Raw genomic sequence first — 61,663 nt, 5'->3', positions numbered from 1 at the left:
TCTCACCCCCACTGAACTGTGACAGCACTTCTACCACTGCTGTACTGCTCAGCTGGGAGCCCTTTATCCTAGCAGAGCTGGGGAAGTCCATGTCATTGTTCACACAGGTTATAGCCAACGTTCCCTCTAAGCTTCCCCATCATCTGCTTTTAGACACCCTTATTGGCCCTGTGCCTCTCTTTCACTTCAGTCTGTGCTCACCGGGAACAGCATCCTCAGGTCCCTGCTCTGGCCTTTTGTGCGTTTGTTGTTGCTGTGATCTCTACCTTCCAGCAGTGGCCAAACAAGGCTTGTACCTTTGCTGGAGACAAGATAGAGCAGTGGTCCCCAACCTTTAGAGGCTCCCGGGCGCCTGGAGGCAGGGCCACTCACGCGCCGGGTGCCCAGGGGTGGGACCACTCATGCGCTGGGTGCCCGGGGGCAGGACCGCGTGTCCTGGGGCATGCCAGGGGCGGGGATGCCCTTGCACCCAGTGCTGGCATGTTCGCCGGGGCCGGGACCGGGGCCGCCCGAGTGCCTTGGGCCCGGGGCCAGCACTGCCGCCCGAGCCGCACGCCTGGGGCCGGCACACCAGGCTGGGGCCGCCTGAGCGCCACACACCAGGCGCCGGTGCGTGTCGCGCGCCTGGGGTCGGCGCCTCCAGTGTGCCGCGCACTGGGGGCGGGGCCGGCCCAGGTTGTCAGCGGGTGCACACAAATGCCCCGGCGGGGGCCATGGTGCCCGCGGGCACCGCGTTGGGGACCACTGAGATAGAGGATCCCCAAAACTAACAGCTTTTCCCATTGACTTTCAAGTGTGCGCTTGTGTTGCCAAAGCCCCCATAAAGCTAGATCAATACATTCATATAGGAAAGCCTAATAATCCAATGCAATTAGACAGTATCTTTGCCTCACTGACGAGGTCACCTATAAAATTCATAATTATAGCATTCTCTGATTAATACATTGTACCTGTCTCCACATCTGCCACTAGTGATTCATTGTATAATCACGTAACCATACGAAATTTTAGTGGCTACACAATTGTTCAATATCCCCCGGGGCGCAGAGCTGGCAGGCAGTGTACTCCTGGCCCCACTCCCAGGGAGCCCCCTGACACTCCATGCTGCTGCCTCAGGCAGCCAGTCCATGAGGGGAGCTGATTTAAAAACTGGCTCCCTGTGCAGACCAGCTCCCACCTGCCGCCCTGCACTGCTGCCTCTGGCACAGCCCGAGCTCCCCACAGTCAGAGGCTGTGCCAGCATCTCATGGAGCAGCCTCTGTCTGCAATGAGCCTGGGCCCGGCGCAGGCAGAGCCTGCTCTGCAGCAGCCTCTTCTGCCTCTGTCCCCCAGCACTGCTGCCTCGCAGCTCTGCAGATCTGGTGCTTGTTGGGAGCTGACTTAAAAGCTGGCTCCCCATGGGCACTGGCTCCTGCCTCCTTCCCCCCCTTACTGCCTCTAATTCAGAAGCAGCAAGGGGTGTGGGGAATGCATGTAGTTGATAAGATTAACCAACAAACCCAGACTCATCTCTTAATCGTGTAGTCAACTACACATTGACATCTCTATCTGCCACATCCTGATTCGCAAGGGTATCACCGAGACGCCTTTATATCCACGGATGTCTGCATCCCCGGTTGTGGATATTTGCAGCTTATTTTTGTGGATACAGATATGGGTACAAATTTTGTATCTAGAACCCCGCAAATTTGCAGATAACTGCTTTATATTCACGGGTATCCACACCTGCAGATGTGGATGTCTGTGGCTCACCTTTTGCAGACACAGATGTGGATGTGGATTCTAATTTTGTATCTAGAACCCTGCAAATGTGTGGATATGCGCTTTATATCCACGGATATCTGCATCTGCGGATGTGGATATTCACGGTTCATTTTTGCAGATACAGATGTGGATGCGGATACAAAAGTTTTGTATCGGCACAGGGCTCTATCCATTTCCACCTGTGCTGAGTGGGTCTCCATTTAACGCTGCCAGATTGGCAAGGTCTGACTCCTACTTTGCAGAGGTGTAAATGACAAGATGCAAGACAGTGGTGAATCCAACTCCCATTGCAGTTGCTGTGCACTGGTGTAAAGCTAGAATAAGTGAAAGCAGGAAGAAGGTAGAGCATTCCTGGAATGTGCTCACTCTCACACTGATTAGCAGCTAGGCTCGCTAGTTTTGTTAGGAACCTGTCACAATTGCCCCAGTATTTTTAACATGGCACTGAGAGCTTGCTCCCTTTTTTATCTTTACAACAGTGAATATCATGTCACTTTCCAGCAGATAATTTAGATTTTTTCACTGCTGATTAATACTTTTGGACTGTGACCTTTTAGTCTGTTTCCTGTTGCAGTTTATCTAGATTTTATTACAAAAAATGCATAGCTAATGGCTGTACTAATCAAGTTAAATCAAGCCATGTTTACCTTGGGTTAGCATTGATGTGGACTAGGGATGTTGAAATGTGTTTAACTGTGTAACCACTGAAAATTCACCGGCTACCCTGTTCCATGTTGGGAGGCCAGATGGCTGCCTGGAGTCAGTGCGTGCTGGGAGCTGGCTTTTCAGCTGCTCCTGCCTGCCCCCCTCCTGCACTGCTGGCTCCCCATGCATACCGGAGGCGTGTAACCATGATGGCTAACCGTTAAGCCCAGGCTCATCGGCTAACCGTGTGCACCAGAGGTCACCAACCAGTCGATCGGGATCAGCTCTGACGGGATCCTGACTGGTTTGGCCAAGAGGCTGTCAAGTGCCAGCACTTCAGCTGCCCTTCCCCTACTGCTGCACATCTCCTGCCCTTTGCCTTGGGGCTCCCTTCCCACCATCCCGGGAAGCCTCCTGCTTGCTTGGCAGGGCAGGGCAGGGAGAGGAGGGGTGCTGATGTCAAGGTGCCTTCCCTCCCTCCCTGTATCCTGTTTCCACAGAGCAGAGAGAGGGCACAGCAGGACTTGGGAGGGAGTTTGCTGGCTGCTTTAGGGAATGGTCCAGTACCAGGGAGGAGCCTGCCTTAGGGCCCATTGCACCACCACCCAGGAGCCACCTGAGGTAAACAGTGCCCAACTGGAGCCCACATCCTGAAACCCTGCCCTGTCATGAACCCCCTCTTGCACCCCAAAGCTCTGCACCAGTCCCGAGCACCCCTGCATGCAAACACCCTCCCAGGGACTGCACCTAGCACCCCCTCCAACACCCCAATTGCCTGCCCCCTGAGCAGCTCAGAGCCCTTCCAACACTCCAGATCCCTTAATCAAGGATCAGAGCTTGCACCTGTCAGCCAACGGTCAGGGCAGTGAGTCCCTTGTGACCGGCTGAAGTTTTTTTAAATTGTGCTTTGTTCTATTACAGCAACTGAAGGAGTCAGGTTAAAGCTTAAACAGTTACTATTTTATTGTTACAGGGTAAACTTAGTTGTTAAATGCTACTGCTGTGTTACAGATAACACAGCCACTACAAAGGACAGGACAGAAATTACACTTTTGGTTCTCTGAGCTCTTATTAAATGCATGCAAAATAGACACCTAGCAGGTATATATTCTCACCCCTGCATTCCAGACTTAGGGTGGCCAGCGTCTTTCTCTCAATCCCTCAGGAAGAAGTAGGGCGAGGTTGGGCGTCCCACAAACCTCGGGAGACAATCAATACCTGCCAGCAGGTATAGATGATTGGAGCTCAAATGGGGTGGGCTACTAAACCCCTCTTTATACCCCTTGGGTCACGTAGGCTTCTTCCTGGTCTCAAGTGGCCAATTAGGAAAAATGGCTTTGAATGCCAAGTTTCCCAGGAAGGGTGCAAAGCATAATTTACACCTGGGAAAATGCAGACAATGGGCACCTCCGGTATGTGATGGGTGAAGATTCCTCTTCTGGGACAGTGCAGGCGTGTCAATTACTGGTACTAGCCATCAGGGCGACGGGAGGCCCTGGGTCGTCGGCTAGCCCATTTACTGTCTGGTTTCTGTTTATGGTAGAGTCAGGGACAGGCAGCACACCTGCGTTCCCAGGGCATCAAAGACTGACTGCCTTTCTCTTGCTCTCTGGCAGGGGGGCGGAAACCAAGATGGGGTTTGTGTCTGGCTACAGCACCCCAACCCGCTGTTCTGCCTGGTGAAAGTGAGGGGGGATGAGTGGGAGAGGGAGGATGGAGTGAGCAGGGTGGGACCTTGGAGAAGGGGCGGGAAGGAGGCAGGTCAAGGGAATTTGGGTTTGAGGTAGATCTTGGATTGCACTTCAATTCAGAAAGTGATCTCATGCTTAAAAAGATTGGGTACATGTTACACGTTCACATCCCTGATGTGGACCAAGTTACAGGGAGGGATTAATTCAAGATTTGACCCGGATGGATCAAATATGCAGCCACCCAGGATGACTTCTTGTGGGGGAGGAAAGGGCGCGACCCGAAAATAATTTCACATGCAAGACGACAGGAAGGTGCTTTCTTAAATCCAGATTGGGAGAGACCACAGGGTGCTTCACCGCATGGCACGTGTACTGGCTAAAGTAAGCACGGCCAGACTGGGTCAGACCAAAGGACCATCTAGCCCAGTGTCCTGTCTGCTGACAGTGGCCAATGCCAGATGACCCGGAGGGAATGAACAAAACAGGTGATCCCGCCCAAGATCAAGTGATCCCTCTTGTCACCCATTCCCAGCTCCTAACAAACAGAGGCTAGAGACACCTCGCTAATAGCCATCAATGGACCTATCCTCCATGAATCTATCTAGCTTTTTTTTGAACCCTGTTAGAGTCCTGGTCTTCACAATATCCTCTGGCATGGAGTTCCACTGGTTGACTGTGCGCTATGTGAAGAAAAACTTTCTTTGGTTTGTTTTAAACCTGCTACCTATTGATTTCATTTGGTTCCCCCTAGTTCTTGTATTATGGGAACCACTGCTCTAATCTGCTACTCCCACATTCTGAAAGACACCTCTCATTCTAAGCAGGGTTGTCATTTTCTGTACTACCAGGGGCAACTTGAACACAGTGTACAGTTCTGAAAGAGAGATGGTGACCTGGTCCTTGTGTGAATATGCACCAGGCTCAGAATGGGCAAGATTTCCCTCACTTGCTTTGTATGCCCTGAGCAGCTGCAAGCCTCCTGATCTGGTATTCTGAGAACCCTGAGCACCCTATGAGGAAACCGTGTCCCCAGGGCTGGGAAGAAACAGGGCTCTCCAAGGAGCAGTTAGTGGCTACACTTCCCAAGAGCCGCTGTTGGCTTATCTCTGGGATCCATAATGCCCAAGTTCAGAGCTGACCTGTGTGTGTGTGTGGGAGGGAGGGGGTGTAAATAGAAATGGCACATCGCGCTCCTGCACAGCAACCCGACATTCCTGAGCACCAAGCCGGCTGGAAGCGTTGGGGGGTTTGCAGCACTCGGGGGAGGCCGTTTGAAGGGCTGGGAGCGGCCGCTGGAAATGCCAGTGAGGCTGCAGGCTGGGAACTGTGCGGCGGATGCCGGGGCCACGCGCCGGAGCCCCGGGCTGCACTAGCCGCGCAGGAGGAGGGACGGTGCCTGCACGGCCGGGCTGCTGCGCGTGCAGCCCGGGGTGAGCCTCGCCCTGCGCCTGCGCGTGGCAGGCGTCTCTCTCTCTCTCTCTCTCTCTCTCCCCCCCCCCCCTCCGCCCGCCCGGCCGCGGTGCATTGTGGGACACAAACAAAGTGCCCGGCCAGGCAGGAGCGCGGAGCTCGAGCGCCTGGGCCCCGCGTGCCCTGCCCCCCCCCGGACAGGCCGCGCGCGCCGCCCCCCCCGCCGCCATGGCCCCGCGCGGGCCCAGATAGGGGCTCGGCCTCCGCGCGGCCCGGGGCCGGGCCCAGCGACTGCAGGTAACAGAGCCGGGCCCCGCCCCCCGAGAGCGCCCCCCCCGCCCTGCGCCCCCCCCCAGAGCGCCCCCCCGAGAACGGCCCCCCCCCGCCCTGCGCCCCCCCCCAGAGCGTCCCCCCGAGAACGGCCCCCCCCGCCCTGCGCCCCCCCGCGAGAGCGCCCCCCCCGCCCTGCGCCCCCCCCGCGAGAGCGCCCCCCCGCGAGAGCGCCCCCCTGAGAGCGACCCCCCGCCCTGCGCCCCCCCCCCGCGAGCGCGCCCCCCCCCCCGCGAGCGACACCCCCCGCGAGAGCGACCCCCCCATAGCCCTGTGCTCCCTAGGGTGCGACCCCCCCCCAGCGTGCGTGCGATCCCCCTGCGATCCTCCCAGGCTGCGCGCACACACCCCGCGAGAGCAGCCCCCCTGTGCCCAGCCCTGGCATCTCCCCCCCCCACAGCTCTGAGGGTGTGACACCCCGCCCCCCCGTGAGTGCAGCCCCCCCGGCACCCTACCCCCAAGAACTCCTCTAATCTCCCAGTTCGGGGCATTAGCCATCCCCAAATAACTTCTGTTCTACTGGCACTCGTCCCCAAGTGCCACTTGCATCACGCCCCTGTATAGCAGCCCCCCAAGTGCCACTCCTCCATGCACCCCTGAGAACACCCCTCCCATGTTCCCCCAGGTACTGGCCACCCAGTGGCTCCTTACTTTCCTAAACACTATCCCTCAGCGTCCCTCCTGGATTCTCCCCTCCCCCCCACGCACCCCAGAGCCCCCTTCTCCCCTGGGATTTTACTCCCACAGTCGACCTGATGCCTCCTATCTCTACTCTAGAGGCTATCCTCTTCTCTCTGTCTCCAGACCTTGCCTCCTTCCCATCCTGCCTGGCATTTATTACCCCCAACACACATGCTCTATAGGTGTTCTCCCCCCATCCTTCCTCTTCAGGACACGCAGCCTACTCCCCTCTCCTGAAGCATAGCACTTCTTCTTCCCCATTCATCCACACACACCCTCCCCCCACATCTACCCTTTTCCACAGTGCTTGAGACCTCCCTATTTCCTCTGTTCCAAACCCTGGTCTGGTCTCTTGTTTTCTTCCCCTTTCCCCAGCCTTCCTGTTCCCATCATCCCTTCACCTGGCATCTACCTATCCCTCTCCTCCCGTTGGTTGGTGGGGATTCGTTTCCACCCTTCCCCAAGGGTGACTGCTACTCCCATCCCAGGAGGTTGCTCCTCACAGCCAATAGGGGTTGGTAGCTGTCTCTGGCAACAGCTTTGCATTATTTGCCTGTTATGTGTCATACACACTTGTGGTGCCTCAAAATGACACATTGAGCTTAGGTGATCCCAGCATGGCAGGATGTGCACACTCACAGGATAGTCTGTTAGAGAGAGGCAGAGAGAGCCCAGCACACAGAGCTGGCCCACAGTTTTTGCACCAGCTTATATGTAGGTGCTTAGAAAGTAATATAGTTTAAAAAGTGATACAATTATATCAGTACAGGTATTTATATTGGTATAACTTGTTCTCTCATTCTGATATAAATACTGTCCATAGGGATATAACTGACCACAGTAAGGGGTTACAGCAATTTAACAATCTTCATTTCTATTCCCATATTTTAGATTGGTGGAAAAACTGCATGTAGGTAATCCCTTACTAGACGGATTTCCACTCCCATGCTGATTCTCCCCAAGTGGGAAATGCACAGAGGATACAATAGAGAGAATTTTTGTTTCTTTGGCATGTTGGTGATTTCCCTAATTTGCTTACTGAACTTGACACAGAAGTTCCGGTTTACAAAGAGAGAGAATGTCCCTTGCATGAGTTTTATAGATGCTCTATGAGAATAATCAGTTAATACTCCTCTATACTCTTGTCACACAAGATGAAAATGAAAGAATTTGTGAAAAGAGCTCCATGCATCGTGTGTTGCCACAAGAGGTTGAATCACATACTGTGGCTCGTTTTGAGGGTAATTTTGTGGCATGTGTAATGTGTGCTAAGATAAAGGTCCGGTCAGATGTTTGTTAGATGGGTCAGAAAATTTTTTGACTCACTTTCTACTATGTAGAGCATTTCACACAGCCAAATCCATTTGTGGGAATCTTGGCAATCTTCTGAATCTTCAGTATTGCCAGGGATAAAATATCTGATCCAGTATGACACATCCTGTGAATATTTTGGTTAAGGAGTTTTTTTTCCCTTTGGTATCTTCTTATGAACAGCCTTTGCTGTATGATGTCCCTATTACACAATTAATAATAGACGTTACTGCTGTGTCTGTTCTGTTAATAGATTGTGTAGTTGGTGAAAAAGAGGGCTTTGGGACTATTTCTCCTCATACTGATATTTTTGACATTGTGCTGTCCAGTAGCATCTTTGCTGTGTGTTCTTAGTAAATCAGATTAATTCTGTAACAATCCATGAGTGTTTCATTATATGCTAATTCAGCTGTTGAGAAGTCCTGGTAGTAAATAAAAAATTAAATCTATTAACCCTTTCAAATGAAAAAATAGAAAATGGGAGCAATTATAGTAAAACAGTGGTATACAAGAATTGTATGTAAACCAAAGAATTCAGTCTCGGGGTGCAAAAAGGAAGCGCTGAGAGAACTTGTATTCTGGGCTATAAAGGAAATGGCATGTTTTTAAAGACTGGTTTTGATGAGAGAACTACAGTACTGGAATCAAAGGGGGATGCTTGCAAGTCTCAGATGAGGAAGAACCAGCCTTTTAAGTAATGGTGATGGATTCAATTAATGAGCCTCAATTATAATCCATGACCTTGAATGACCAAAAATAAGCATTTTGTGAGTGTCTGTGGCTTTTTTACAAATTTTAGACCTTTCCTTTTTTCTTTTAAAGCATTGTAGCTTTTAGATTATCTTTGAAACCCATCAGGTGTGTAGCAAACCTTTTTCTGAAAAATGGCTTAGAGTATTTATTCATCACAATATATTGAGACTTATTTTTGTTAGCTTTCCTGCTATGCTAAATGGTGTATAATGTGTTTGTTAGAAATATTTGTGGTATCCCTCATCCTAGTACCTGGACTTGGAGTAAAGCAAAAAAATGTCCCTGCACAAGTAGCTAATTGCTCTACACATCCTCACACATCACAACTTCAAAAGGTCAGGCATGAAAGAAATTGACAATAGACTGATGGGGTGGTGGGATTCCAAACTAATTGTTATCGAACAGCTGTGATGCTTAATACTTTCTGAACATGACCATGAAGTGACATATTTCTGTCTTGTCCATTGCAAGAAGTTATCCTAAATAATGCAGCCTTTGCAGTCAGCCTGACTTGAAGCATTAAAGTTTTCAGAGTTTTTAAAGCGCATACAGATTTTTAAATGAAATGATGTAGTTGAACTGTGCTTTTACAGTCTACATTACTTTAAATGTTAGTGTAATTTGTATTTTAAAGGGACAGCATCTTAAAAATAACTTATTTCTCTGAATTTTTTTTATCAGTATCATGTAAAATTGGGAGGAAGACAGTGAGGTTGGCTTGCTTTCTAATGTCACTTCAGTTCTGTCAAGCATAAGTAATTCGACAATTATATTTGGAAATAACGAAATGTTTTTTTAAAAACATATACTCTTTTGAATATGAATGGAGTTGAAACCTCTGTGCATCAGAGACTTTTTTAAAGGTATTTAGGCTATGCCAAGTGTAGCCTAAATTCCATCAGTCAGGTTTTGCTAAGTGCCTGAATCACTTCTGAAAAATATTTTGGCTCCTAAATCAGTTATAGATTGTGATGCAGAGCACAGCAGTTCTTAAATACATTTAAAAATCTGGGCTTTGTTCCTGACTCAACTCCATGGGAGTCCACTCTTTAACTTCTTATTCCAAAATAATAGAATGTATGTCTACGTAGCAAGCCTTTATTTTGAAATAGTGGTGAGCTGGAGGATTTCTTTACTCCGACTCATGGTAATCATTTCACAAGGAGTAAGGGTGTTCTTCCTTCAACTTCCTGCTGTGTAGACAGCACCAGAAGCAAATTAAGCTGTTTCAACTTAAGCTACACAATTGCCATAGCTGAAGTTGTGTAGCTTAATTTGACGTTAGCCCTGCTGTGTATGTTCCGTAAAATTGTTACTCATAATGAGCTCATAGAAAACAAATGCTTAGTGCTGCCAGGTCACAAGAGCATAAAAGTGGACCAGTTTTCAGTCGACCACTGAAAAGATGTACATTACATTACAAAAATGTAAATGGCTTTCATACCAGTAGAGAAAACAGCACAAAATAATTCTGAAGGTTTAACAGCATTCCTTCTTCCAGGTAATCAGAACGGAAGAGAGAGCCTCTTAAACTATATTGTGTTTACAGTCAGATTGTTTGTAATGTGTATTAGAAAGAAAAGTCTGCTTGAGCTAAATCGTGAGTTTTATTTAAATTTAAATAAATCAAATTGTGCAGATGAAAAGTTAAAATACCTATTCCATTGTTCACAGAAGACTGTTTCATTCATTTTATTCCAGAGGAATGAATAAAGGCAAGCTCTCTAAAGCACAAACATCTTACTAAATGGATTTTTTTTTCTCTGATAGCGTATCTGTATTGACAGTGTAATTACTGAGTACAATGTCTTGCATGCAGAAGTGCAACTTCCATTCATTTGTATTAAGAGCAGTTTTAGTGGAAAGTTTGTGGATATTGAAGAAGATTTCAGGCTGCTAAACTTGTCTGATGATGGCACTTATGAAGTAGATGGCATATTATCTAGCATATTATATATCTGGATATTATATATAGAAATAGCTTTACAGGAAGACTTCTTAAAATGACTGGGGCTTTTGCCAGGAGCAAGTCTTTTGGGAAACATTCTTGATAGCATTGAAGTAATGTACCTCAGGGGACTAGAGGGCTCAAAGATGGTAATGGGCTCCATACAGGCTTTTTTTTTCCCCTGCTAGGTATCGGGTTTCAGTCCAGCCCATATTAGTAACGGCAGAGAAGTTGTTGATGGTGTATGACTTTTAAGTGTTTATTATATTTACATAGTAACTTATTCTTTATAGCACTTTGCAAAGGTTTAGAAGAAAATCAGGGTCCTTTCAGTGATACAGAATCCAACTTCTAATGTGTAAGTACCGATGTCACAATAAAAGCACACTAATTGGCAAGTTTAGTAGCAATGTCAGAGAAGCCTAGGACTGAATGGCCATGGGGAGACTGACTGTCATCTTATCCATTGAGAGGGTACTTCCAGGCTCAGTCACACAAGGCAGAAGTGTGGCAAACTTGGTGTTGCTTTTTCTTCTACTTTGCCTATGCTGACAAACCAGAGCACTCTTTGCTTTCCAGTGCCAAGGACAGAGTTCCTCCTAGGCATTTTGCTTTGTTCAGGTAACTGGTTCATTAAGTGAAACAAAAAGAAACTCCTACTGAAACAGAACTGTGTTCCAGTCCATGCTGTCTGGTCTGTATATTGAGCAGCTGATTCCTGTTCTCTTGTTTAGGATTTTGCATGTGTGACTTGGCCTCTCTCCTTGAGCCCTAGCACAAATATATTTTGTTTCTTATTACTGCTGATTTCTCTTTAACTTTGGTATTAATATGTCTGTGTGCATTAGTGGGTGAGAAGGATACATTTTAGGGATGTCAACATGTAGTTGACTACGTGATAGACTGATTGGCTTATTGGTTAATCTTGACAGTTAAATGCACTTCCCCCTCCCTTTGCTGCCTCTGTATCAGAGGCAGCAGGTGGGAAGCAGCGGGAGCTAATGCCCAGGAGGAGCTGGGTTTAATCAGGATCCCAACAAGCACTGGATCCACCTGTTTTCCCACTCACATGCCCCCACCTGCATTGTGGCCTCTGATAGAGACAACAGCACGGAGGGTGAGGGAGCAGGCTGGTGCTCATACGAGTGGGAAGCCAGTTTTCTAGCAGGCTCTTTGCATGTTCCACCTTTGCAGACCCTTTGCCCCTTCACCTCCCCCTCCCTTGCTGCATCCTACAGAAGCAGCGAGATGAGGCAGGCAGGAGCCAGTGCTGGGGGAAGCTGGCTTAAAAGCTGGTTTCCCCCCAGCACCAGCTCCATAGTGCTACCTATCCCCGCCTGCACTGCTGCCAATTAGAGGCAGCAGCATGGGGAGGAGCGGAGGGGCTAGGGGAGGCTGCCATGAGGCAGGCTGTGTCCACAGCGGTCCAGGCTCCCCGTGGATGGAGTCTGGTCCGCAGCAGCAGCCACTGTCTGCAGGGGGTCTGAGCTCCATTCTTCTTCAAAGTTCATTTAAAAACCCAATCATGGTAGGTCACACTTTTTCATTCAATATGGTATAACTTTTTCCCAGTAACCTGGTATGGAAGTTACAGAAGGAGAGTTATCAATTGTTATAAAAGAAAATTTGTTTATAAGTGAGCTTTGTATGAAGAAGGTATGTCAAACCAATCCTACCTATCACAATTGTTATTGTATATGTCGTATATCGCTGTAAAATTATGGGATAGATTGTCAGAGTTTTGGGTGACAGGAATGAAGTCAGAGACCGGAATGGGGGAGAATTCCGGTTCTACAGTTCTATAGTTTCAGGATCTTTAAGGAACCCGCTGAAGAAGCGAGGCTCTGTTTTCTTAGAAGTGAAGAAGGAATTGATTTTTCAAAGTGTAACTTCCACCTTTCTCTCATAGAACTTCTATTACCTTGTTTGCAAACCAAGGGGATGTGACTTTTTTTTTTTTTTTTTTTGCAAATAGAGGTTTCAGGTTGGATTGATTTGAATAAGTGAGATTCTACTGAATTTGGTAGTTGCATATGATTTGTTTAAGTGGGACAGAACTTTTGTTCTATAAGTAGACATCTTTTAAAATTTAAACATATGCAAGCATTCGCAAGGTTTTTTTTTTTTTAATTTCTCCTCTGAGCTTAAATACTAGTGTTTGTATAAATCGTTGTGAGCAGTACTATAATTGTCTGTTGGCATGTAAATAAGCACATTAAGCCTCCCACTTTGCTTCAGTTTTCCTTTACACAAATAACTTTTTAAATTGGGGTAGAGTTTACTCAGGTACATTTGAATTTTTATACTAGTTATTCTTGTGGCGCTTCTAAAATTAGCTCTTTGAAAGTTTTTATAGCTTCAGTACGTGGTGACTTCCATGTAATAGGTGCCAGAGGTTAATATCATTACTCACAATGGCTTGTTGTACCATAAGAAGTTCAAGTATTTATTTTGTTATTTTATTTTTTGCTTCATTCTATTTGCAAATTGCTATTGCAGGACTCATTTTTAATACCATCTTCAGGTTTCAGATGGTGCTGTGAACAGTGCATTATTTGCTATAAGAGTGTAGTGGAGATAGGGAGAGTGGGTGGGCACAAAGATCAAACTTTGATCCTAATAACTCTGTTGTAATTGTTTCTGATCATGATCTAGGGATTACTTAGTATTATTTGTGTTCAGATAATTGACAAGCTTATATGAGAGATAAGTTCTACATCTAGAAAAAATTGGGCAGATTTGTTTTACATGCCAGTCTTGTGTAGTGCCCTTCAAAAGCACAATTATCAACTTAATGTGGTCCAGACATAAATGCAAGCTTTTAAATCAAACCCAAGCCCAAAGACGAACTGGCTTCACCGATTCATAAATAACAAAGAGTAAATTGTGTATTATTAGGTGATTATAGTAAATGTTTACATGTTTTTAATGGGTGCGGTCCCTTTAAGTGCTTTGAGACCAAGTGAAACAATTCTGTTTTTAATTCATATTCTGGTAGGTCAGCAACTACACTTTGCATGTTACTGTTTTTGTGCAAGAATTGCAGAGCCATGAAACTTTGCTAGTTATTTGATGGAGAGTCAACTGGTTCCCTCACGTAGCAAATTTTTAAATGCAAGTTGCAGTTTATTTTACCGCAGTTACCAAATTCATTATAAAATAAGACTTTTAATCAGTTACTGTTCAGATACTGTTAGGATCTCAAATTACACTACTTCTTTAAAAATTGCTTAGCTACTGTTCTAAATAGCAAAAGTGAGATTGCTGTCCTTATTAGGGGTATGAATGTCTTACCAGTTGCCTGGTGAAGCTTACCAGTTAAGGTTTACTGGTGGGGACTGGAGCAGCTCCCTGCCTGTTGCGGATGCCCTGGCCTGCTGCAGGCAGGGGTGGAAAAGTCTCTGGCTCTGGTGGTCCTGGATGTCCCGCAGGCAGGGGCTGTTCTGACTGGGCTGGAGGTGGGCGGGCTGTCCTAACCAGACTTGAGTGACCTTTCCTCTCACCCTCCCCTTTAATCAGTTAACCATTTAAACAGTATGTTTAACAAGTTAACCAATGAAATGGGATTTTATATCCCTAGTCCTGATTGAGTTTCCCATTGAGTTTGACAGTGAGCTACAGTTACTTATTGTGGGTCCTAAGAGGGGACGAAAAACCAACTTTGGACTTGCATCCCCATCCACAAGCGCCAGAGGGAAGACAATTGTAGATGAAAGTGTGCTGCTTTCAGCATTATGCCTCTCTTCTTGGTTGCAGCAGTTGTGAGCTGTCAATCTTTCTGATGTAGAGGTGCTGCCTATCACTTTTGACATATGTTAAGTGTTCTTGGGTGTTAAGATCAACATTGCAAGACTGCAGATTGTGTTCAGTTCTGCCTATAAGATAGCCTTTGTTGTTCTGCTGTCAGACATACAGAGTACATGATCACACCATCTCATCTAAATTCTCACTCTAAAAACTTCAATGCCTGGGAAGTTGCAGCACTCAAGCATTTGATGTTTGGAAACAGATTTTGCCAGATTACTATAACTGAAAGATTAAAGGCGAAAACATGTATTCAGTTTGTTTACTCAGATTACACAGCTGTCAAATACATTTCTACTGTTCTCCTGTATATCAAAGTGCATTTTCTTTGGCCTCCTTTACACAAGGAGATACTCTGAAACAACAGAATTTAACACATTTATAAACGTGCTTGATGGTTGTGGTCAGGTATTTGGGGAGGTTAGGAAAACGGGTTAAAACATTTTTAAACAACCTATTTTCCTAGTCTAGATATCGCCTTACTGAAAAAGATTATAACAGTTGTTGATAGTGGGTCAAGTAAATTCCCCATGAAAGAAGTGCTGGGTCATAAGACCGCTTACAGGCCATACCCCAGGACCCATTCTTTATTTTGGCAATACAACTTCTGGAAGGCAACATGTTACATCTAAAGGTTGTTTTTCAAGTAGTGCTTGGTAATATTCTGCATCAGTGGTGGGAAGCCTGCGGGCCATATGCAGCCCATTGGGATTCCGTGTATGGTCTGCAAGATATTTTGTTTACTGTTACTCGCAGAGTTGCCAGATTCTACTGATTTCTGTCCGCATAGGTTTTTCCTGCTGGTATTACTTAAGTGACACTCACATAAAGCAAGGGTATATAACATCCAGTGCATGCCGACTACACACAGCATTGAGTGTAGAAGCCAGGCACTCCCTCTTCATGCATAGTGCTGCTATGGTTCAGTTGTTAACCCCACAAATTTTAGGTACGCAAACATAGTTAGCAAGACTACTATGTCCTAGAACAGTGGTCACCAACCAGCAGATTGGGATCTGCTGGTAGATCTTGGAGCCTCTGGCAGGTGATCCTGACTGGTTTGGCCAAGAGGCTATCAAGTGCAAATACTTGAGCTGCCCCTATCGCTGCACACCTTCTGCTCTATGCCTCGGAGATGCCCCTCACCCGGGGACCCTCCTACTTTCTGGGCAGGGGAGGGAGAAGAGGGGTGCTGATGTCAAGATGCCCCCTCCCACTCTGTATCCTATCTCCATAAAGCACAGAGGGGGTGCGAAACAGGACTTGGGATGGAGTTTGCTGACTGCTTTAGAGAGTGGGCCAGGGCAGGAGTGAGGCTGCATTAGCCCCACTGCATCACCAACCAGGAGCCACCTGAGGTAAGCAGTGCCCAGCTGGAGCCCACATCCTGAACTCCTACCCCACTCATGACCCCCGTCCTGCACATTAAGCCCCGAGCACCCCTGCATCCAAACAGTCCCAGAGGCTGCACCTAGAACACCACCTACATCCCAACTGCCTGTTACAAGTGCAGCTTTGCCCCTCTCACACTACGGATCCCTTAATCCAAGAGCCTGCACCCCAATCCTCTGCCCCAGTCTGGTGAAAGTGAATGAGGATGAGGGAGGGTAGAGCAAGCAGGGGTGGGGCCTCAGAAGGGGCAGGGCAAGGGTGTTTATATTTGAGGTAGATCTTGGACTGCACTTCAATTCAAAAAGCGATCTCGTGCTAAAAAAGGTTGGAGACCACTGTCCTAGAAGACAATCTTGTGGCTCATTGAAATGGAGGCCACTCATGTGTCCCGCTCACTAACCTAGGTTGCTCATTTGTTATTCTACACTCTGAAAATGCTGAGCAGATACTTGTGCCAGAATTTCAAGGAAGTTGTTGGTAGATAAATAAGTGCATGATTTACGAAGATATGAAATCAAAAATATAGGAATTTCATGGTAGATTTTCTTGCATATAATTAGGAGACAGTAGTAGACTGTTAGACTTGATCAAAAAATTGGGGCTTTTGTATATTTGTCAAAAAAGATTAGTGAGAGCAGTTACATTTTATCTAATGAAGGTTTAAACAAAGTATTCAAATTTCCTCTTGGTTCACCAAGGTGTGACAAGTCTACTATTTGTGCCCCAATATTTGAAATGGATTGAGGAAAATGTTGACCCTCTTTTCCACATTCTAAATGTTACACACTACTTAAATGGAAAACATAGAAATTACTGTGATTGGCTCTTATTAATTTGCAAGTGTTACTTTAGTTTTATATTAAACTATATTAACTCACAATTAAAGAAAAAACCTGCAGTATTATGTGTTGGAAATAAGTTTGCAAAGGATATAGAAATCAAAACAGTATTGTGTATCTTGTAAAACAAAGGCAAATGCTGGGTATTCAGTTGTTAGGAAAACATGCATGTCTTACATAAATCAGTAATTTACGACTGGATAATAGTTCCCACAGAATTCACCCATGCTGAAAAATGTGGTAAATAGGGAATTCTGATAGAATTGTATGTACTGCTCAACAGATGTTGCCCAGATGTTTGCATCTTCCAGTCTGGTTCTGCTGGTCAAGCCACATAATAGTATCAGCAAGGTGCAAACTCACCACCACCTGTTGAATCTCCGTGACTGAACTTCAAAGCCTAACATGGATCACTGAAGTGTTATTAGAAATGACCTTGCATAGAAGAGAAATCTGTCTTTAGTTATTTGGAGGAGTGTTGGGAAGGAGAGAGAGGCGTGGGAGTGTTGCTTTATGATTTATAAAGAATTATTTAAAAAAAGAAACAATCTCCCCCCCACCTCCCCCCACAAAAAAAAAACCTCTTAGAATATCAGATGGGTCTTTCAGCAAAATAAGGAAGTTAAAGGCCTAGACTACACTACACTTTACTGTAAACTAACTTCACACCTTAAATGTTGCTCCCACTGAGATAAATCACCCACTACACCAATTTAACTCCACCTCTGCAAGAGGTGTAGAGCTTAGGTCAACATAATTAAGTTGGCAGTGTCAATGTAGACTTTCCTTTGCTTATATCTACTTGTTGCTGCCTTCCAGAAGCTGTTCCACAGTGTCCCCCGCTGACCATTAAATGGGCAGTTGTTCCTGGTGAGGATGTGCACTGCTGACACACAGAACGTTCATTGTATGGACATGCAAATATGATTCATTTACTTACGCTGACTTCAGAGGTTAAGTTAATTTTGATAAGCAAAAGAGCTTTTTTTTCAATAAGCCTCTGAAGGGGTAGATGCATCCAAGTGCCTTTCTCCCAAAATCATTCAGTAGTTCAAATCTGATGTTAACAAATGCCCTCAGCTACAAAGAACAAATAACCCAAAACAGTGTGGCATAGTCCCATTCTCTCTGTGTGTTTCCAGATGAGTTATTTGATAGCAAACTCACTAGCAAATATTTTTGTAAATGTTAGTCTAGAGCTGGGCTACTCAACATGCGGCCCGTTTGTTTGCGGCCCGCTGTGCAGTTTGGGTTTAAGCGCGCCTCAACATGTGGCACGGGGGTGGGATCCTTTGAATATGACCTCCACTGGGAACATGCTTCAACAGCGAGGTGAGGTGAGCATTGAAAGACTCAAGCGGACACGCTGGCTGTGCAACAGGGTGTCCGCATTTCTGGCCCCAAGGGAGGAGGTGCCAGGAGCATCCAGACTGGCAAATGTGTTGACTAATTCTAGTTAAATAGTTATCCGTTTACTTGAGTTTTAAAAGTTCTGTTCTAGATCAGCTCTCAGTTGCTCCAGTTTCACTTTTGTTCTATAATCTCGGAAGACTTCCAACATAAACAGGGACATGGTAATGGGCTTTTTTTTTTCCAGACCTTCGTGATACATCATAAAGAAGCAAAAAAGGACAAATGTAACTATTTTTCTTTTTAAAATAGCATACAGAACTAGGGATGTGATAACATGTAAACATGTACACATTTAACGGATGAGCCTGGGCTCATGGGTTAACCTTTATAGTTACATGCACTCCCACCGCCCCCACTGTGTCTGTATCAGTATCGGCGGCAGCAGCACGAGGCAGGGAAAAGCTGGCTCCCTGTGCGCACCGACTCCCAGGGACCCATCTCCCCCACGCATGTAAGGGCACGTGTACACTGCAGGGCAAAGTTGAATTAAGATACATAACTTTAGCTACATCAATTGCGTAGCTGAAGTCAAAATAGCTTAATTTGGTGTTTGGCACTGTCTACGCAGCAGGAAGTCAAAGGAAGAGTGTTCTTCCTTCAACTTTCCTTACTTATGAAATGAGGGTTACAGGTGTTAGAGTAAGAAGTCCTCCATCTTGAAATTATTTCAAAATAATGGCTTGCTGTGCAGACACGCAATTTATTTTGAAATAACATCAGTTATTCTGAAATAATGCTGCTATGTAGATGTATCCTAAATGTGTAACTGCTGAAATTTTCAGCAGTTAAACATATTTTAACATCCCTATTCTTAACTAGAGTTAACTTGAATGTTAAACTGTATACTGTATATTGTAGGTCATGTATATTGTGTATGATGAAAATAAATAGGCTTATTAATCTGCATGTTTCTCAAATGAGAACAATACTATTCGCATAGTAAGAATGTTAACTTTAATTTTCCAACTAACTGTGTAACCTTAATATTTTAAATAATATGGCTTTTTGCAATTAATTAAACTGTTACTTGGTGCTGATGAGCTAAGATTTGGAGAAAGTTCGAAGTGGATTGGAAGGTTTGGGATAGTTGTGTGTTAGGTGTAATATTTTATTTATCAGTAAATGTTGGGTTTTTAAAAATATGAATGCTTACACATTAGTGCAAAGTAAATACTGTAAAGCTTTTCTTGGGCTAACTGTTATTTCAAAAAACTTGGTTTTAGATGTGTATAAATTAAATTGACTGCAGTGGAAAAAATTTCTTACTGGCTTCTGGAATTTATCAGACTACTTGCAGTTTTGTGGTTTTTCTGAGCACATGGATTCTTTCTTAATTTTGCCAAAATCCTTGCAGTTACATGTGATGTAATATTTACGTTATATCTGTTGTTTGAAAGAGCAAAAAATTGTACTATAGTTTTGAAATGATTGGGACTAAGGATGTAAGCAACTAGTCGACTACCTGATAGGGGTATGAAGGACTAGTCGACTATCCAATAAGCATTTGCTTATTGGATGGTTGACAAGCTTGTCAACTAGTTGCTTTCCCCCTTCCCCCCCCCAGTTCTGAATCAGAAAGAAGCAGAAAAAGGGAGTGGGGGGGGGGGGGGAAAGAAAGGGATACTTCACAGAGCCTGGGACCAGCTGATCCTGGGTTCCATGTGGTGCTTTCACCTTTAAAGTGTAGCGACAGCCCTAGGGCTGTTTCTATACTTGAAAGGTGGAGACACCCTATCAAATAGTCAATGCAAAATGCAATGCAAAAAGTCGATTAGTCAATTACCCGCAATTTAACATCCCTACTATTTGATAAGCAAATGCTTATTCAGAAGTCTAGTAGGAACTCAACTAGTTGTTCCTTCCTCCCCCCACCTTGCTGCCTCTATCAGAGAGAGGCAGCGGGGGGCACTAGCCAGTGCTAGAGGGAGCCGGCTTAAAAGCCAGTTCCCCCAGCACCATCTCCATGGGGGGCAGAGGAAGCAGAGGGCAGTGGGGAAACAGCGTGAGCGGGGATTGAAACAGTCCGGCTCCTGCCAGTCCAACTGCTGCTCTTCTCCCTTTGAAATGTTTCGAAGGAAGAGGCACAGAGGAAAACCTGCGACAGCCACGGGTAGCTCTTGTACATTTCAAAGGGAGAGCAGCAGTGAGAATCCGCTCCAATCCCCAGCTCTTGTACATTTCAAATGGAGAGGCGCAGGAGGATGGCAAGCACCCCCACCTATCGATTAATCAATGGAAATTCCATCAATTGCTCATTAGCTGATTAATTGAAATTTAACATCTCTAATTCGGACTATAGTTTTTCTTATTTTGAAGGCTGAAATTCGTGCTATTAGTACCAGCAAGATTTCTGACGGAGTCTAATGAAAATGAGACAGTTGAACATTTCTGACTCTTCTCCCTTTCATCCTAGGAATTTTTACTTGAGAATAGAGATAACAGCTAGTCTTCATCAGAACAGAGTTTGAACCAAACAGATTTGGCAGCAGTGTTTGGCTGTAATTGCAACCTAGTTTAAAATTGGAGCAATTTAATGAAAGGAGAAGTGACAAAGTTGGCGTACCTAAAATGTGATCTTCCTTGAAACTTGTTTTAGATCTTTCCATAGACTAGAAGCTATAGTTGTATTTAATACCATGTGTTCCCTCTAGTAGTATTCTAGCACAACATGCTTCCAAACACAAATCACTGAAGTGTCCAGTTCACACTTGAAATTGTTCTACACATACTGGAGTTTGTGGTAGGGTTGACTATGACCATGGCCATTCATGTCTGCTCTATTGTGCAACTGTCCATGTGGATGGAGACTGATTTTGTGTTACAACTTACAAGTCAGATTATTCTTCCTTAGGCCCTTTGCACTGCAGGAGTGACCTCTTTGGCCAAGTAGCTAACTTTCATTGTTCAGGGGTCCATGAGGCGAGAAACTAGCTACTTGTTTAAATCTCCTTGACTAGTCACATACATTCCCGTTGTAGACTGATTCCACAGCAACAAACTTCTTTTGGCAACTCATCAGCAAACTGCTTCATGCTTCATCTGTAAATTAGTTACCTACCTACTGTAAAACTATAATACTTGGCATCTAGCGACCCGCAATGCTTCGAGCATGTCAGTTATGGGCATTGTAATTATGGCTGTCTTCTGGGCCAAGGCACCAGCAGTGCAGGATTCTTTAAACAGACACCATAAGGCTTACAATGAGATTAAGTCGTCATGCCAAGGTGGAAATTTCCTAAGCTAGAATGAAAGCCATATCAAGGGAATGAAGGTGGCTTACAAGAAGACAAAAAGACCAAAAAAAAAAAAGTAAATCCAGAAGTGCTACCAATGTTTTTTCCATTTTCTCATTAAATGAATTACATTATGCAATTCTGCCTTAGTACAAGGCTGGTAAGTTACTTTTATTTATTATACTCCTTTACTTGGCTTGGGGAGGGGGGACACTCTTGAGGTTTTATGGAGGCAGCCATTATTGGCACATAAAACTCCATTTGGGCACAACATTTTCCATCCATCTCTATGGTCATGGGTTCCATCGCAATTGCAATCTGATCTCTTGGCAGGACTCTGACCACCACCTTCCCACCAACCTCCCTACCTATGGCATCTCTGGTGAGGTTCCTGGGGCACAGTTGCTGAACAACGAAAGAATGCCCTACTGTTGTTTGACTGCCTGTTGCCATGGTACAGACCGCAGGCAAAGTGGTGGATAATCAAGGGGGAAAATGAAAAGCTAACTAAACTATGATAGAGGGTTTTATTGCTTAAAAACAATGGAAAGCCTTTTGCTTTCTTACCCCATTGTATCAAAGGAACAGTGTTCTTTCATCTAGCCATCAATAAAGTATGGGTGCTGGTTGTGACATTCCACTCCTAGGCTGGGAACCCATACTGTAATACAAGCTGATTTCCAGAACACAGGAGTTGCAGGTGGCATTTTTACCCCAGTGTGACATCCCACTTCTACAAATAAGCAAACAAGTACAGATTATTCCACGGATGCATTTGGACATTCCAGAGTAGTGCTTGGACAATGCAAGTTATTTTCAAACTAGAGTTCACACTCAGGTTATCTGATTGGCTTGGATCATGTGCTAAAAGGAAATACAGGCAGTCCCCGGGTTACATGAATCCGACTTACATCAGATCCCTACTTACAAACGGGGTGAGGCAACCCCGCACTAGCTGCTTCCCCCCAGCAGACCAGGGAGACGCGGAGCGGCTTTTCTCAGCAGACACCTCAGCTTGAGAATAAAGGACTGAGGGAAGTGAGGTGTGGGAGAATAAAACTGAGCTCTGGAGAAATGTTTGGCTAGAGTTTCCCCTACAATATGTACCAGTTCCGACTTACATACAAATTCAACTTAAGAACAAACCTACAGTCCCTATCTTGTACGTAACCCGGGGACTGCCTGTATAGCAGTATGAAGTGCACTCAGAGCAGTGAGAATATAGGCTAAATCATGTTAGTAATGCAGATATTACAGACCCTCTACCTTAATCTGTTTATGGACGTAAGCAGTATCCACACTTGTGGTACAATATCAGAAACTTTCCCTTTTTTTGCAATATTCCACATTTTTCTTGAGGCCTACAGGAATGACCTGCTTCTCCTTCAACCCCACTCCTTTTCACAGCTGACGTCACCTTTCCAGGCATCCAGCAGATGTCTTCAAATGCCAAAATGGCACTGTAGTATAGCTTCTTGGCTTTTCTCTTGTTGCCTGGAAAACTTGGGGCCTTTCACATTCAGAAATCTGCAACATATTGTGTGTCAGCCTGAACTGTGAGAAAGTGATCCATATTTGTGATTTTCTGCACGTGTGACATTCTTGGACACCTCTCCTCTTTTAAAAAAGTAGATTTTCATTAAGGATCAAATTCCCATATCTTGATAGCCTTTGAGAAACTTAAAGGGAAGGCTATAGCTTATTGTGTTGGTACCCATGTCTCCTGGAGAAATTCTATACTGCAATGTAAAAGTGGAGATGCGTGTTTCCCTTTCCTGTGCTGAAAGGAATTGGTGGTATGTTGCTGTGGACACTGACAGTAGACTTTTGTCTCTTCCTACAGGCCCTCTTAATGCTGCTCATCCCAGGTTTGAATCAAGAAGACCCATGTCCTTACTGGACATGTTTTTCAGTCGTCATGCCAGGAGAACAATTCAAAGCGTGGCAGGCTGCTTGAATTTCAGAGGTGGTCATACCTCTGCTAGTATACTTCTCAGCTGGCGCTTAGAAAAGGGAGACTTCAGGTTGCCGAAAGAGGATGACAAGCAGTTTGACAACTGAATGTGTTTGTCCTCCATTCACATCTGAAAGGATGGGGAATTCCAGAGACACAAGTTTCAGGGAATTTGAGGTGCTTACAAAGAAACCCTCAAGCCATCCTGCTCTCTCGGCCTCAAGTGCTCTGCTTGCATCCTCTCTCTCACCTCCAGGTAATAATGAACTCCAGAATAGAGGACTGTTGATACTTTAAACAGCTGGAGCAAATCTCAACCATAAGCTGTGCATGCCAGTGCTGAGAAGAGGGAGTGAGAATCAGCACCCTGAAGTGATGTACTCCACTATCTCCAAGGAGTTGCAAAGAAGAGTAGCTCCAGGCTTCCTTGTTGGGAATGTGCATTTAAGGTTCCATAGGAAAACGTGTGTAGCTAATTGAGGTATAAAAAAATTCACATTTGGAAGCTAATGTTAGTCTTACCGCAAGCATTGCTTTCTTGGCAATGCCAGGTGCACTGTGTACTGTCTTTTTTCAGTTTCAGATATAGTCTTTTGTTACATTTTGGCAGCTGGTCTACCTTCTCTACTTCCAATAAAGCTATGTTTAAAGGCATGCATTTGTGTTACTTGCACTTCATATAATCCTGTTTCAAGTAATATTTTCACCACCCAAGGGGACAGCCATAACCTCGCTGCCAGGCCTCAGGATCTTCTTCCCCTCTTCCCTCCCAAATTCCTCATCCAGAGACAGCCTAGGCTTGCACTCTCCTTCCCATTTTCCCCTCACCTAGTTGGGAGGCAGCAAGGCTCTGACTGACAGCCCTGGAGTGGCAGTACAGTGCAGAAGTAAGGGTGGCAATGGTATGCTAAGACAAATGCCACTTTTCACATTGCCTTTCTTCTGTGCTACTGCTGGCATGGCAGAGACTTCACAGTTGGATGCCAGCAGATGCTGTGCTCTGCTCTGCCTTCAAAGCTGTATGGCTGTATATGTGCATCCCTGGGAGGAGGAGAGGGCGTAATGACTACAGATAAAAAGGAGAGCCGGATTAAATAAGTTTGGGAATCACTATTGATCTAATGTAATCATTCTGAGCTTGTGGCTCATACTGCTGCTTGAGTGTTCCCTCCATCTGTGAAGAAACAATGCAGCTACTCGCTGAAGTCATCTGAGACCTCTTCTTACTGGGCATTTCTCACATCAGGTATTTAGCTAGTAATGCTAGACTACCTGCCACCACCTCAACATCTGGCATGTGACTTTGGAAATCCAGGAAAAGGACTTTTGTTTGACAGCTCTCTTCCCCCATGAGAATCCATGCCTGTAAAGAGATGGCCGCTGTGGACGCAGCTTGGAGCTGGGGTCCACCTTTCATTAGCAAGGAAATTACATAATAAGCTTTGTGGCACTGTGGGAATTATGAGAGCCTTTCTCCCCCAAAGGAATCTTATCATTTTCCAGGATAGGTGGTAGGAGCTAAGAAACTGACCCTTCTGTCTGAAGTCTCACATGCAAAACTTTCTTGTAGGCCAGCGTAGTCCTCCATGAGGCACTGCTCGGACGTGTATCTCCAGAAAGCATTGCTGCTAAAGCAGTTAAGTGTACTGCTAGTAAGGCTGCGGGGTATAACAGCAGACCTGTGTGTGTATAGACATGCTGATGTTTTGAATAGAGTCAAACTGACCACTAAGCTTCTTACAATTAAGATCGCAATGGTGTGGACATTGCTTCAGGTAAAGTTTAAAAGGTACCGCTTTGCGAGCTATATAGCGCCTACCCTCCACCCCTAAAACCCTATTTTCTCATTTTTGGTGCTGAACCCTACTGAGTCTTGTAAAGTAATTGCTGTATGGCGTCTCATTATGTAAATCAGCAAGCTGATCAGTATTTTAGACCAATAAATGGTAGTTTATTGCATAAATAAATGTTCAATGTTTTTCACAAAGTAAAAACTCTTAATTAGGGATGTTTAATGTTTAACCAGTTAACTGATTAAAGGAAGGGGCAAGCAGGAGGACTGCTCTAGCCCAGTTGGGGCTCCTGCCTGGCTGGAGCACCCCTGCTTATGGTGCACCCAGCCTGGCCCTGCCAAGAGGCTTCTCTGGCCGGGCTGAAGCATCCTCCATCCACAGCAGGCCCTGCGAGGTTGGAGCTGCTCCAGCCCCCACTGGTTCACTGGAACCGGTAAGCCTGACCTGTTAGGACATGGCCTTGCCAAATGTTTTGTTTATGCTTAATTTCTCCCTTCATAGTGGTGTGACATTCCGTTTTAAATCCAAGTTGTCCTCATAATTTGACTTGGACTTCATAAATTGTTAATGTTCCTCTCAAAACATCTGGTTATTGAACTAGATTAGTGGTGTGACTGGATCTGTAATGTTAGTCAGTGTCTGTGCTGCAGAAGGAGTAATGCTTTTCTTTGTCTGAAATAGTTTGCAATAGGAAGAGTGAAGTTAACAGGAGCAAGACAATGAGGGGGGAAATATGGCTCATATTTGGTAATAGAATGAGTAATGACAAATTCACCAGAAGGCTGTGACGGCCACTATTTAAGTATATTTTAAGTAGAGATGTACAAACCTATTAAAATAGTTAACCTGTTAAATGATTGAAATTGTATTGTTTAACCAGTTAACTGCTCTGGCCCCCCACGGACAGGCTGTCTAACCAGTTATTGGGTAAGCAGGCCAATAAGCCTAGTGCTTACTAGGTAACTGGTTAACCTCTTACATCCCTAATTTTAAGATTGCAAATCTGCAACCTGTTCCACGCAGGCAGCCTCCTGCATCCACTTGTACAAAACAGCTTGCAGATTTGTATGTGTGAGAGAGAGAAAGCAATTGTGTTGGCTAGAACGGAGGAGGCTATTACTCCTGTCAGCCAAACAGATATAATTCTGTCACTGATATTTAAATATGGAAAAGCACCTTATTTATTTATGCATCCAGTCTCTTCTGAACTGCATAAAACACACAACACAGAAGAAAATGGGATCTCAGCTTTAATTGGGAGCTTTGTTCATGTAAGGAGTGTATGCTCATGGCCATAAGTAACAAATAATAGTTTGTTTTCCCTTTAACAATTGAATACTTGATTGAACCTGCCTCAGTAACTAGGTCTCCTCATTTACAAACAAATTCTGTCCTCCTCTGCCATCGCAAAGGATTATGCAAGCAGCAGAAATGGTATGGTTCTCTTGCAATAGATGCAAGCAGAAGAAGCACATGGAGCATCGCTGTGCAAGGACTCTTTGCACGTCTCTATATAGGGGTCACTGGACCATTGTGAATGGAGGTCATTAGGTCTCAAACAGTCAGTAGTGGCTTGCAGATGTGTCTTCTGTAGCTTAGAGGAGAGGATTCTGTTCCTTCCATGCCGCCAGGAAATTGTAAGCCTTTTAAATTGAGCAGGTTAGACACAGCCTTAATTAAAATTGCTGCCTGGCAGCATTTTAACATTGCAGTGTGATCATGGCAGGAGTGCTGGGAGAGAGTTCTCCCAGTGCTCTAGATAACCCACCTCCGAGGTGAGTAGCTAACAGCACTGGGAGCCTGTTTATATTGGCGCTTTACAGTGCTGTAACTTGCTGCACTGGGAGATGGGTTTTCACACTGTTGAGTGAGGTTACAGTGCAGTGCCTTGCCAATGTACATTAAGGTGTTTGGGCTTGAGAAAGCCCTGGCGGGGTTGAGTTAGTTGGGACTGGTCCTGCCTTGGGCAGGGGGCTGGACTTGATGACCTTCTGAGGTCTCTTCCGGTTCTATGATTCTATGATTAGGACCAAAGAAAGGATTTGTCCCTAAAAAAAATTGTTGGAAGTGGTGTTCTGTGTCTACATTGTTTTAGCAATAGATATGTAACAGAAGATGTTACGTCCCTTGTGTTTTCTTTACCTTACATGTAAAATCTGTTGTTGTATATTTGATTTAGTAAACTAGAACTGTACTTTGAGGTTTACAATGCATTTTTGTTTTGGAGGAATTTTCAACAACCTCTCATCCTAGACCAAAATCATTCACTGGAAACAGCTTTAGGCATTCACTGCCTATGCTACCAGCAGCGCGGTTTAGCTATGGTCAAAAGCTGTTCTGTTTGCGCTAGCATGAGTTCTGCCTTCTAAATATTCCTACAATGGGCTCTAAAAAGAACATTCACTGAGAAGTTTGTGGGATTCTCCAGATTTGCATCCCAGCCCAAACCAATGCCAGTCTCTTCAGTTTACAGGACCATTTCACAAAAATCCTAAAGACTCAGAACTGAGCAATAGATTAGTTAAATTTGTATTTTTGTTTTTCTTAAGAGATCATATGTTCTATCTCAGAAGTTGAGAAGTGTCTCTGTTACCAAACTCTGATCAGGGTAATTTCTTTAAGCAAGTAACTGCAGAGCTGATGTTATTGGCCGAGTTCAGATAATTTGGCTTTCACATTTCATTTGCTTTATTACAAAATATGAATGGTTTAGTGCATTCTCATAGAATAAACCTAATATAATCTCTGATAACAATGACAAAAGATAATGTGTTTTTTCTGTCTTTTAGGACACGTGTGACCATTTGCATGGTAAAAGAGCATCAGCAAACGTGAAAAAATGGGCGTAAAAACCTTTACTCATAATTCCCCTGCCCACAGCCAGGAGATGCTTGGGAAGCTTAACATGCTTCGCAATGATGGACATTTCTGCGACATCACCATTCGCGTACAGGACAAAATCTTCCGGGCACACAAGGTGGTCTTGGCAGCCTGCAGCGACTTCTTCCGCTCCAAACTAGTTGGCCAAGCTGAAGATGACAGCAAGAGTGTATTAGACTTGCATCATGTGACAGTGACTGGCTTTATACCCCTTCTGGAGTATGCCTATACAGCCACACTATCTATCAACACAGAAAATATTATTGATGTCTTGGCTGCAGCCAGCTACATGCAAATGTTCAGTGTTGCCAGTACATGCTCAGAATTCATGAAGTCGAGCATTTTATGGAATACGCCCAGCAGCCAACAAGACAAGGTGCTAGATGCAGGACAAGAAAACAGCGCAAACTGCAATTTTACCTCTCGAGATGGCAGCCTTTCACCGGTTTCTTCGGAATGCAGTGTGGTGGAAAGAGCCATTCCTGTTTGTCGAGAGTCCCGAAGAAAGCGAAAAAGCTATATAGTCATGTCTCCTGAAAGTCCACTTAAGTGTAACACACAGACGAACTCCCCCCAAGTGCTTAATCCTTCAGCTTCCTACACAGAGTCCAGAAATCAGCCAGTAGACTCTTCCTTAGCTTTTCCTTGGACTTTTCCTTTTGGAATTGATCGAAGGCTTCAGTCTGAGAAGGTGAAGCAGGTGGAGAATTCTAGGACTTTAGAGTTGCCTGGTCCATCTGAGGCAACCAGAAGAATTACTGATTATGTGACATGTGAGAGCACAAAGGCCAGTTCACCTCTTGTGATTGAAGAAGATGTGCGTGTCAAAGTGGAAAGGTTAAGTGATGAGGAAGTTCATGAAGAAGTATCGCAGCCTGTTAGCGCATCCCAGAGTTCTCTCAGTGATCAGCAGACAGTCCCAGGAAGTGAACAAGTTCAGGAAGATCTCTTGATTAGCCCACAGTCTTCCTCTATAGGTACAGCCACTTCTGTTATTTTATATAGGTATTCATATGTGCACAAGTGATTTTATTTAAGAAAGTCCGCTTGATTTTTTTAATTAGATCACAAAAGATTGGTGAAACTGTGTTTTGTTATTTCTAACTAACGAATTGTTATGCAGTGATTTTAACAGTTTTTATTAATAATTTTTAATTGTGCCAAATGGTTTGACCACTGTACCATTTTGGAAAAACTGGTGCTTGCAGCATTGTAAAGAGAGTTAAAGGTACCTGAGCCAAAATCAAGCCTTTTATTGGTGTAGGTACAATGATAGTACAGTTAACTTCTGATAATCCGGCACCTTTAGGACTCAGGGGGTGCAGGATTATCAGATATGCCGGACTATCGGAAGGGGGGGGCTCTGAGGGGTCAGGGTGGAGTGGGGGGGGGGATGCGCCCCTCGGTGCTGCGGGACCAACCCGGCAGCACCCCAGCTGCTCTGCCCCAGATTTCTCCAAGTCAGCCACTGCTGAAACTGACCAGCGGCTGACTCTGGGAAGTCTGGGGCAGAGCAGCTGGGGTGCTGCTGGGTTGGTCTCGCAGCACCGAGGGGCGGCGCTAAAGGACCAACTCGGCAGCACCCCAGCTGCTCTGTCCCCGGCTTCCCCGAAACTGACCAGCGGCTGACTCAGGGAAGCCGGGGGCAGAGCTGCTCTGCCCCCGGCTTCCCCGATTCAGCTCCTGGTCAGTTTCAGCAGCTGCTGAATCGGGGAAGCCGGGGGCAGAGCAGCTCCAATTGTGTGGCTGCCCGGAGCACTTCTGGGTTCCAGATGGTGCCGGACCATTGAATACCGGACCACTGGAGTTTGAGTGTACAATGTCATGGGATTAGATAGAAGATCCTCTCATGGACTGATAACTGGTTAGAAGATAAGAAACAAAGGGTAGGAATAAATGGTCAGTTTTCAGAATAGAGGGGTAACTACTTGGGTGTCTTGCTGGGGATCTGTACGGGAGTTCTGTATTGGGACCAATCCTATTAAATGTATTCATAAATGGTCTGATGAAAGAGGTAAGCAGTGAGATGGCAAAATTTGCCAATGATACTAAACTGCTCAAGATAGTTAAAAACAAAGCAGACTGTGAAGAGATTCAAAAGGATCTCGTAAAACTAGGTGACTGGGCAACAAAACGGCAGATGAATGTTAATGTTGATGAATGCAAAGTAATGTATATTGGAAAATATCATCCCAACTATACATACAAAATGATGGGAACTAAATTGGGTATTACCACTCAAGAGAGATTGTGGAGTCTTTGTGAATAGCTCGCTGAAAACATCCACTCAATTTGCAGCAGCAGTCAAAAAAGCAAAAAGAATATTATGAAAAGGATAGAGAGTAAAACAGAGAAAATCTTATTGCCTCTATATAAATCCATGATACACCCACATCTTGAGTAGTGCCTGCAGATGAGGTCATCTCATCTCAAAAAAGATACCTTTGGCATTTGAAAAAGTTCAGAAAAGGGTAACAAAAATGATTACGGGGTAGGCTGCAGGGGGGACCAGGAGCCAGCATGTGGCTCAGCTGGGCTGTGGGGGAAGGATTACTGTGGGGGAAGGAGGGCCAGGAAGCCCCATGGAGGGGGGTGAGGCCATTAGCAGAGGGGCCATAGATGACTTCCCCTGGTCTGGCAAAGTCCCTCGTTCAGGACCAGTCAGGTCCCAAGGGTGCTGGACTAGGAAGGTCTAACCTATACTTGCTCCCATAACACAAGAACTAAAGGTCACCAAATTAAGTGAATAGGTAGCAGGTTTAAAGCAAACAAAAGGAAGTATTTCTTCACACAAAACAAGCCAACCTATGGAACTCCTTGCTAGAGGATGTTGTGAAGATCAGATCATTAAAAAGGGTTCAAAATAGAATTAGATATCCTTCATGAATTTCAGTTCATCAGTGGCTGTTAGTCAGAATGGATAGGGATGGTGTCTACAGCCTCTGTTTCTCAAAAGTTGCTCATGTGATTACCTGTTCTTTTCTTTCCCTCTGGTGCACCTGACATTGGCTACTGTTGGAAGACAGGATGCTGGGTTAGATGGACGTTTGGTATGACCCAGTATGGCAGCTGTTTTGTGTTTGTTTTGCCAAATGGTGAGACTAAGATTTTTTTTCCCCAAATGACAACTTGTGGTCATTTTTGGGTTTCTCCAGCTATTATCTATTCATAGCTAATATTTAGAGCAGCGATTCTCAACCAGGGGCATGTGTATTCCTGGGAACAAATAGAAGTCTTCCAGCTGTACATCAACTTATCTAGGTATTTGTGTAGTTTTACAACAGGCTGCATAAAAAGCACTATTGACTTCAGTATGAACTAAAATTTCAGACAGCTGGTCCCCGAGCTACAAACGTCAATTTACAACCATTCGCATTTACGACCAAACCTCCTATTAAGCGGTCATAAAGGTGGTCCCCGAGTTACGAACACAACCCATGCTTACGAACAGCACGATCGCAATGTAACTCAATGGGGTCCGACCTACAAACATTTTGAGTTACAGCCAAGTGTTTGGTCCATAACCCATTCGTAAGTTGGGGACCGGCTGTACAGTCAAAAGAAGAAAGTAAGCAATTTTTTAGTAATAGTGTGCAGTGACACTTGTATTTTTTGTCTTGATTTTGTAAGCAAGTAGTTTAAGTGAAGTGAAACACAAGTGGTACACAAGGTAAATCAGATTCCTGAAAGGGTAGAATAGTCTGGAAAGGTTGGGAAGCAGTGATTTAGAGGACATTACTATAACAATAGAGTCGTCGTCTTAAACCCTTGTACTCCAAGTGGAGCATAGGTCATTTACAAGTCTCCTCCACTTCAGTCTGTCACAAAACTTCTAGCTGACTCCAGGAGTACCCCAGTTGTTGTCCTTCAGTCTCAGTAGATCTTCTCCACATTGTCCGAGATCTTCCTCTTTTGCGTTTTCCTTGCTGGTTCCATGTGAGACCTTGACGGACTATGCTGGATGATGGTTTTCTGAGTGTGTGGCCTAGCCATCCCCACTTTCTTCTCTTGATTTGAACGTCAAGTGGTTCTTGTCCTGCTCTGTTCCAAAGCTCCTCATTTGTGACAGAGTCTTGCCATTTGATGTGAAGGATGTACCTCAGGCATCTGTTTATGAATGTCTGTAGCTTGTGATTTGAAGACTTTTTAGTATGCCAGGTCCCGCATCCATACAGGAGCACACTCTTCACGTTCGTGTTGAAGATTCTCCATTTTGTCTTCACAGATATTATTTATGACCTCCATATGGAGCGAAGAGTCTTGAATGCAGCTGTTGCTTTCCCTATCCTAGCATTGATATCCTTGTCTGTTCCTCCATCTCTGCCCATAATACTCCCCAAGTAGATGAACTGCTCTGCATTTTCCAGATCATTGCCTCCCAGTGTGATGGTGGTGTTGTTGGATTGGTTCATCCTCATTGTCTTGGTCTTCCCCTTGTTAATGCTCAGTCCAGTCACTGAGGCAGTTTTGTCTAGTGTTGCAACCTTTTCTTCCATGCTTTCATGTTGGTGTGAGAGGAGGGTGACATTGTCAGCAAAATCAATGTCCTCTAGTTGTTTGAAAAGTGTCCACTGAATGCCCCGTTGATGGCCATCTGTTGTCCTGCTCATAATCCAATCCACTGTGATCAAGAACAGGAAAAGTAACAATAGGCACCCCGTCGCACTCCTGAGACTATGCTGAAGGATTCTGTCAAGACACCATTGTGAACAACTTGGCATGTTGAGGGTTCGTACGTTGAATGGATCAGGTTAATAATTTTGGATGGGATGCCATGGTGTTGCAGCAGTTTCCACAAAGTATCTCTATCAGCGCATAGAATAGACTCATACAAATGGCCTTTCAGTAAATTTGCAGTTTGCAATATTTCCAGTTTGGTTGCCAGAATTTTGTAAAGATCTGATATTTGCCATTGTATTTACAAAGGCTATTTACAGGCAGTCCCCGACTTACGCGGATCCGACTTACGTCGGATCCGCACTTACGAACGGGGCTTTCTCGCCCCGGAAGTCGGGGCGAGAAAGCCCCGTTCGTAAGCTGCTCTGGTGCCCCTGGTCTGCTGGAGACCGTCTCCAGCAGACCAGGGGCACCGGGCGGGTTCCCGCGCTTCTGAGGCTTTGCCAGAGCAAAGCCTCAGAGGCGCGGGGAACCGCCGCTGCTGCCGCTTCAATCTGGGTGCCTGTGGTCTGCTGGGGACGGTCCCCAGCAGACCACAGGCTCCCGGACTGAAGCCGCAGCCGCGGGGGGGTCCCGCGCCTCTGAGGCTTTGCCAGAGCAAAGCCTCAGAGGCGCGGCACCCCGCTGCCGCTGCGGCTCTGCTCCCCGTGTCCTTGGTCTGCTGGGGGGGGGGAGGGGGTGCAGCTAGTGTGCTCCTCCCTCCCCCCCCAGCAGACCAGGCTTTTGCTTTGGACTCTGGGGCAGAACAGCTGGGGCACTGCCGATTGGTCCTGCAGCGCCCGCTCTGGGCACTACTGGACCAACCCGGCAGCACCCCAGCTGCTCTGCCCCAGGTCCTGATTCAGCCGCTGCTGGTCAGTTTCAGCAGCGGCTGAATCAGGACGCCTGGGGCAGAGCAGATGGGGTGCTGCTGGGTTGGTCCAGTAGCGCCGAGGAGCGGCGCTACTGGAGCAACCCAGCAGCACCCCAGCTGCTCTGCCCCAGGCGTCCCCAAGTCAGCTTCTGCTGAAACTGACCAGCGCTGACTACAGGAAGCCCCAGGCAGAGTTGCTCTGCCCCGGGCTTCCTGGAATCAGCTGCTGATCAGTTTCAGCAGCAGCTGACTTGGGGACGCCTGGGGTTTTTAAGTTGATTCTGTATGTAAGTCAGAACTGGCGGTCAGTTTCAGCAGTGTCTGAATCTGGACGCCAGTTCCGACTTACATACAGATTCAACTTAAGAACAAACCTACAGTCCCTATCTTGTACGTAACCCGGGGACTGCCTGTATTGAAGGATTATTTCAATAAAATCTGGTTTGAGTGCTGATTGGATGACTTCATTCAGCTAATATCATGCCAAATGCTTTTTTTCAAGTAATAGAATGGTAAATATAGCCTTGCACTTAAACTCTACCTCTGAGTGTTGTCTAGTGGATATAAGGAAGTGGTAGCTGATCTCTGTGACCCTTTCAAGAAGAATACCGTACCACTATAATCCTACTATTTCAATTGGACGGTTGCTTTGAAGAAGCAGGAACTTTGTCATATTGTTACATTTTTCAACACTGTATATTGTTGGTTTTGTATGGCTCATATGGTAGCATTCTACTTTGATAACATGTATGCCCAATCTAAACTGCTTTATTGGAATTTTACAGGCATAGTTTTTGTGAATCCTCTTTAAGTAGTAGGCACAAACATGTGAGTATACTATCAGAGTCAATACTAATAGTTGCTTTATATTTAATTCGACAAAAATCTTGTGTAGCATTTATAAAAAACAGATTAGGATTTGCATTCCATCATACTAATAATGCTGGTTCACTGAACTGGTGCAATATGACCTAGTCCTTAACCCGTTATAGCAGTACCTTTGCAAATCCTTGACAAATTTATTTTCTATCAATTGTGAGATGTAATTAAATGAGTATATGGCTATATCAGTGAGAAACATAAACTGTAACATACCAAAAATATAATGAAAGTAAGGGTTATGGAAAGAAAAAAAAATCATATGCACTGAAAAGAGAGTTTTACTCACTATATTTATCATATTCAAGTAGCCCAAAAGAAAACTAACTATGCTGCTTTCTTTTGATCTGGATTCAGATTAATCCGTATAGAAAATGTCAGAGAAAAGGTACATTAGATAACTATTCTAAGCCACTTAAACGTTAGCAGTGTATAAAAACATGTCCACCATAAGGTAATATTTAACCATAGGAGAATGGGAGGGATAGAAATATAAGAGTAGGACCAGCATTAGATTGTAGAGAGAGCGAGAGAGACTGCAGTGCATGTCTGAATGTTCAATTCTAGGACTCTCTTAGAAAATGAACAGATGCACTGAATGTATGCTGGTGATCAAGCCCTGGTATGTGTGTGACTGATTTTCCTTCTTTTGCCAAAGACAATCTAGCCAGAATCCTTAACTAGGAAATGACATCTACTGAGAAGCAGCTTTGGAAATGCCATCTTACAAGGCTGAAGCTTCACAACATTTTCTAGAAGGTTTAACCATGCTCTCCAGCTTTCAGGAGAGAGACAGAGAACACACATACCACAAAACAGAGGGGTTTGGGTTTGGTGCCATGCTTTTGTGTACTAGGCTAGTGACCATCATTTTGACTAAATGCTCTAAAGTTTAAAATCAAATGTTTGTAAGCTTTGAAAATGGTTTGGTGTAGCATGTTGCACCTTCATGACTGCAGATAAAAAAAATTTGGCCCAAGGTCAACATAGTAGAATCTCATTGTAAGCCACCTCTGCTTTAGCAAGAGAGTGTTTTGCTAGAGTTTAGACCAGTGTTTCCTAAACTTTTTAAGACCAAGAAACACCAAACAATAATTGTTTTTTATGGGGAACACCAAGGATTTTTGTTGAGAGAGGAAAAAAAGAACGAAAGCTTGCCATGGACCCATGACTAGAAGTGAAAGTAACCCCCTCTAAGAACTTTTCCCACCATCCTCCTACCCATAGAGGATGAGTTTGGCCCATTCCAAACCCTCTCTCCTCTGGCGCTGGTCTCTCCCCTGCAGGTGTCTGCCCTTCTGCTTCACCCCCAGAATCCCCTGTCACCTGCACTTTCCCTCCTGGTGCTTCCTTCTTCCCTCACTGCCCCCGCCCCCTTGTCCTCTTTCTTCCTGATGCCCATACCCTCACCACCCTCTGCCCCAGTTCCTCTCATGCCCCTCTGTGCCTTCACACATGATTTGCTCCATCCCTGCCTTCCTCATGCCCCACCTCCTTTCAACCCTTCTTCCAGCACCTTCCCCTCCCCTTGCTTCCTCTTGCCCCCAGTGCCCTTCTCCTCTCCTCTCCCACTACCACCCTGCACCCTCACTGACACTTCCCCTCCCGCCTCCTGCCCTTTTACTCATTGTTTCCTCTTGGCCCCCTGGCATCTGTCTCTCCTCCACCCTGTCCCTTGGTGCCTTCCCCTTTCTTCTCCTGCCCTGTGCCTCCCCTCAGCACAAGCCCCTTCCTCTCCCACCCTCCTTCCTCCTAGTTCTCTCTGAGCCCCTCCCCCACTTTTGCCTTCTAGTTTGCGGGGCTGGAGTCTGTGGTCGGGCCCCAGAAGTCCCTGCAGCTCTGGCCCCAGCTGCTTCCAATGCAGGACTGCTTGCCAGGCCTGGAGCTGGGGCGCCCGCGGTGCTAATTTTAATGCATTCCAGTTCCCGCAGCAGCTTTGGCTCCCATTAGGAGGAGCGCTTGGAGGGGGGGGGAAGAAACCCCCCACCCTCCCAGATTTGGCTTGCGGAGCGCAGCAGTGCAAGTGAGTCCATGCACTGCCGCTCCCCCAGCAGAGTGGGAAGGGGCCGGAGGAGAAGGGGCCGTGCACAGAGCACACCAGCAGAGCCCGAATGTACCCCGCTCTGCAGCACTCTGCAGCTGGGCTCTGCCGGGACTCTGGTGGCAGCTCCCAGGAGCAGCTCACCGGCTCCAACTAGCGCCCCTCCCTCTCCAGCAGCTGTGGGTGGAGGAGGCCAAGCTGGCAGTGCACAGCGGAGAAGGGGCCACACGGTGGGGGGAGGAGCTTGCTGGACAGTGGCGCATGCTGCATAGGAGCTCAGAGCTCTGGACACTGCGCGCCACTGGCAGCAGCCCTGACTACCTGCGCAAAGCACCATGGGAGCCGCTTACGTGCTGGGTGGAGGCGGGGAATTGCTGCTGTGCTGCACTAGCGCTAGGTGTCTTTAAATCCGGGACTGTCCTGGGGGAAAAAAGGGACATATGATCACCAGATCTCCATAGCACACCTCGGACTGCCTCGCAGCACACCAGTGTGCCGCGAAACACAGTTTAAGAAACGCTGGTTTAGACTAAAGGCAAGTCTACACTATGGGGTAAATCCATGTAAGTTATGCAACTCCAGCTACGTGAACAATGTTGCTGGAGTTGACATACCTAGGTCAACTTATTGCAGTATCTACATTGTGCTGGGTCAACGAGAGAAACTCTTATCAACTTATCTTAAACTTCTCATTCCGGTGGAGTACAAGAGTTGTTGGGCGCATGTTCAGCTGTTGATTTAGTGGGTCTTGACTAGATCCACTAATTTGACCTCCAGTAAACCAATCATCACAGCATCAATCCACCATTAATGCAGACATATCCTAAGAGACAGCTCCCAGCTGCACCAGTCTGTCTGCCTCACCTGCAGACCCCCTGAAATGTTGCCAGTCTTTACCTTGCCTTGCAGTTAATATTCACTGAACTCAAGTTCCCAAGAGATATCTCCCTGCAGAGACGTAAATCCACATCCCTTTGTCTAAAGGCAGGCTTGCCTCCAGAACCTATTTCCAGCACATCATACCTCTATAGGCATTGTCATCTATGTACAGGATGTAGTGATGAGCATACCTCCAATTTTTATGATATTTTACCAATATTTTACCAAAAGAGTTTGGCTAAATGTTTCAACAACAGTATTGTGAGTGTTGCCTTTGCTGTTTGGCATAAAAGACTCTTAAGATTTGTGTTTGAATTTACATTTAGCATTGTTTGCACAGCACTATTATGCCATCATTATAGATTATATTCTTATTTTGCTGCATTCTAAAGAAGTGCACGTGCCTTGTGTTTTTGTGGGGGGTTTTGAGGGTTCGCACTATACCAAATGTATGATAAAACACAGTTTTTGGGACAGTGCAGTACTGGTGGGAGCAAGGAGGTATGTTAAAATACAACATTCTCTTCCCTGAACACGTTACCCCTTTAAAATGACATGTTTATCTTAGTGCTCTATAGTGCATTCATAAAAGCTCCTCTGCCTATTTTTCTTATATTGTAAAGAGCTCTCATTCACTACTTGGGCAATGCAAGAATTGCTCATGTGCAGTTTATTGTACGTGGTATCACTTAGAAAGTGCTCTTATGAATTGTTTAACATTGGAGAGAGACCAGCGGGAGAGTCTTTGTACATACATTATGTCATTATTGTAGTAACACTAGTTATGTTTGAGAGGGTATTTTCATAACACTGATATCACTCCCATCAGAGAGATAAGTACACCAAATGAAAACTCTAGCAGCAAATGGATTTTTTTATACTAGATTTTATTAGTTGGCAATATTGTAAAGGATAAATCAATGTAGAATTCATTTTTTTATTTTTATAGATTGTATTACATCTTATCTTGTGTACCCAGCAATACTCAGCTTATTTTAAATCACACCAAACCACAGTTTTAAATTTGATATTCATAATGTTGTTTTCAGAAACTTATCAGAGGTGAGTCTTTCCTCAGTGACCCCAAAATGTGGGACCATGATATTTGGGATCCTTACCTTTTCTTTTCATTGGGAAATATGGGCCTTCCTTGTGACTCCTTCACATCTGAATAGGGTTTTTCATTTTCCATTCTATCACTTTTTCTTTTGGATAAGCATTGTCGTCCTCATCTGTCTCCGTCTCATGGTGTCTCTCTTCTCTGTCCATTTGTATCTCCTGTTTGACAATCTCTTCTGAAACCCCAACGGCGGTGGTGTTTTTGTTTTAAGGTTGTACTTGAGACCATATTGAGAGTGGATCCTTTCCTATTGAAGTGTGTTGGAATTCATCCATTGTCTTTCCTCATTCCCTCTAAATCCTGCTACCTTCCTCAGTGAAACCCCCAGATATCTGTTCCGATATGCAGGTACTACAGAGTCTTTGTTGTACAAAGTTCAGCAAATGCAGGCTATTTTGCAAGATGGGAAGAGAAAGGGTGAATTAAAAATTCACGTGACTCCTCAGCAGCTTACCTGTATATCTGGAATATTGATCTGTCTTCACTAAGGTAGTCCAGATGCCGGTTAACTGATTACCCCGCTAAGGCAAATGCTTACCAGATAACCGGTTAACCCTTTATATCCTAATTTAAGATGTCCATGACCATACTTTTCTGCAGATCAGTTATACTTCTGAGGTTTGCACAAGATCGTGCTGGACACCAACACTGAGTGAAGCATGCTCTTACAATCAATCCAATGACATTTATTTTTGTGTTTGTCTGTAACAATAACTTTGGAGTGTCACATTCAAACAGTTCCAAAACATAGGGAACTTTTTTATATCTTTGGGCAGAACCTTATTAATTTTTGCTGGAATAGAAAAATCAAAAGGGAAAAATGTATTTTTTGGAATTAAATTCCCATGATCTTTGTGGCATGACAGATTTAAGAAGGTCTGCCCAGATGCCCTCCCATTTAGGGATAGCCGAAGAAGATATGTCTTGGAACTAAATTGACACTAAGGCCTGATCAACTTCCTTATCCAATTTGTTAGGGTGATGTCTGGTCAAACGTTGATGCTGTTGTTGAGTTTACTCAGCCCTCACTCAAGCAAAACTGTCATTGAATCCAAAGAGACTTGTCTGAACAATGATCAAATAAAGAAAGTAAGGATTTGCTGAAGTTATACTAGATCTGTTTCCAAACCTCTAGCTAAATTTCCTAAGGCATTTTGTGCCCTAATGAGCCATTATGCAAACTAGCTTCTCTTCTCTTCTGCAGCAACAGGTGGTGGGTATACTACTAGTCTCCTTTGGATGGCATTTTTAATCAGCCAAGGGCACCAAGAGCCTGGAATTGGCATTCTTCTATTAAATAGGATTATGTATGGAGGATGCATAAGGCATGGGAAATAAAGATCTAAGCGATCAGCTGGAGTAAATTGGTCAGTGCAGCTTAAAATTTGGACAAATCTTGTGAAACAGTTCCGTTTTACCTGAAATTAGCATTTTCTGTCTTAAAAGTGTTAAGAGTGGGGGGGGGGGGAATCGTTTCTTGAGAACATTACTGCATTTTAACACAACTTTTTGTCTTTGAGTTTATCCTCACGCTTTGTTAACACGCTGAATATTTGAGCATATATTAAAATTGCCCCTCTCTCTGCCGAATTCTTGATATAGTAGAGAAGAATCGTGAGGTCTTACTATTGGTTTTGAAGATTCTCTGGCAGTTTTAGTGTGCCTCCAACCAGTAAGAAGTAAGAAGTATCTGCAGGCAATTCTGGAAGAGAAATTTGCATGTAGTTACCCACTTTTTGAGCACTTTTACTTGCATTAAATTGCAAATTGATGTTCCTTTTTTCTTCCCCAGGTTCAATAGATGAAGGGGTCACTGAAGGATTGCCCACACTTCAGAGTACCTCTGGCACTAATGCTCATGCAGATGATGATGATCGGTATGTACCAACATAGTGTGCAAACTGTTCTGTAGTGCTTGAGTGCTATAAATAGCTTGCCTCAGCCCTAAGCAGAGAATGGTTAGCTGCTCGTACATATACTATGTGTTGAACCAAGTACAATCAGTGCCTGAATGATCAAATACTTCAGAAGAGCAGAGATAATGAAAGTGTGTTTGCTTCCTAGTTGCACTGTTTCTTTTTGTGAAATTTCCAACTTAAATTGAAGAGGAAAGTCATTGTTATTCCTGTGTTGTGTATTTGTGTTCCTTTATATTCATACACACACTTCATTGTGAAGCAATTAAGGTTGTTACTTACATTCTATATGAGACAGAAAAGCAAGGAAATGAAAAATGAATCCATATAACAGTACATATCTTCTCCTGCACCCAGAGAAACAGACAGCTACGTTGTGCATACCACAACCGTAACTCTGTTGCCTCAATCTGTCCTCCTTAATATTACAGTCCTGTATTAAAATGCGCTGTCTCATGACTATTAGTTGTAGATGTTTAACATAGTTTGCTGTGTTGGGAGCAGGTAGCTTGTTAAAGTAGATGATCAAAGGCTGGCATACCTCAGTATAGATAAGTTATGGGGACGTGGACTGAAGTGTATGGTAGTTATATTGAAAGGAAGGCATATGACTGGACGGAGTATGGGATTTGCGCAGTTGCTTAGCCTTAACTTTTTATTTCCCAATTTTTGTGGGGTTTGTCTCAGTATGGATGGAGACACACTGTTTCACAGTGAAGCTTTTAGGGTATTAATTTCCTAGTGCTTAAATGTTCGATCAGTGGAATTGTGCAAGAGGTATGAACCCTATCTGGGACTATTCCAGGAGCTATGACACAATTCCGGTGTCTAATAGACAGGACTTCATCACTAGCAGCTGCACTTTTCTAGCACCAAATCAGGAATATAAAAATGTACAAAAATAGTAATAGTATCTCCTATACAGTTAAATATTTTACCTGGGAATGTAGCGCCCCCATGCCCAGGGCCCCAGCTACCAGTCCTGCACCATGGGCTCTGTCATTGCTGGGTCCCAGCAATACATATTTGAGGTCTTACCCAAATACCATGTTATCAGCCAAACCATAGTAACCTAACTAAAGATTTATTAATAAAAATAAGAAAGTTATTGAAATGGTTAAGGAATCCTGTCTGTCTGTCTGTCTAAATCAGGATTCAAACTATGACGTTTTTATCTGATGACTTGCAAAAGTCTCTTTGGAATTATCTCAATAGGTAAGATGGAAGGCAGCTTAGATGTAAAGTCTGTTCCAAGGTGTTCCAAATATCAGTTTGGAAGATCTCAGGCACATCACTTGAACTTCCCTGTTTAAAGTTCAGCAAACTAGAGATACAGAAGCTTCAGAGGGGTAGCTGAGTTAGTCTGTAACTGAAAAAACGTAAACTAGAATAGTCTAGCAGCACCTTAGACACTAACATAACATGTAGATGGGATCATGAGCTTTCGTGGGCACAACCCACTTCTTACTTTGAGTTCTCTAGCAGACTGACATGCCTCCTCACAGAAATTGTCACAGCAGGGCTTTTGTCCTAGGAAGAATAGGTAATGAAGATAATTTCTGAACCTTTGCTTTAAAGTTAATCTTCTATTTCCCATGCATGCACAAGTACAAACCAGTTACACTCATTTACATAATACAATTAGACAGTCCTTCATTATACCAGCTGAAGATAATGTAGGTAATATTATGTAGGTGTATATTTCCTGCAGAGTCTCATTTTTTTATTTTAAGATTAACCAATCATAGTCACCTAGATAATGTAAGGCAATTAAGGCATGAAAACGGACTTGTAATCAAATTAGTTTTTAGGTTCTCTTGATAAACTGCTAACAGGATATAGGTAAATACAGACAAATACACTCTAGCATCTACTCTTGATGTCTGTTAATGAATGGGTTAATGATTGCTCATAGACTTTTAAGGTCTGAAGGGACCATTATGATCATCTACTCTGACCCCCTGCACAGTTCAGGCCACAGAATCTCACCCACTCCTCTCAGAATAATCCTCTCACCTATGTCTCAGAATAATCCTCTCACCTATGTCTCCGATATTGAAGCCTTCAAATACTTGGAAGGCCCCAAGATGCAGAGAATCTCCAGCTGTGATCTGTACCCCATGCTACAGAGGAAGGCAAAAAACCTCCAGGGTCTCTGCCAATCTACCCTGGAGGAAAATTCCTTCCCGACCCCAAATATGGTGATCAGCTAAACCCTGAGCATGTGGGCAAGACTCACCAGCCAGACACCCAGAAAGTTCTCTATAGTAACTCCATTGACCTATTTCCCACTGATAATGAATGGTCAATTAGTTACCAAGATCATGTTCTCAAATCATCCCCTTATCGTAGAACTGGAAGAGACATCAGAAGGGCATCAAGTCCAGCCCCCTGTTCTAGGCAGGACCAATCCCATCTAAATCAACCCGGCCAGGGCTTTGTCAAGCCGGGACTTAAACACCTCTAGGGATGGAGACTCTACTACTTCCCTACGTAACCCATTCCAGTGCCTCACCACCCTCCTAGTGAAATAGTTTTTCCTAATATCCAACCTGGACTCTCCCACCATAACTTGAGACCATTGCTCCTTGTTCTGTCATCTGTCACTACTGAGAACAGCCTCTCTCCATCCTCTTTGGAACCTCCCTTCAGGAAGTTGAAGGCTGCTATCAAATCCCCCGTCACTCTTCGCTTCTCCAGACTAAACAGACCCAACTCCCTCAGCCTCTCCTCATAAGTCATGCGCTCCAGCCCCCTAATCATTTTGGTTGCCCTCTGCTGGACCCTCTCCAATGCGTCCACATCCTTTTTGTAGTGGGGGGCCCAGAACTGGACACAATACTCCAGATGTGGCCTCACCAATGCCGAATAAAGGGGAATAATGACATCTCTGGATCTGCTGGCAGTGCTTCTCTTAATGCAACCTAATATGCCATTAGCCTTCTTAGCTACAAGGGCACACTGTTGACTCATATCCAGCTTCTCATCCACTGTAACCCCAAGGTCCTTTTCTGCAGAACTACTACTTAGCTGGTTGGTCCCCAGCTTGTAACTATGCTTGGGATTCTTCCGTCCCAAGTGCAGAACTCTACACTTGTTGAACCTCATCAGATTTCTTGTGGCCCAATCCTCCAATTTGTCTGTGTCACTCTGGACCCTATCTCTGCCCTTAAGTGTATCTACTTCTCGCCCCAGCTTAGTGTCATCCCCAAACTTGCTGAGGGTGCAATCCATCCCCTCATCCAGATTATTAATAAAGATATTGAACAAAACCGGTCCTAGAACCGAACCTTGGGGCACTCCACTAGAAACCGACTGCCATCCTGACATCGAGCCGTTGATCACTACCCTCTGGGCCCGGCCTTCTAGCCATCTTTCTATCCATCTTACCGTCCATTTATCCAATCCACATTCCCTTAACTTGCTGGCAAGAATATTGTGGGAGACCGTATCAAAAGCCTTGCTAAAGTCAAGGTATATAACATCCACTGACTTTCCCATGTCCACCGAGCCAGTTACCTCATCATAGAAGCTAATCAGATTGGTCAGGCACGACTTGCCCTTTGTGAATCCATGCTGACTATTCCTAATCACTTTCCTCTCATCCAAGTGCCTCAAAATGGATTCCTTAAGGATCCCTTCCATGATTTTTCCAGGAACCGAGGTAAGACTGACTGGCCTATAGTTCCCTGGATCATCCTTCTTCCCTTTTTTGAAGATGGGCACTACATTTGCCTTTTTCCAATCATCCGAGATTTCTCCCGATCTCCACGACTTTTCAAAGATAATAGCCAAAGGCTCCTCAGTGACATTTGCCAACTCCCTCAGTACCCTCGGGTGCACTAAGTCCGGACCCATGGATTTATGTACGTTTAGCTTTTCTAAATCGTTCCTAACCTGTTCTTTACCCACCACGGGCTGTCCATCTTCATCCCATCTTGTGTCAGCGCAGAAGTCCAGGAGCCGACCTTGTCCGTGAATACAGAGGCAAAGAAAGCATTGAGTACTTCAGCTTTCCCCACATCATCTGTCACTAGGTTACCTCCTTCTCCATTAGGGGCCGCACACCCTCTCTGATCACCTTCTTCTTGTTAACATGCCTGTAGAAACCTTTCTTGTTATCCTTCACTTCCTTAGCCAGTCGCAATTCCATTTGCGCTTTCGCCTTCCTGATACTCCCCCGGCATTCTCGAGCTATACCTTTAAACTCTTCCCTGGTCATTTGTCCAAGTTTCCACTTTTTGCAAGCTTCCTTTTTGTGCTTAAGTTCACCAAGGGTTTCCCCGGTAAGCCAATCCGGTCTCCTACCATGTTTGCCTCTCTTGCTACGCGTCGGGATGGTTTCTTTCTGTGCCTTCAATAAGGCTTCTTTAAAATACTGCCAGCACTCCTAGACTCCTTTCCCCTTCATGTTAGCATCCCATGGGATTCTGCCCATCAGATCTCTGAGGGAGTCAAAATCTGCTTTTCTGAAGTCCAAGGTGTGTATTTTACTACTCTCTTTTCTTCCTTTGGTCAGGATCCTGAAATCTACCATCTCATGATCATTGCTTCCCAGATTGTCACCCACCTCTACTTCCCCTATTAGTTCCTCCCTGTTTGTGAGCAGAAGGTCAAGCTGCGCACGGCCCCTGGTCGGATCCTTCAGCACTTGTGTCAAGAAGTTATCCCCAACATTCTCCAAAAACTTCCTGGATTGCCTGTGTACTGCCGTATTGGTTTCCCAACAGATGTCAGGGTGATTAAAGTCCCCCATGAGAACCAGGGCCTGCGATCTGGCAGCTTCGCTCAGTTGTCCAAAGAAAACCTCATCTACCTCATCCACCTGATTCAGTGGCCTATAGCAGACACCAGCCACAACATCGCTGCTGTTTGCTCCTTTAAACTTAACCCATAGACTCTCAACAGGTTTTTCTCCCTCTTTATACTGGAGTTCAGAGCAATCGTAGTGCTCTCTTACATATAGAATCATAGAATCATAGAATAATAGGACTGGGAAGGGACCTCGAGAGGTCATCGAGTCCAGCCCCCCGCCCTCAAGGCAGGACCAAGCTCTATCTACACCATCCCTGACAGATGTCTATCTAACCTGTTCTTAAATATCTCCAGAGAGGGAGATTCCACCACCTCCCTTGGCAATTTATTCCAATATTTGACCACCCTGACAGTTAGGAATTTTTTCCTAATGTCCAATCTAAACCTCCCCTGCTGCAGTTTAAGCCCATTACTCCTTGTCCTGTCCTCAGAAACCAAGAGGAACAAATTTTCTCCTTCCTCCTTGTGACACCCTTTTAGATATTTGAAAACCGCTATCATGTCCCCCCTTAATCTTCATTTTTCCAAACTAAACAAGCCCAGTTCATGAAGCCTGGCTTCATAGGTCATGTTCTCTAGACCTTTAATCACTCTTGTCGCTCTTCTCTGTACCCTTTCCAATTTCTCCACATCTTTCTTGAAATGTGGCGCCCAGAACTGGACACAGTACTCCAGCTGAGGCCTAACTAGTGCAGAGTAGAGCGGCAGAATGACTTCACGAGTTTTGCTTACAACACACCTGTTGATACAACCTAGAATCATATTTGCTTTTTTTGCAACAGCATCACACTGTTGACTCATATTCAACTTGTGGTCCACTATGACCCCTAGATCCCTTTCCGCCATGCTCCTTCCTAGACAGTCGCTTCCCATCTTGTATGTATGGAACTGATTGTTCCTTCCTAAGTGGAGCACTTTGCATTTCTCTTTATTAAACCTCATCCTGTTTATCACTGACCATTTCTCTAACTTGCTAAGGTCATTTTGAATTATGTCCCTATCCTCCAAAGAAGTTGCAACCCCACCCAGTTTGGTATCATCTGCAAACTTAATAAGCGTACTCTCTATCCCAATATCTACATCATTGATGAAGATATTAAACAGTACGGGTCCCAAAACAGACCCTTGTGGAACTCCACTTGTTATCCCTTTCCAGCAGGATTTAGAACCGTTAACAACAACTCTCTGACTACGGTTATCCAGCCAATTATGCACCCACCTTATCGTGGCCCTATCTAAGTTATATTTGCCTAGTTTATCAATAAGAATATCATGCGAGACCGTATCAAATGCCTTCCTAAAGTCTAGGTATATGACCTCCACCGCTTCTCCCTTATCCTAAGCTCAACTCTTCCTCCTTTTCTCTCCTGCCTGTTCTTCCTGAACAGTCTATACCCTTCCATGACAGCGCTCCAGTCATGCGAGTCATCCCACCCAGTCTCTGTTATCCCAATTAAGTCATACTTCTTGGACTGGGTCAGGGCCTCCAGTTCTTCCTGTTTGTTGCTAGTGTAGTAGATCTTTGAAATTCACATATAAGTGAACTATCCTGATACAATCATAATGCCTCTTGTTAAGTTTTGGCCTTGCAGGGGTGGGCTGATCTGCTTGTGTCACAAAGGATAAGAGGGAAGGTCTTCTTTCTGATGAGTAACTGATTAGAAGTGGGCAATAATTTTTGATTGGGGGCCACTCCAAGATTTTGGTAAGTGGTCAAGGTTTCCAGCCAATAGGAGCAGAGAGATTTTGCTGGGGATGAGGGCAGCATGCAAAGCTTCATCCCCTCCCCATAGCACAGAGCCACAGGGAGCAGCCAGCCAGTTTGAGCGGCACTGCTCCATGCCACAGGGGTTGGCAGGCTGAATTAAAAGGTATGACAGGTTGAACCCAGCCTGTGGTCCATATCTTGCCCACTCCTGGATTAGAAGATAGGAAACAAAGAGTAGGAATAAATGGTAACTTTTCACAATAGAGATTGGCAACTAGCTGGGTCACCCAAGTTGCTTTACAAAGATCTCTGTATTCATCATATTCATACATGATCTGGAGAGGAGGGGTAAACAGTGAGCTGTCAAAATTTGTAGGTAGTACAGAATTATTGAATATAGTCCAGAACTGGCTGCAAAGACTTACAAAAGGGATCGCACAGCACTGGGTAACTGAGCAACAAAATGGTAAAAACAATGAGGAGTCCTAGAACACCCTAAAGATTTTAAAATAATTATTTGGGCATAAGCTTTTGTAGTCTGGAACCCACTTTGTCAGATGCAAAGTAGTGTCCATTAGAAAACATATAATCCCTATCATTCATTCATTCATTCATTCATATATATATAACATAAGATTTTTAATTAGCTTTTAACATTCAAGAATTCTTGGAGTCATTGTGACTAGTGTTCTGAAAACATCCTCTCGATGTACAGTGGCAGTCAAAACAGTGTAAAATATTAGGAACCATTAGGAAAGTAAGACAGAAAATATCATGATGCCTCTATATAATCCATGGTACACCCACACCTAGAATACTGTTTGCAGTTCTGGTTTTCTTATATAAAAAAAGATAATTGGAATTAGAAAAGGCGTACAGAGAAAGGCAACTGAAATGACTGGGAGTTGAACAGCTTACATGTGAGGAGATTTTAAAGATTTGGTTCATCTAAGAAAAGAAGTGAGGGAGGGGGAAGGGGGTATGATAGTCTATAAAATCATGAATGCTGTGGAGAAAATGAATAGGGAACTTGTGTTTATTCTTTCATGTAAAACAAGAACCAGGATCACTCAAAGAAACTAATAGGCAAAAGGTTTGAAACTAAGTTAAGGAAATAGGACTTCACACTACATACACAGTCAGTCTGTAGAATTCACTGCCAGGGGAAGAAGCAGTGAAAACAAAATGTATAACTAGGTTCAGAAGAGAATTAGGTAAGTTCATGGAGGATGGGTCCATCAATGATTCTAAACGTCTGACTACCAAAAATCTGATTGGATGACAAGATCGATCATTCAGTAATTATTCTGTTCTGTTTCATTCACCTTATAAGTTATCTGGCGCTTACCTCTGTCAGCATGGCCAGTCTCATGTTTGTGTTTAGGTGACAGGCAGGGCTATCTGGTCCCATCCACAGTGAAGAAAACACCACACCAGAGTACCAAATTACAATGCTGTAGTCCCCTTGGATAGTTTGCAGTTAGAAAATAGGTGAGGGTATTTAGTCAGGTAATTAATTTCTTTGAAAGCTAAAATGTTTCCTTCAGCTGCTACCTCAGTGACCTTAAAATTATTACCAAGTTGAGGAAACTTTTAAACATACCAGTATGTATCCTCTCACACACCAGACTGGATCCCACAAACATCCAGTATGAACAAATAAAATGTACTTTCATGCTGCCTGCTGGGCAAGCTTGAAATTGTAAATCATGTTACTGATTAATTAGTGAACCTGACTTGCGCTGAAAATGAAAACTGTCCTGCTTCAGTTTCCTTTAAATGTCACTAACTACAAAAATAAAAAATTGGATTTGCTCACCCATCTTACTAAATTCTTGTTCCATTTGCCAGTTGTACTTTATTGTATACTTTGGAAAGAATGCACATACTCCATATATACACACATTCTCTGAAAAATGAAGCGCATCGTACTAGCGTTCAGTGACAGTGTCCAAGGAAATGGAGGTCAGAGCCTAGTGTCCTTCTTTGCTTCGGGTCCGGTATTCTTTGGACAAGCCACCTCAATATTTTGTTGCTAGCCTGCTTGTAAATTAGGTGGGTTTTTTTTTCCAGGTTGGACAATGTTCAATATCCCTACCAACTCTACATTGCCCCTTCTACCAGCAGCACAGAGCGACCCAGCCCAAATGGCCCAGATAGACCTTTTCAGTGTCCAACCTGTGGGGTTCGATTCACCCGTATTCAGAACTTAAAACAGCATATGCTTATCCACTCAGGTAAGAAAAGTTCATTGTTTCCATGAAGAAATGGGTCATGGATCTGAATGCCTGCTGATTGTACACCGTGTTTTAGTGCTAGAACTATGGTTTTGAATGAACTCTGTATGCAAATTGACTTTTTTGCTCCAATCTTTTTCAGGGAGGGGAAGAATTTCCTAAAATTTGGGATTAACCGCTACGTGTACACCTGTTTTCCTTACATACAGTCTAGCTATGTTGGTGAAAACTTAAACTTTGTATGGATGAAGACATAGTGTAACCCAGCGGACTCACCAAGTGTGCCTCCTCCTGGCCATCCAGGAATTAGCGCCTTCAGCCCTGGAGCGCCCCCTTTTGGCCGGTGTCTTACCCACAGTTACTACATTCTCCACCTCTAGGTACTGCCCTACCACAGTGCCCTTATTCCGTGGTCCTCCTAATCTCCTTATGCCCACCTTGCTCAGTGACCCACTGCCAGTCTTCATCTAGTCCCTGCCACAGGGGCAAACTGCCGTCTGAAATGGCCACTCATCATTGGCAAAGCAGTGTGGACCTGCTGCGTCTGCCTATCCTGGCTGCCTCCCCAGAGCCCTAGTACCCTGAGGCCTTGCTTCAGGTCCTTCAGCCTGGGGGCTTGCCTGGCCAGAGCTCCCCAGCCCTGCTCTAAATCAGGAAGCTACTAGCTTCCCTAGCAGCAAGGTCCCTCCTGCTCCCCAGTCCTCTCTCATGGAGCCCTTATTTATACAGCCCACAGCTGGGCCCTGATCGGAAGCTATCTGCTGCAGCTGCTTGCTGCGTGGCTCCAGTATCTTTAGTGTTTGAGTTATGGAGGGGAGGGGTTTTAAAGGATTTACAGGCAAGCTCGCTTAATGCAGGGGACTCCTCATTAAGAGCAACATTCATGACTTGTCATATCACTGTCTGGCCATTCACAAAGATGTTTCTCAAAGCCACTCTGATTTGCAGTGTCCCGTGTTGTGCTCTCCTGGCTGCTCATAATTAGTGGCTGGGTGCTCTGTCTTGACAACCTATCCTGGTGTAATATTTTCCCCTCTTACTTTCAGAGATACTATGGAGCCCACAGTAGGCTTTCGCTGGGGTCTAACCTGGTCAGTAAACTGCAGAACCGTCCCTTTAAACATCTAAAAGCACATTCTACCGCCATTCTGTGCTTGTTCAGCCTGTAGTTAATTTGTTCCTTATTGCAGTCCAGGCTGCCTGTGTATGGCTGCATGAGCCACGGGAGCATGGGATAGGCTGGATCTCCAAAGGTCACTATTAGCATTTCAATGTCTCTGATGGTAATTTTCTGGTCTGGGAAGAGAGTTCCATCTTGCAGCTTTCTGAAGAAACCTAAAGATATGCATGTCATGCACCTTTTCTGACCATCCCACGTTGATGTTGGTAAAATAGCCCTTGTGATCCACCAGGGCCTGCAACACCATCAAGAAGTACCCCTTGTGGTTTGTCCTCTTTGGCAAGGTGGTTGAATGCCAAAATAGGGATGTGCATGTCACCTTTGCCCTACCGCAGTTAAGGAACCTCTCTGCAGCAAAGCCATCCACTATGTTCTGCACGTTTCCCTGAGTCATTGCCCTTGACAGCAGACGAGTATTGATCACCTTGACTACCTGGATCACAGCAGCCCCCACTGTAGATGGGCCAACTCCAAATGACTCCCAGCTGACCGGTTGCTGTCTGGCACGGCAAGCTTCCATAGAGCTATTGCCACTCAAACTGTCAGAGCGGGTCTCATTGAGGGATGCTAAAATTCACTTACATAGGTTACCGTGTAGCCACTGAAACTCTCGTCCGCAACGTGCTGCAGAATGCACAGCAGAGCCTCCCTAGGAGCGGGGCTGCCAGCGCCTGCCGGCCTGGCTCCCAGGGAGGAGGCTTTGCTGTCGCAGAGAAGCTGCCTCCCAAGGGAAGCTTCGTCCCTGGGAGCCAGGCAGCCACCCTCTGCCGCAGGGAAGTCTCCTCCCTGGAAGCGAAGCAGGTTTTGCAGCCACTGCTGATTGTCCTATAGCGCTATAATTAGGCAGTCCCACTAGTCTGTGCTTGTCTCATGGCACCAGAACCGGCATTCCACTGTGTCAAGAGGGTTGACTGCTGCCAAAGTCTGCAATTGCTTCACTCAAGTGCTTCACACAAGCGTCTGTTTATGGCTTCCTCACATTCTTCATCACTCCGGCGGGCCCTGGCTAGGCTCTGGATGTGCTGCTCAAGATGTTTGCTATGACTGCCACAACACTTTGCTGCCAAACAGAGTCCATGCCTGCCCTGCTGTGGTGTCTGCACAGATAACTAGGGGGGAAAGGGCGTGGAAAGATGGTTTGTCATTGCTTTCAAGCGGGAGGGGTAGGAGATGAATGTATTACGGGACACTGACAACATGTATCCAGCACCATCTGCTGCATTGCTTTTGTCCCTCAGGCACTCGGAGCATAGCCCATACTGCAAAGGGGGTGCAGCAACTGCCACCTCCAGTGCATCGCTGTCAAAGTCGACGGCAGTCACCCTACTGGGGATGCACAATGTCAGACTCTTGGGCATAGAGGGGATGTTCACTTTCGACTTTACAAAATCGGGTTCTAAAAATTGACTAATAAATTTGACCTAATCTTGTAGTGTACATATAGCCTCTGTATCTTGGCCTTGGTATGCAACCCACAGAAGCCTTAGCACGGGTTTAAATTATTTAATGAAGAAGAACTCTAGAAGGATCCACCTTGTCCAAGGATCTGGTCATTATAAATCTTCCTTGTCATCCGAGAGAAAACAGATTTATGCTAATCATTTCTGCCATTTCAAAGATGGCTACTGTGGCTGGTCACAGCTGCTGTTCTCCTGTTCAACAGGAATTGCCAAACGTGACCTCCAGTCGCACAAAATAAATATTTTCCCCTCTTTTTCCCCACAGGCATTAAACCATTTCAGTGTGACCGTTGTGGGAAAAAGTTCACCCGAGCTTACTCGCTAAAGATGCATCGCCTGAAGCACGAAGGTAAACGCTGTTTCCGGTGCCAGATATGTAGTGCCACTTTCACTTCCTTCGGGGAATATAAACACCACATGCGGGTTTCCCGGCATATTATCCGCAAGCCTCGGATTTACGAGTGCAAAACATGTGGCGCCATGTTCACCAACTCTGGAAATTTAATCGTTCACCTGAGGAGTCTGAACCATGAAGCGTCAGAGCTAGCAAACTACTTCCAGAGCAGGTGAGGTGCACAACAAAAACCTAACAGGGGAAACTTGCTTTTTCTAAATCATCTCTTCCTACTTTCAGGGCAGCCTGCTCTTCCTCTCATCAGGTTGCCAGCTAATTGCAGTCACGTTCATTCTTGTACTACTATCTGTAATCTCTGATCTGCTTTTTAGAGTGTATAAACTGTATAATAAGGTGTTAAAGAATCCAGTAATATGCAAAGACTGCTTCTTTATGACTAGCTTACTTTCTTTTTCTGTTAGTATGTAAAAGCAGGTTAATAGTGCTAAAAATAACATTATATGCCACTGCCTGTGGGTTTTTATACATTGTGATTGCTATATCTGAAAGTCTGTTTAGGTGGGGGATAGGCTTATGACCTGTTTTTAAAAATTACCTTTCACTGAGGGAAAGATTTTATTATGAGACTGCATTAATCAAGATGATCACATCTTCTTTGTCATTTTTAGGTTTATTTACTGGTAAATGATCAAATATTAAGATTTCCAACCTGTTAAACACACAGGCCCATTGCACATTTCCTGTTAATCAGGTAGCTAAGAATTGGCTTAAACAAAAACATTTCACTAAAAGCTCTTCGTTCTACGTATGAATCTTAAGGAGACAAAGTAGCACAATAATATTACAACACTGGTAACAGGGTAAATTGTTACAAACAAGAGCTTTTTAAAGAAAAGAATAACAAATAAAAGTAAATGGGGGGGATACTTTAGAGAAGACAAACTCTTATTAAATATTGAATCTACGGAGAACAAGTTGCATTTTAAAAAATAAAACAAGTTCCTTCACTCACGATAATGCATATGTGCACATGTAAGTAGGCTGTTTGTTTTTAAAAGGATGAAGTAAACCTGTTGTAAGTTTATTTTAGCATCATAGCAACTAAAATTCCCCAGCAATGTTCTGTTAGGTGGTTTTAGATGACATTTGTCTGCCTTATGAAAGGTTTCAACATTTTGTTTGGGGGTTAGTTCAGCATCACTGGAATAGAGAATTCCAAAAGAACATATAAATCAGGAAATGGTTGCTTGTCAGCTGGTTTTCCCCAAAAATATAGTTTAAAAGTACAAAGTTCAGTACCTTTTGCTGTGTGCAGTTCTTTGAGGGCACCACTTGTGCCAGAGGTAGCACAAATACACCAAGAGATGATGTGGTTGTTGTGCTAAGCATGCTGCTTTGTTGCTGAATACATGAAAACACACTCCTTTTATCAGTTTACTGTGCCATATTTGGTTTTGAAAGTACAGATAAAAAGTGCACCCTCCTCTACAGAAAGAAGAGCCGTTGAATCTCGTATAGTTGTTCTAGGAAACTGCTCCCTTTTGAATGGGCTACATGGGAAGACCAAAGAGTGCATGTACTGGTTTTAGTTATGAATCTATCTGGTGCTGAATATTTGCCAAAAAGCTGACTTTATCATGCTCGAAGTGAGTAAATCAAGAAATACTGGTAGAGTTTGAGAGCGCTTTCCTCTGAGCATGTTCAGTCCCTGTTTCTGAGAGTAAGCTATTTAGTTATTGTGACAAGAGCCAAGACTGGGTGGCTCATGAGGAAATAAAATTCAGTCTCCTCCTCAGTACAGTGAAACCTGTCAAGAACGACCACTCATGAGCAAAAGTGGTCTCCTGTAAGGAATGGTTTCACTTTAAAAGATTTCACATGAACTAGTGGTGGTGTTCTGTGGCCTCTGCAAGACATCACTCGTGACAGGTGGTTTCTCTTCAGAAGTGGTCTCTAAGGCAGGTTTTACTGTCATAAGGTATGTGTCCTTGTCACAAAAAGCATCCCAGTTGGCATCTTTCTTAGTAGTGTAGCGGAGAGACCAAGGAGGAGTTGAAAGTGAATTAGCGTGTCATCTCAAATAACCCTATGTCATTGCTGAAGCCCCTTGATGGGGTCATGTGGGGTAAGGCTTTTGTTACTGCTTCCTGAGGTCCATCAGCTCTGTGGATAGAAAGCTGTCAGTCAGACTTCTTTACCTTGACTTGTTGGAGCAGTGGGTGTCATCTTAAGGTGTGTGCACAAGGTCCTGCATTAGTACACTTTGTTGTTATACTTTTGTCACCAGGTCTCAGCCCTGTGTCTTTTGCTTCCTTTATCCTTTTTAATTCCCTTTGACTTTGAACCACTCCCCTCTGAGAGGAATCTTGTGTGTGAATTTCTGGTAGATCCTGCACCCCCTTCAGAGGTTGAATGGATCTAAATTTACCTGCACTAAATTCAGTTTGTACTTTTAAAAAAAAGTTTCAGCACTCCTTTTTTTGACATGCAGGCATTCCACACCAGGAGGTCATAACATCAACTCCCATAAGAACAGCCATACTGGGTTAGACCAGTGGTTCATCTAGCCCAGTGTCCTTTCTGCTGACAGTGGCAAATGCCAGGTGCCCAGAGGAAGGGAACACAACAGGGAATTCTCACGTGATCCTTCCCGTCTCCCACTTCCAAAGAAACAGAGGCTAGGGACACCATTCCTATCCATTCTTGCTAATAGCCATTGATGGACCTAACCTCCGTGAATCTCTCTAGCTCTTTTGAACCCTGAAAAGTCCTAGCCTTCACTCCTCAAAGAACTCAAACCCAGATATGAAGTGACCCCTGAAAGAATACAGGATGCATAAACCATGAAAAAATGATATCCCAGGTATAGCTTTTCCAGACATGTAAATAAATAGTGAGTTGTAATAGCGAGTGAAGTGTATTATTGTGAAGATTGTAGCTCTGTGTTGTGAAAGTAGTTTCTTTATTGCCTGTGAAGTGCAATAATTAACATAGATGTATCTGATATTCTTTGAAAAGTTAACATTCTCTTCTGTTCTTTGCCCCTCTTCTAGTGATTTCCTAGTCCCGGACTACTTAAACCAGGAGCAGGAAGAGACCCTTGGGCAATATGAGCTAGGAGAGCATGGGTTTGAAAGCAACTCCTCTGTCCACATGCCTGTTATTTCACAGGTCTCTTCGACTCAGAATTGCGAAAGCACTTTCCCCTTGGGGTCTCTGGGTGGGTTGGCAGAGAAGGAGGATGACATGCCGGAGCAGCCAAAGACTAATGCCAGTGCCGAGGCAACCAGTGATGACCCCCCGAAATCAGAGCTGTCCTCTATTACTATTGAATAATTCATGGTTTGGTTTCATTTTTGTTCTTTGGAAAGTGCCTGTGTTTGGTCCTGTACATTTTAATTTAATTTTTTAAAACAAAAGGAGGGAGATTTTCCCTTTTTACTTTGTAAGCTACACTTTAAACAGAAAACTGCAACAGATGTTACATTATTTTTCATGACTGACTCATGAATTCTGTGAAAATGTTTTCAGACTGAATGCACAATACGGTCCTGTCAGAGCATCATGGAAGCTATAATGCACTTCTAAAGAAGAAGCAATCGACTGAAATCACTTTAACTTCCTTCTTCCAGAATTAGAACAGCTCATTAAATTTCTAGTGCTTCTGGAGAGCCGCTGGTAAAGGGAGAGAATCAGAAGACAATTTTAAAATCACCAGTATAAGGATGCATGCTTGCAAGCAATTAATGAGCAGAGTTTTGACTAACTTTGAATAGATGCTTTAGTCCTCTGCTTAAAGTATGGCATGTCCTATCTTTGTCGTTGCTGTTTTCCAAACTGCTTATTATAACCCTTTTCTTGGAAATGGTAAGCATTTCTGAAAGCTAACAGTGCTGCCTTTTAAAAAATGTTTCTTTACAGCAATTTCTGAATCCCTGTTGACAAACTGAGTGACACCAGGCCAGGTCCTCTCATTTCTGATATTCCACTCCTTTTAGAAACTGCTAGTTTCAAATAAGCTATCATGATTTGCTTATATGGAGCAAGGCAGACAGTCAAGGAAAGTATAAATCCGTGCAAGCCTGACTAATCTGTCATCACAGCATCTCTCTGTAAAGGAAACCACCTTGAAAAAAAGAAAATGTGTCCCAGACTAAAATTCTAAAACTTTGGCCAGACTGCTTGCAGTCCTAGTCACTTTCCCCTGTCACACATATCACTAACCTCTAATAGCTGGCTAGAGGGAGTTTACAGAAGGGAAAAAATGAGTTATTTTATGCGTGATTGCACACTTTTTTGCTTATACATATGCACGTATGCTTTCTGGGGTTGTTATTATTAGTCTGTTTTGGACAAATCAAGCAATTTATTGTTTTTAGAGTCCAAGTTTCTATCCCAACAGGGGGTTGTTTATAAAAACGCTATGTAACAATGATAAATTGTTCTTGTTCCAACACATTTTAAACCTTTGCCAAGTTAGTTTATTAAAGGTCCTTACTCCAGCTAAGTACACAGCTCAAGCAAGCAATAAAGTGAAAGATTTTCAATGTAATTTTTTTTCAGATTTAGAAAAGACTGCAAATTTTAGGTATGGGATTTTCAGAGCAGTGATTCTCATTTTGTTGCAGGTAGTTTGGGCTATAATAATGCTTAAACTAGGGGCTGTCTAAATTCTTTGGCTGCTGCTGAAATTAACTCTGATACACAAACGGCTGTGTCCTGCAACCTGCTGAGAGCTTATGTATTACCTGCGGGTAGTATTCTTAGGTCATGTATCAGATGCCCTTCATTTTAGTTCTGCTTAGAAAACGTATACCTTCTAGATGGGTCATTCTGACGCACACATTTCATTGAAAGAGGAAAATAGAGACATTGGGGAGGTAAGGAGCTCAGACAGTGTGATTAGTGAGTGGGCAATGACTTCAGCAATTCTAATGTTACTGTAGAACTATGAAATATATGCTGATGTAGCTAATCATTGTAAAGCTTGTGGCACATTGGTAATATTTTAAAAGGCTTCAGTGGTAACATGCTTACACGTTTCTAATGCTTCTTTAAACAAGATTTCCTTACCCTGTGCTTATTTAAAAAATTAATAAGATTCCCAGTTTTTTTCAAATTATTGAAACAAGTTTTTTGGTGGGTTTTTTTCTCAGATCTGCAGGAAATTTCTCAACTACAGTTCATCTTATATGTCTCTCTTTTTTATAAAGGGCTTGGAGTAGAACTAATTTTTATTCAAGGCACTGTTCTATGAGTCCAGTATCCATTGGAGGGACTGGATCAGATGACTGGTCCTCTTCCACTTCTGATTTCTGTCCTTAAAATCCAGTGACCGGACAATGTCTGTTAAATAATCCTCTTGCCACCACCCCTCCCAGTAGTTCAGAAAAAAGTAGGATCTGGTACTAAACTAATTCATGATCCTCTTTATCTATTACAAAAGCATGAGTCTTCCTTGTACATGACTGTTTTTAATCAGTCGTAAGTTAAAAAGCCCTTAGGTAGACACACAAACTCAGACTTTACAGCTGTCCCACTGAGAATAATGTGTAATGAATTAACACATCACATACGGATGGCCTTATTCCTTCTGCCAAAAAAAAGGTGGTTTTCAACCTGGACAAAATATGTTCTAACACATTATTTAGTGGTCATGAGAGGTGCAGATGCAGAACACACATACCTAGAATAACTGGATTTTAGAAGATTTGAAATTGTCAGAAAGTTAGCTGCTATCTGAAATGCTGTGGAGAACACATTAAAACTTGGTAGCTATAAGGTCTGTATTGTAGCTCTGATCTGTTCTTTGGTTGGTATTTGTAATTGTTTCCTCTTAACATATGTATCCCTTCTCCGTAGAGTTGAGTCCAAATGAAATGCACATCTTGTTTCATTTCTCTTGTCCCTATCCCTTTCTCCCTATCTTTCTGGAAGTGCTCAGTTCTTGGGAATACTAATGTCCCTCCCAGAAGAAATTTAAAACAGTCTAAAATTTTACATCAAGCCCTGTTGCTAGATATGTAGGAGATAAATGTCTAAATAAACTGAAAGCAGCATGCCTTAGACTACACTGGGGATTAAACCTGAAACAACCTCTTTTAAAGATATCGGAGGAGTTGGATTCTGGGATTGCTTTTTCTAAAATAGATACTAGGAATTGTTATATTTTTGCTAAATTGTAAGTTTGTTTTGAATTTTTCACATAGAGGGGATTCAGTTTAGTGAGGCAGTAGCACCCCGTGCAGCAACTGTTAATTCACAAGTGTTCTCCAGGTGGTTTGAACGTGTTTTCCTTTTGCATAACCTTCTAGTGCACAGAGGGGCAATCTGAAGATTTAAGCGGAAAATCCTCCCTTGCCACCACGGAACGTGGATGGTTCTGCCATATGGGAGTGAGCGGGACTCAGGGATGTGGGTCTGCCTTCTGTACAGATGGAATGGTACATTGCTTCAAAGTGGAGGGGAGAGAGCCACCTCTGGCTCCACACGGGGTGAGGGTCAGCAAGGCTCTTCCCAGCCGCACAGGGAGATAGAGGAAGAATAGTTGCTTCAGCTGTGCGCTGGTCAATGTGGCCAAGTAAAAATTTCCTTTTGATGCATGCCCACACTGCTCCTATTGATGTCAACGGGGACACGTTCACCTTGAGGAGAGTAAGCTTTCAGTACAACTTCAGTGGCAGTTTTCTGCTGCAGTTTTATTATCACAGGTTCAAATAGTTGTCCCTGTTGGTTTGTTTTTCTCACTGCAGTTTGAGTTCAGTTGTCAGGCTAGCAAGCACTGTGGTCAAGTCTCTCATACTGAGAGTTTAGTTGACTAGATCTTTGAAAATGGTTCTGGTTTTCACGAGGCTGAAAGGTGTGAACTTAAACTTTTTAAAAAAGTAATAGCTGCCAATGCAGTAAAATATATTTTGTAAAACTATGGTCCCTAGATCCCTTATGGGATAAAATGGTATTGTTTTTAAGATACAACTTTACGTTTTTCTATGTGGGCTTCAGTCACTTCTTGGTTGCTGGTTTCCCCCTCCAGTCCAAAGACTTTAGAGCATGAGAATTTTGCCAACCTCTTTTCAGGGCGTCTGCTATAGCATTTTATATTCAATTTGGAGGGGGAGGGACTTTGTGCATAGTGCATGGATTGGCTGGCATAGGTAATAAACAAATGAAGGGAGCACCTTCTGTTCCTAGTTAAATGTGGGCAGAAGTACGTACTGTCACACCATCAAAAATGGGGGCGGACTGGACCTCAGCCACATCAGAGGTTACCAGCAGAACATAGTTGGTGCAAAATATTCAGAGGGAATAAACCGTAAAATGTGAACTTAAAAAAAAAAAAAAAAAACCAACAGGTTGTTAAAGCTCTGGGGTTTTCTTAACTCTCCGGGTGCTAAACACTCACTCAGTATCCTACAGGGCTTGCCCACAGATCTGGTTGCACTTAAAAAAAAAAAAATCTGTTTCTGGGGCTGACAGCCCATGTGGAAACCAGTCTTCCTGACAGCTGATCAAGTCCCCAAAGGAGACTTTGACCATTTTGTTTCGCTGATGCATGCTTTTGAGATGAACTATAGTCCTGCCTGCAGGCAAGTCCTCGGTGGCTTCCTTGCCCCTCTGTTTCAGTGCCTTGACTCTGAGCACTGGCCAGTGATGGAACCCTTGAGTGAGAGAGGGTAAAGCTGAAGGAAAAAATGTGAATTGAATTATCATTGGGCTTCTTTGTGTGTTTTAGTAACAGTGCAACCCTTTTAACTGTGCCAGTCTCCAGTCACCAGCCATATATCCAGTCGTCATCTCATACACAGTACAGCTTCTCTTGTTGACGCTGGTCACAGCTAGATTACTTGGCATGTTTATTGACTTACCAGAAATGTTTTTTTGGTTTTGTTTTTAATGTAAACGATGTTTAAATACACTTCACATTTTATATAATACTATCTGGCTATTAGTATTTTTCAGGAACCATAGTTCTTGGTGGCTATATATATTTTTGTGACTTTTTTGTAAACTAAGTGCCGTTTTAACGTTACAATCATTTTTAGAGTTCTTGTAATCAATGTGAATATCATGTTTTTTCAAATCTGTTCTGAGCCTGTAGTGTTTGCTTTGTGATCATGTGTAATGTATATATTCTGTATAGTTACATTGTACTGAAATACTAGCTTGTTTGATAATAAGAAAAGTATGTATTGGATACTTTTTTGCTAGCCTGATTGTTTAATCTTTAAAAAAAGTTTTAAAATACACACAAAAAAATCTCCAAATTGGTCCCCTTCTAGATCAAAATTAAAGGGGGGAGGAGGAAAAACTAGTTTTGAGTGTCTTTGGATAGAAACACGAAGCTAAGATTTTTTTCATTAAAATATTAATGTTTTATGGAGTATACATTTGCTTTGTGTCGTTACTTTACCATAGCAAAGTACACCTTAGCGTACAGACGACAGACTAAATTCAGCTCTGCTGTAAGCTGGTGTAACTTAGAGGAATTTCAGCCTTTAATATTCTATTAGTGTTGACTTTGGGCTGTAGTAGTTCAATAGGGTGTGAAAAATGGAAAAGCCAGTGAGATTCCAGAGTACAAGGTGAGCATCCAAGGGGAGAGGTTAGGACCACTTGGGTTTTCAGTATTTCATGCTCTTACTTTCCCTTTTGAAAACTTTGCCTTGTGACTGGTGCATGTTGTTGGAATCATAATTTGCTTTGTTTGAGGAACATCAAGGTTCTGGTAAAAAATATTTTGGACAGATTTATAATTTAAGATGGAGGCCTTGACGCTCCTCTGGTCACACTGCCCTGAAAACAGGAACCTTAGAACATCACTGAGAAGATATTCAGGCTGAAATTGGAAAGCAGCAGTGATTCTGAATGAACTGTAACGAATGGAAAGCCAGCATTCCAATATATGAGCCTCAGCGTGAACATCTACTGAGATGAGGCAGGACCAATGTAGTGTGTTCCCCTTATTGATCTGAGGACTCAGAGGGGTCACTTGCATGTGCAGGCAAGGGGACTTTTAGTTTGATGTGCAAATTTTTCTATAATAAGGCCTTGCCTGTGCAATTGTACTCTCTGAGAGTGTCTCTAGACTACAGTGTGAGTCCAGAGTTAGTAAAACTCAAGTTAGCAGATCCTGGGTTTGCTAACCTAGGAGTTGAGAACATAAGAGTGGCCAGACTGGGTCAGACCAAAGGCCCATCCAGCCCGGTACCCTGTCTGGTGACAGTGGCCAATGCCAGGTGCCCCAGAGGAAGTGAACAGAAACGGAATCATCACGTGATCTTTCTCCTTTCATCCATTTCCAGCTCCTGACAGGCTAGGGACGCCATTCCTACCCATTGTGGCTCCACTTATTTGTAACCTCAGGATAGGAACAGTGTTCCCTCTAAGCCTCCAATGGAACCTAGGACTTACCCCTGGCTTGCCTGGATCCGGTTCCCGAGGCTCAGGATTCCTCAGCATTGGGAAGCCCGTGCTGGCATTCCTGCCCCCACCACCATCCCACTGCGGTCCTGGAGTGCACAAAATCTGCCAGCCTGGGCCCCGAGGCTCCGGTGTGCGAGGGGAATGTGAGGAGTGTCTCTGCAGTGAGGGTTTGGGTGGGTTTTGTTCCTTTCTCGTGCGTGGCTCCTGACTGATTTTTCTGTGCGTCAGTGGCCACCAGCCCAAGAAAAGGTTCTCCACCCCTGCTGTGAGTCTTGCACT

At 44.2% G+C, this 61,663-nt stretch overlaps 1 protein-coding gene across 4 annotated transcripts; it reads left to right on the top strand.

The window, feature by feature from the left end:
- The first annotated feature begins 5,624 nt into the window (after positions 1-5,624).
- Positions 5,625-60,344, top strand: ZBTB44 (zinc finger and BTB domain containing 44). 4 transcript variants are annotated; one of them, XM_075909638.1, is made up of 7 exons: positions 5,625-5,807; positions 23,058-23,424; positions 27,751-28,818; positions 40,083-40,167; positions 48,803-48,966; positions 51,872-51,955; positions 55,015-55,261. In XM_075909638.1, the coding sequence occupies exons 3-7, from the start codon at positions 27,801-27,803 to the stop codon at positions 55,023-55,025; spliced, it is 1,362 nt and encodes a 453-aa protein (XP_075765753.1). In that variant the 5' UTR covers positions 5,625-5,807; positions 23,058-23,424; positions 27,751-27,800; the 3' UTR covers positions 55,026-55,261. The 4 variants fall into 4 exon arrangements, with proteins under 4 accessions (XP_075765753.1, XP_075765750.1, XP_075765751.1 ...); XM_075909635.1 differs by having other exon boundaries at positions 5,627-5,807; positions 51,872-52,172; positions 55,015-60,344; XM_075909636.1 differs by having other exon boundaries at positions 5,627-5,807; positions 23,058-23,649; positions 51,872-52,172; positions 55,015-60,344.
- Positions 60,345-61,663: the final 1,319 nt, after the last annotated feature.

Source organism: Pelodiscus sinensis, chromosome 26, assembly GCF_049634645.1.
Source record: "Pelodiscus sinensis isolate JC-2024 chromosome 26, ASM4963464v1, whole genome shotgun sequence".
NCBI classification, from domain to species: Eukaryota; Metazoa; Chordata; order Testudines; family Trionychidae; genus Pelodiscus; species Pelodiscus sinensis.
This window is presented reverse-complemented; position numbering and strand designations above follow the sequence as displayed.

What these genes read in the sequence shown, in the direction of transcription:
- ZBTB44 (XM_075909637.1), top strand. Translation starts at nt 27,801, where the DNA reads ATGGGCGTAAAAACCTTTACTCATAATTCCCCTGCCCACAGCCAGGAG. An exon ending in GCATATGCTTATCCACTCAG is followed by an intron (nt 48,967 to 51,871) that starts GTAAGAAAAGTT and finishes TTTTCCCCACAG; the next exon opens with GCATTAAACCATTTCAGTGT. An exon ending in GCAAACTACTTCCAGAGCAG is followed by an intron (nt 52,173 to 55,014) that starts GTGAGGTGCACA and finishes CCCCTCTTCTAG; the next exon opens with TGATTTCCTAGTCCCGGACT.